The following is a 69,080-nucleotide window of genomic DNA, read 5'->3' as shown; positions in this document are numbered from 1 at the left end:
CTGGAAATTGAGTCATCAGTGTTCCAATATGTAGTGAGCCAGGGTCCTTACCAGTCCCAAACTTGTGTACATAATATACTGATTCACCACCTAGGGAGCTTGGGAGCTGATGGAGGAGCACCTTAGCAATTTATTCCAAGGTCACCGCACTCCAAAAAAAAAAACAAGTAGCAAGCAAACCAAAAGTATCCCTTTCACTTGGTAAATAGTAGTGAAAATGCCCTAAAACTTCCAGTAACACTGCTGTAACTGGCCCACTTGTACCACTGCAGCGAAAGCTACCATGTCAGTGTCACTGCTGTGCTGAGATCCAGCTGATCCATCACCCAAATTATATCTGGTCAGAAGTGACGCTGTGCTTTTCTTTTTCCATTGGTGGACGTAATGGAGGGTGGCTAACATTGTGTACAGCAACAGATGAGATACAGGGAGTAATTTTATGCCTAAGTGCACCTATATATAGACACATCTAATAAAGAGGACACATATAGAAGATGGTATAGTGACCTGAGGTGGTTTTTTGTAAGTGCTGCTCAAGTAAAGACGGGTCGAGCAGAAACTCGAACCAGGCAGTCTGTGGTGGCGTAGTGGGCCGACTGCCAGTCACGGCCTCCCTGTCCGCCGCCTCGGCGCTCATCTTCACCTGAAAACACACACACGTTTGTAAGAACCTTTGGCATAATTATTAATGCAATGTTTATACTTAAAACTAATCCTGATTTTAATCCAAGAACCTAAAAGGAAAACAACATCAAAATCCTTGTGGGGACATTTGGTCCCACCAAAGATATGAAAACATGCCCATGTCCCAACTATCCACCCACACACCCACTCACTCACTCACTCACTCACTCCAACAAGTAGCTTCTTTATTTCCAAACAAAACCCTTACTTTAGGTTTACCCATTATGTAATGTCCAACGGAGAACCACTGCAGCAGTGCACCTGAGAGTAGTGAGCTTTACAATAAAGTGAAAGGAGGCTGCAACCCAAACCAACACTCCCACCTTCTTTATACACTACAACACCAGCTAAACAACAGGGAGCTACAACACTCAACATTACCAACTCACCGGATCTCCGCACTATAGAGGAAGAATTTTCTGCTTAACACAGATTTTATTTAAAATAAATACATAAAATAATATATAAGAAACGTCAAATGAAATATTGTTGCTAAAAGAATCACTTGTTCACAGCATCTTCCTCGTTTCCCCTAATGCAACAATGCTAGTTTGAAACAAGCGTAACCCTTCATAGCGCCACCTTGTGCATCGGAGGATTCCCACGCTTTCTTACATTAAAGAGAGCATAGATAGGTAGGTAGATAGATAGATAGATAGATAGATTTAAAACAAGCATAGCATAACCCTGCATAGCGCCACCTCCTTCAGGATATTGAATGGTACCGGGATTTTCCCTCCCTTATATTTATGAGGGAAACTGTAATTTAAGAAACAAATTGGTTTGCACGAATGCAGAACAGAAACACAGATTTTTTTTGGTTCTGAATATATTAAATTGTTGTTTTTTTTAATACCATGTGGTTTACTGTGTAGTTAGTGGCGTTCATAAAGGAAATTTACATGTATATCATAACGGCTGAAAAAAAACCAATAGAACCCATCATAGAAATGTTGATGGTTGCCACTACAAATATCATTACAGACCATCAGCTAACCAGTAAAATCATTAATATTACCGGTCCTTAAGGTTATCCACTAGATATAACATGCCACCAACAGAAGGTAAATACATAGGCAAATGGAAGGCAGAAACACACAGAGACCATTAGAGTTTCCATTAAAACCAGTACAATTCTGATTATAAACATTAAAACCATTACAAATTCTGTGAGGGTTTCTATTGTTTTTTGTCAGCAGAAATCTCTCTCTCTCTCTCTCTCTTTCAGAAACATACACACATTCTGAAACTTCAAATGTTTAAGGACGTCCAAACATTTGCACAAGCAAAAATTACTTTTTTTTCTATTTTTTTGTTAATCAAATATTGAATAACTGTAACTGTGCATTAAAATTTACAGAAAACTGAATTTTTAAAGTACTTTGCTATTGATGTTGGGTTCACTTATTTCTACTACACAAATCAACGAAATGTGCGATGTGTTTTTTGATCTAAGAGACATTTCAATTAAGGAAAGGCTCGTTAGTTATCTGATTAACTGGATTAAGTGAGCAGAACCAACATTGGGAACCTGTGAATCAGTTGAGAAGATGCTTAAGCTTCAGCCTCGTCAGTTAGTGACAACTAATTTGTGACAGGTGTACCACATCACCTGACTCACCTGAGTCACCTGACTTCTTAAATACGCGGGTGGCAGGCACTAGTTTCTGTATGGTGTATGGAGTAGTTGGAACATGGCGGTGAAAGTAGTCTTAATTTTGCTGGTGTGCTGTGTTGAGTTGTTTATGTTGCAATCTTTTCAGGTGGATAGTTTCATGACTGAGTCTTTTGATTATGCTTCCCAAAATAATCAAGACTTTAGAGAAGGTCATGTGGTTGTGCAGTCTGCAGACCCTGATCAGGAGGGTTGGCTCAGACAGCCCCAGAAATATTCTGTCTTTTGTGGTAAAGATGCTGTTGAAGTAGTTTTGCCTTCTGGTCCTCTTTCTGAGGTGAAGATTTGGGGTATGTATGCTGTCTGGTTACTTCATTCTTTCTTGCTTTTATCTGCTGAGTATATTGCAGGGTCTTTATCCTGTGTCTTTCTGATCTTTTGCCAGGGTCCTCCATTCTGGACCCGGTTCTAGAGGCAACGAAAGAATGTGGCTACTCCCTGACAAAGGAACAGGGGAACAATGTTCTGCATGTCAGCTTCTCTGGCTGTCATGTCATTGTTGAGGTGGGTGTTAATATGCACTTTGTGTTTTGTATTGTAGAATCTACTCTTTGCCATATTTCCTTTGTCTCTGTTTCCAGGAGGGCCGATATACTCTGCAGCTGCTGTACCGTAATAACATGGGACCTGCTGAGGTTGTCACGGTATCCTGTGATGCTAGCTCTGACATGGTATCACAAAAACTCCGTCTCCCTCGCTCAGCTGGCCAAGAAGACTGTCCACCTGCTCCAATGCCACCCATGTCACCATATAGAAAGCTGCCTCAGAACTACACACGAGGAGGTGAGCAAATAATGCCTGCCTTGCTGTTGCTGGACACCTGTAGTAACATAACTAGTGTCAACACTTGCTGTAGCTTGTCTTTATTTGACTATCCTTAAGGGGTAAGCACTGTCTGTTCTAGTTACTGGCCATAACACAAATGTAGCCTATATTGTGGCATGTACCCATTAACTGCACAGGATATGTACTTGTCTCCAAATGCCAATATGTAGTGGTGTTCTGTCGATGTTGGTTGCATAACCTGTGCTTTTAGTTGGGTGTATAGTGCCTCTGTTGCTGCATTATGTAGTATCAATATCATGTATGCAAATTGAAGTGACAAATCTGTCTTGACATTATAGGCTGTGACATTCCTACTAGCCAAAGATTGCCCTGTGGTCCTTCTGGAACTACAGCTTCTGAGTGCTTGGCCAAAGGATGCTGTGTGAATGTGACAGATTCCTCCTGTTATTACCCAATGGATCGTAGGTTGCCATGCACTGACACATGACTTGCAGAAGTGGTCTTATCCTGGTCTTACATGTGGGTTGTGTTCTTTCCTTCTTTTCCCTGTACCTGTTAGAATGTACATCTGATGGGCAGTTTGTGTTTACTATTTACTCTAATGTCACAACTATCCCTGTGAGTCCCAAAAGCTTGTATGTGGTATCCACGAACCCCTGTAAACCTGCCCATGCTACTGATGAATTTGCCACCTTCAAGTTCTCAGTGACTGACTGTGGGACAAAGACATATGTGAGTTTGGTTTAATGCCTATATCTGATGTAATTAGGTAAAGGCCAATTTGAGGTTTTTTCTATACCCCATCAGAGCATTGGAGATACCACTATTTATATGGCTGAAGTGCGGCCAGCCATCAGGGCACTTAAAATGAAGTATGGAGTCATCACCAGGGATCACCCTGTCAGGTGGGTATTTTTGTGCTTTTGAAGCTTTTGCACATTGTTTAGCTTGGCTTTAGTTCTAATGTCATAGTTGCTCCATGTCCTTTAGGCTGATGGTTGAGTGTAGGTACTCAAAGCTGAGCCCAACAATGAGGGCAAGTACTGGCTACATGGTGATGAACCCAACTGTGCCAGCTTCTTTGAGGTCTCGTGGACTATATGGTGTTCAGCTCAGGATTGCAGATGGTATGGATTTACTTGTGATGCTTAATCTGGTTTCCCTATATTTGCTCAAACTTCAAGGACATTGCTTGTTCAGTCTTGGCTTGCATAGGTTCCCTCACATCATAAAAGGTGTATCCACTTACTAATTTTTTCCCTCTCTGCCCCAAACCCCCTAGATGACACCTTCTCTTCATTCTCTCCACGTGGTCATCTGCCCTTGAAGGTTCTCCTGGGTAGACCATTGTATCTGGAGGTGCGATTAAATTCTCCCAAACCTGAGGCCACATTACTAGTAAACTACTGTGTGGCCTACACACGCTCTGCTACGAACGCCTTGGTTCTGCTCTATGAAGGGTAAGTGTGTGTGGGGGTGAGTAATGGGTGCATCATGGATGCCTTATATTCAGTCCTATTTGGTATGGTTCAGTAAGGTCATATGTGAAAGTATGACTCAAAGTGACTTGCAAATAAGGAAATCCAAGCAAAAGTTACTTGGTTAGTTTTGACTTGTGCAAGATATTGCCTGCAGTTTGAAGGGGGCTTTTGCTTATATCTGTAATGGGGCAGTAATCTGGATAAATTCTGCCACTACAAATGGCATTCCTGTCTCCCCTCTATGGACTAACTGTCTGAGGACATTTTCTCTGCAGGTGTCCCAACCCTGATCTTTCCTCTGCCCAGTCTTCATTGCTCCGTGTGTTGGATCTGCCGCAGACTCCTTACCAGCGTCGCTTTGTGGTGACTGCCTTCCAGTTCATGAATGTCACCACCCAAAAATACATCAATGAGGAGGTGCAGTATCTCTGGAAGGTTTCTTCAGTCAACTACAACTTTGTTAAATTGTACACTGAAATTTCCCTTCTCTCTAATAGATTTACTTCATGTGCTCCACTGAACTGTGTATGCCTTCTGAGACTCCATGTCGCAAGACATGCTTTGATGGAAAGGTGTGTTGACTTCATTACCCTAAATGTACAAGAAAGTGTACTTAACCAAATTGTTTTGGTAACCATTGATGTAATGAACTAGAGTGGCTAAAATAATGCAATTTTGTTTCTTACTAACCAAACTGGGAGAGGACATACTGTGCCTTTTCCTTATGTGTGAAATTATCTTTAATCCAGCCTTTGACCCAGTTATGATTGCCATGGATGCATGCCCAAGTCTCTAACCTAGCAACTGTTTGCCACTCTAGTTCAGTATCCCAGACTGAAAGCCTAGACTGTATGTACATGGCTGCATTCTGATATGTCACTCATTAGTAACTCTGTGGTGAATGTGTTGCATATGAACCCTAACACTTGCTTTTTTTTCTTTTTTTTTCTTTCTTCTCCTTCCTCTTTCTAGCCGTAACAGCCTCTTCCCAGTCAAATGTGGATACCACAGCTTTCAATATCTTCAGCATTAAAGCTTCATCTTTTAAAAACCTCCCTTGTATGCCTTTTTTATTCATTTAACCTGACCTGGATCATTTTGCCTATTGTGGTAAAGCTTTGACTTGTGCTTCAAGTAGTTCCACTCACTCCTGTTAAAGCCAGTCGGTTTTGTAATTGTGGGCCATTCTATGTGACTTGGGAAATCTGGTTTGGTGGCTTGATGCAACACTAATACAAATTACTCTACTGGACTAAGTTATTCCTCTTAACACTACATTATGCCAAAGGAAAACCTTCTCATTACAGATTCACAATCATGTATTCATGTACTGTCATCCCTAATAAGTGATCACCCAATGCTTGTGAAGATTCATTGCAAATTTTTGGCTCTGGAGATCCAAAATGAATATCCACTTCTGCTGGGTACATGGATGGAGTGGAATCCTGGGGAAATAATCCAGACACTGCTGCAGAAGGTGTGCTATCAGGATTTCAGTGTCCAATACCTCCCACTCACATAAAACCCATAAACTTTTATATTAGCAAATGGAATGGGATCAATGCCTCATGAACAAACTCCAGGAAATCAGCTCTACTCTTGGCAAAAGAAACTTTTCTAATCACTGGGGCCACGTTCTCGACACCCACTGTCAAATATCACTCCAGGATAAGATTTTAATATTAGATTTGCCAACATGTACCTTCTGCTGGAATCCAATTTCCTTGCAACCAGTTTAGATTACACTGGTCTTAACACTGAGAAACCTTTTTTATCGTAAACACTCTGGAAGAAGTTAACGAACTCAAACCTAATGCAGTTTGAGTTATTAAAGGGGTGATTTTTGTGGTGTTCCTTATACATCTCACCATGGAAAAAGTCCTATAAGCTGGCATGGTTTTAACTATCTATTTAACATTTAGTCACTACAGTCCTTTATTTTGAGTCACTTGGGTAAGCCTTTATTGTGATTGGAGAGGAGCTGGCAGGTCTGGTGACCTTGATTTAGAAAAATGGTTTTGACTACAGAATGCTTCTTTCCCCTATTTAAATACAGCGTTTAGAATTTGTTTGCATCTTATTGGTGACTATGCACAATTTTGTATCCTGTTTAAAGGATGCAAATCACTAACTGCCTATTACTATTCTGTGGTTGACCCCTTTGTGCACCAAAGATGGTAATGGTATATTGCATTGTGTATTGCTCACAGCCATGTCTGATATATCTGACCATGCTGTGTTATTTCTGTAGTGGTAGTTGTGGTTCATTCTACAACCCCTGGCAAAAATTATGGAATCTTTACATTTGGATGTTCACCTGCCTTTAAAAAAAAAATTAAAAATCATTACTTCATACCAAATAATCACATTTTTTGGTGGCATGAACCATATCTCAAATAAGTTAAATGAAATTATTTTAATGGCATATCTTTTCCAGATCAAGTAGAGAAAATTATGGAATCCCTCAATGCAAAAAAATGTAATCGCCTTGTAATATCCATTTCTAAAACGAATAGCACCACAAGTCTAAAAATGCAAATTAGTTTGTGGTTAAGACTGCTTACAAACCTTAAACTTGGGCATTTTGATAAGAAACATGGCCCCAGCCAGAATTGTAAGGAAAAGGATTTTAGAACTCCTTCAAGAAGGAAATCCACTAGAGTGTGGCAAAAGATGTTGGTGGTTCCCACTCAGCTGTGTCCAAGATATGGTGCCTGTATAAGTAAAATGGGAAGTTTATACAAATAAAACACGGGTAGACCAATGAAGACAGCAAACGTCTCGATAGAAAATTCAAAGCAATATGCCTTAAATAGAAAATGCACAACAAAACAAATGGGCAGAAACATGAGTAAATGTTTGACAGAACTGTAAAAAATTGGCTGAATGGGATTTACATATAGAAAAGCCAAACATAAACCAGCACTGACACTTAAACAGAAGAAAACAAGGTTACAGTGGGCTAAAGGGAAGCAATCATGGAGTGTTTATGATTGGATGAAAGTGATATTCAGTGATGAATCACAGATCTACATTGGCCAAGGAGAGGATGCCAGAACATTTGTCTGGTGCCATGTTAGTGAAACATATAAAGATGACTACCTAAAGAAAACTTTCAAAATCAAATCAAATTTCCCCACTTATATGGGGTTGCACGTCAGGTAAAGGACCAGGAGAGACTTCAAATGCACAGGTGTACATTGCAATTTTGGACATTTTTTTAATTCCAACAATTGACAATAGGTTTGATGATGAAGTAATTTTTCAGGATGATAATGCATCTCACCACAGAGCAAAAAAAGTTAAAGCTTTTCTTCAGGAAAGGCATATCAACTTAATGAAATCATACAGTCCAGATCTCAATCCATTTTGAAAATTTATGGCGGAAATTTTAACAATTGGTCCATGATAAGGCTTTTTCTGTTAGAGAAAGTTGGAACCAGCTTGATGGAGAATATTGTTTTTTATTAGTGAAGTCCATGCCTTTTTGTTGATGATTCCATGGTGGCTTAGCTGTTAAAGCTCTGGGTTACTGATTGGAAGTTAGGGGGTTCAAGCCCTGGCACTGCCACTCTTGGTCCCTTGAGCAAGGCCCTTAATCCTCTCTGTATCATGTCTGACCCCAACATCCTGGCGTGCTGGGGTATGCGAAGAAAAGAATTTCACTGTGTTGTAATGTATGTGATTAATAATGTATGTTATTATTAATGTGATTATCATTATCAATATTTTCTTCAACATTGAATGATTCCATATTTATTTTACTCTACTTGATCTGAAAAAAAACGCTGTTGCTCTACAACTTGGAATTTGGTTTGTCCGTCTTTTGCACCTTACAAGGATGCCCCCTAGTGGAAGCCAGCTGGAGTTGTATTAGTGGGAAGGCATTTCTATCTTCACTGTTTCCAATGCAATTAGCCCATTGTGTTTGAGCTAATTTGCAAATACCACATTTTATTATGAATCAGACTTGGGGAGTAACAGAATACATGTAACAGCGTTAGGTAATCAGGATACAAATAAAGTGGTAACTGTAATCCGTTACAGCTAAAAAAAAAAAAAAAAAAAATATCAGATTACAGATACATTTTGTAAATAACAATAATAATTAAAAAAAATACATTTTAAAAAGGGAATAAACGTGTTGACGTAATAAACTGAGAAGCTGCACATGAAAGTTTCAGAGGGGCGTTCTTTATCCATAAACAAAAATTCATGGGCTCATTTCTGACTCTCACATTTTTTGATTGAGATAGACTCACTGCTCAGGTCTTTTTGTTTAACTAGCAATAAAAAAAAATGTGATAGATTTCTGAAAATAGGCTATATGGGGAAAAAATGTTGTAATACTTTGACATTTACTGTTTTCATTTGTTTATTTTTTAATTGTCTATCTCTTGGTGCCATTGCTTCCTTATATGAATTGCATGGTACTTACCCTTTACCTTTGTCCTTTATAATTATTATTATTATTATAAAATTTCAATTTTTATTTTTTAATTTACTTTCTTTTATATGTACATGTGCATGTGTGTATGTAGGTAGGTGTGTGTGTGTGTGTGTGTGTGTGTATATATATATATATATATATATATATATATATATATATATATATATATATATATACGTGTGTGTGTGTGTGTGTTTGTGTGTGTATGTATATTTATTTATTTGTTTGTTTATTTATTTGGTTGGGTTTTTAAAAATTATTTATTTAAGTTTCAGTGCAGGGGGAAAAGAGTTCAAATCCATCCAGAACACCAAATTACGCACAGGGAACGCGAGGATCAACTTTCCCCGTCAGAAAGACATGTCAAAACGAAAAATATCAGATTTTTTTCAAACAATCCTCATCTCTGTCTAGCACCAATGCTGATGGCACACCTGCTAATAAAAAAGCTTTTGCTCCAAACTTTTGTTCCAAAGCAAGCAGAGAAATAGAGGGGGGAAACTAGGGATTTCATTACCAGAATTAACCATTTCAGGAAAGAGACTGAGAAAACAGAGAGATAGTCAAAAGCATAAAAAAGCCCGTGACTGTGTAATCGCAGAGTGCTCCTCAAAACATACCATCAGCACAAGCAGTGTCTCGTGCATGTGAACTACAAGATGTTCAGTTCCCACTTTAAGTGAAATGCTGACTCTATAAAAGTGTACACACATGACAGGATGACTGAAGTAAGTAAGTGTTCAAAAATTTTTAAACGTAAGTTCATTCTTACGTAGCACTTAAAAAAAAAAAACTTTGTTCACCTATTTTGTTTTTCTTATAAGAGGCAATGGTTCCTGAAGAGATTTTTAGTCTGGAGCCCTGCTTTTGACACAACACAATATAGACAGCTGCATGGTTATAGTTCTGGTATTCGCTTGCCAGCTGTGACTCACATGAGTAACAAATGTATTTATTTTATTCAAACAAATCCAAACATTGGACATTGTTTTTAAGCTCTAAAATAAGCTCTAAATAAAAGTATTTTAGATCATATTGCTTTTCTCTTGAGTTTATTTACGGGTGACCTTGAAGTAATCCAAAACTAGTCAGATTACATTACTTTCATCATTTTTAACACACTTGTGTGTCTAGTTAAGGACGACACATTTTGTCAATGTGTTAGTAGGCCTACATTTAACACATGCTGTGTGTTAGTACATTTCCACACAAAGATGTGTTAAAAAAATAACACAGAGGTGTGTTTATACTTTTTCCCACTTTTTTTTTGGATGGGTAAAGTCTACTAAAATGCTCACAAAATAAACAAACAATTGTATGAAATTTATTTTTAAAAATCATCCAAACATTTGACAGATGTAAAAATTGGAGTTGATGCATCTTCTTACAAATCTCCCTGCCATCTGGGAAGATAAGAGTCCCACTCGCTTCCATTTGAAAAGCAAAAAGAGTGTTGGTTAGTTGTTAGCTACAAAATATGGAGAAATGCCTTTGAGCTACAACTGAGAAACAGAATCCCAAATTGTGTAATTTTGGAAATGTGGCCTCCACTCTCCTGATGAACAAAATGGCTCTGTAGACTCACCAGGGAAATCTAACTAACTTGCGAATATTTATTTTCCCACCTTTTGCACCTCACCACCAATTTTTTTGCACAACCTAATTAAGTCAACCAACATTACAGAGATAGTGGAAAGAATAACAACCTAAACTCCATCCTCTCTTTCTGTCACGTTAACCTTGTGAAGAACTTTTGGACTCGACATTACTGAGGTAGCTAAGTTCCATTAGCCACTGACTGTCTGTACCTGTTAACCAACATTAACATTCACCGAATACATGAAGAAACATGGCTCTAACCCATCCTCCTAATGCTAATTACTACAGCTTGCCTCGTCCAAAACACTTACTAAATGTTGTTAACATTAACCCACTCTCTGTATTACATCATGGTCAACAGCTGTAATGCTACACTATCGTTAACTTTCAAAAAGGGAACAGGAATGTCTAACATTACGGCGAGCTGTATGCTAAAGTAACGTTATCAACTCAGGTGAGCGCCCAGTTTAGCATCACTCATTCCTACTGTGATTGGTGACAGCATCCAGCTAGCAATTGGACAATAATTTAACATATCTTGTGTTGGTCACTCATGTGAATTTTTTTTTCTTTTTTTTAAACACATTTATTGGATAATTTAACCCAACATGTGCTGAAATAATAATAACACAAAAAGTGTGTAGGATATTAAAACATTTTTTCTGAGAGTATGTTTGAGTATTTTAGAATCTGCTGATCTTCTGGGATTTTCACACACAAAAGTCTCTAGAGTTTACAGAGAATGGTACAGGAAAAAAAAACACAGAGTAAGCAGCAGTTCTGCTGGCAGAAAGGCCTTGTTGAGATTGGTCAGAGGAGAATGGCCAGGCTGGTTTGCGCCTCCATGAAGGCTTCAATAATTCAGCTACTCTTTAAAACCATACACAATGCACAAACACATTGAACTTTGAGCAACAGCAGAAGACAAAGGTTCGACTCTTGAATCTGTGGCTACACTGGGCAGAGACTTGCTGAAAATAGATAGCTGATGATTGGGAAATAATATTCAACTGATAACCTAACCTAAAGAAGTGGAAGGCAGGTGTACATCATACAGCTGTTTGGGCTATACAAATGCATTTATCTGCACTGTGACACTTAGCCTCACACCTCCAGGGTCGGGGGTTTGATTCCCACCGTGGTCCTGTGTGTGCGGAGTTTGCATGTTCTCCCTGTGCTGCGGGGGTTTCCTCCGGGTACTCTGGTTTCCACCAGTCCAAGCATGGTAGGCTGATTGGCATGTCCAAAGTGTCTGTGGTGTATGAATGGGTGTGTGAATGTGTATGTGAGTGTGCCCTGCGATGGATTGGCACCCTGTCCAGGTGTTTTAAATGTTAATAGCTTCAGATGACAAATGTTGGTGTTATCTGGTAGATCCCCCAGTATGGGCTGTGCAGTACCTTACAAAGTATATACAGCCAACATCAGTGTAAACAGAACATATTCCACATTGTGAAATTGTTGTAAAATATGTCATGAAAGTGTAGTGAATAGCTTGAGTATTCATTTTGCTTGTTTAGTTTGTTTATTAGTGGAGCTTTAATACAAATTATGATTCCAAAAATACCAGACAAAATTGACAATTGCACCAGTAGAACTTGCTTAGAACATAGGGTTGGTTCTTAAATCTGGCCTCAACATGTCAGCAATGCATCAACTGGCACATTTGGCCCATTAATTTGGAGGATTCTGGGCAATCCCTTACTTTATCTGTGCCATATTTAGCTGCCAGATCTGGCACCCGACTGATTAATCAGAACAGGGCAGAACAGGTTGTGTTTACTTGGATAGTATGTATACTACACCATGATGTTCACTTCATTGCTCTGTAGGTAAATAATAGCAAACTTCCTGCCTTACTTTAAATCAGTGCCAGGTCTGTCACTTTGCTGTATTTCAAGTAGCAAACTATGGTTTAATGGTAAAATGTAAATATACGCTAAGGCTATTTGGACTATTTCTGGTAGATGTAAGCAGGGTGAGTGTTGCGTAAAGCTCATAAACGATGGTTGTTAAAATGTTTTTATGGCTTGAAATATCCTGTGACTTCTTTTCAGAGTTATAGGAATGCTGTGTTAATCTGCAAAAAGCCAGTGCTGGCTATAACATCCAGTAGCAACAACAATCATGGTCTAATTGCTAAGGCTTAGGGTAAGGAAGACATTCAAGAAAAGCATTTTTTTCTTCTTCTTTTTGACTGGCCACAAAGATATTTCACAAAAAATGACATGGATACATTTTTGTACTTTGTAATCTTGCCTTGGCTGACTGCCTGCAAAGGTTATATAAAAAATAAATAAATAAAAAAAATCATACTCCTAAATACCTTTAGTGTGATTCATTAAGTGTGATTTACTCACACAGTACATGTCAAGATTTGATCAAGTTTTTGAACAACTACTTGCTGTAGTGGAACAGACTAATAATAGTCTAATAAATCCAGCTGATCAGATACTAGATGTCAAAATGTTCATGATGCACCGGTGCTGTTAAATCATAAAAGCAGAGGAAAACATGTACACACTACTTATTGCTTATAATAATAATAATAATAATAATAATAATAATAATAATAATAACAGTAGCAGTAGTACTAAAAATAATGAAGCAGGATGAGGAGGAGGAGAAGAAGAAAATGAAGAAATCCCATACAAAACAAGAAGTGCTTGGAACCCTACTAATAACTTGGATGGACAAGGCTATAAACTTGTCAGCATATATTGCGTCACCAGAGCAACGGTCAGTCATACGCAGCGACTTCACCTTCGGTCTTCTTCAAACATGTACTGCGTATACGATTGACTGATGAAAACATGATTGACAGCGGCTTCGCCCAGTCACATTCCTTTTCTACGACAGAACGGTCGGCTATTGGTTCTTATTGTTACACCACGCCCATACACTCTTCAACTACCTCACTGATCTCCTTTCTGAGGCAACCATTTCTTTGGCTAGTAGACGCGAGCTAAACGTTTGTGTGTGTTTCAAACTGTCCATTCGCGGGTATATGGCAAAAACGGCCGCTTTTCTTTCTTACCCAGGTGTCCCCACTACTCTTTAAAAATTCCGCCGAAAAAGAGGAGACGATCTTCCAAAACCTTCAAGCCGTTATCTCACGTAAGTATGCTTTACACGCGACTCCATCCTACAGTCGTTGGCCGCTTTGAAGCGGGAGACCAGCTACAACATGGCGGCTGCTGTTGTGCTCGGGGTTGGAAGCTGTGCTATGTACCGATTAGCCTGATCATACGTTTTAGTTGTATGTAAAATGTCTTCAGCTCGTTTTGTCACTGTGTTTTGTAAACATAAAGTGATTATGGACTCAGAATAAACGGGTATACAGAATAAACCTGATACACAGCGGAATGTTGAAAGGCGTTTTGAAGTTGATTCATTTGACTAAATCCGGGTGATTGTACCATGTGTTAGTTAGTTGAGTGGTTTTAGTGGACGATCGAGCAAAATTGAGTAAATTGAGCTGATTTAAAAATAATAATAATAATAATAATAATAATAATAAAGAAAACGGCTTTCTTTGTTTAGTTGGGAATAATTAGTGAACTAAAAAAGTAATAATAATAATTCACGGACCATGTAATGATTAACTGTTCAAAGAACAGTCTTATTATTATTGTAATTATTATTTTAATTATTATTATTATTATAAACATGTTTTTTTTTAAGGTATAGACCTTTTAGACAATAAAACTTCCAATCGGAAACTCTGACTGGTAACCTATTTAATAACTATTTCCATAGTGACTTGCAGTACTTCCTGTCGTCATTTCATTGCTTTATATAACAATAATAAGAATAATAAATACTACAAATCATAATTACCAATAATAATAATGTGTTACAGGCCCATATTGGTCCCCATTTGAGAACCATGGCTTTATAGTGATCCAAAATGTTTTTGTTATAGTTATTGTTTTTCCCCCATCAGGAGCTCATGCGTCATTCATTGCACAAAGTGTACTAGTGTGTACTTGTGCGTTTCGCAGTGTTTAATGTTTATTAATGTTTATTACTGTGTGTTTTATGTTCCGTTATCTCTCTTCATTTCCTGTTTTCATAACGTGATGAGGAAAAAATGAAAAAGATGACTCTGTGTAATACTTGGGTATACTGCCGTTATGCTTTTTAACTAGGGAAACTTTAAGAGCTGCTGTTCTTGAGACTCAGATTTCAGTTTGAAAGGACTTGGTTCATTTCTCCTGAAACCTTTTCTGATTTCCTTCAGGAAACTTTGCATGTGATCATGGGCCTGCTTTAATCTTCACTTGGATCTGCTGACAGTCTGATACTGCTATCTTATCACGGTTTCTGTATTAACTTATTTTAATGGCTAATCTATGGCCTTGTTCGGACCAGTGTACAATTACAATGGGGGCATCCGTTATTTGTAAATATTCCTTATCGTGTTTGTGATCGGCCCTGTCCACGATTTCTTGTGTTTTTCGGCAAGTCAGCAGTCATCTGGTAATAGTAATCCAGCACCTGTTATTTAGTATCGGTTGTCTGTGGTTTCTTGATTTATCTGATAGCAGGTAACAAAAATGTCACAACGCACTTGGGCAGTAGATCAGACACGCATTGTTGCTTGGACATAAGAAAACTCATAGGAGGTAGGTTTTGTGTTGTTTAAACTTGAGGGTTATTCTTAGCCACCACAACAGTTAGCATGTGGTGTGTTTATCAGTGACACATACTGGCTTATAGGCTTTGTGATGGCCAACAAATGTGTTTGTTTTAAAACAAAACCCAAGCCCTGATCTAAAAACCCTATGTGTTCCCTATCATTGATATCTGTTGTGATCAGAGTTTTTGAAAATGTTTTCGTTGCTCTGTTTTGGGTATCTGCATGAGATATTGTTTTAATACTATAATCAGAACACTATATGTGAAGTAATTTTTTAATCATTTTTCCATTTATTTTTCCTTACAGGGCTCCCCTCTTTCTCTACAGGTGTATAAGCGCTACCCAGAAGGCCTAGGGAAGGCACTCTACCGCGAGCAATTCGACTTCAACGCGGAGCCGCCCTGGGATCCTAGCTGATAGCGGGAGAAACCCATCTCCCAGCTTGGCCATGTGAGCGTCAAACAATTCTGAATTAGTCACTTGTGCATATAATGAGTTATAGTAAGTAAATAATCCTGCTAAAGAAGTCTCCGATATATAACCCATATGTGTGTTTTTTATTATTTTTTTGTAGCCCTTTTTGATTTTTATTTAAAAAGGAGCCATACTTTATATGCTTGGCTTATTTTCTTCATCTAACATGAAAACGCATTTACTAACCCCAACACCTCATTTTATGTTTGGGTCATTTTGATCTGAGAATAAAACAGTACAAAAACAAATTATGAAATCACTGCTTTTTACAAAAATCACACACACAGGTGAATTCAATCCAACCCGATTACAGACATTTGCTGGTATTAACATTTCCAGGCATGAGAATCGGTTTTGTGTGTCTTTACTTTGCCCCAAAACAAACAGATGCATTCAAGGTTGGTCATTTTAAATATTATTACCTGTCTCAGCTGGCCAAAGTCAACATGACCTGTGAATAGTACATCCGTTCCTAACTAGTGAATAGAGCACAAGGATAAAACTAATCAACACTATATTGTTTATGTAAAAATGCTTTTAGTGATGAAATCTGTTGTATTTCCTTTGCAGTTTGTTGCATATTCACAGGACCCAAAGGCTCAGTACACTCTCTATGATTGTCGGATCTGCGGACTACGGTTGAGATGAAAGGATTTACTGATGAACTGAACTACGTTGTTGAACTGCTTGAGGGAGGAACAACCCTCGACGATGTCGTTGACAACCACATTTATGAACAAGCTTTGGTGAGTGGATCTATCCGCTATGCTGTTTAGTAAAACCTGCAAAGAAACGTCACCATCGACATCGTTACTGAATAACCTACTCGGTATTAACAATCCAGGGGCTTCTTGGGGCACTGTTGGATTTCCTCGGTTTAATTAGTGGCCATGAAATGCGCACACGTGTGTTTATGCACTTAGTCTAATAGGTTCGTTCTTTCAGGCGTAATCTAACTAGTAGATGTTAACTGAATTGCGTTCGCTAGCTGCAGTAGTTAAATTTGATCGAGTAGGGTTGCAATGGAAAAGAGTGGGTTTTAAAAATCAGAAAAGCGTTTCTCTGTGTCTGTCTGTTTCATCTTGTCCGATTTCCTCGTCTCCGATTTCTTCGTCGTTAAGGATCTGTAATGGCTGATCGTCAAGAAAAGCATGCTGTATGAGAGTTGTTATTTTCACTCAACCAGGCTTTTCCTCACCTAGCCCTTGTTGGAGCATCGGTTGATGCCATGTGCTGCTAGCAATGAACACCTCGTGCTGAGTTTAATGCTTAGGAGGTTATGGTGTTTGCATCAGTTGACTCATGAGCAATGTGGAGATCCTGGACTCGTGTGTGTGTGTGTGTCAGTGCTCGCAGAACTGAAGTGCCTCTTACACCATGACAGTTTCTCTGCACTCTCGCTTCACTGCTTCATGATTGGGAATATTTTTTTTTGTGCGCACAATTCACGGCTAATTGCACTCATGAGGTTAATGAGGTTAGCCGCCTTTGCCCCCTGTTTAAACTGCTTAAACATCATCAAGATTACTTGTTTTTACAAGTAATACAAGATTACAAGGTTACTTGTATCGTGTTGTAGTTTTTTCTCTTGGTATTTTTACAGAGCACCGTTTTCCAGTCTGATTTGCTTTGATTGTCATCATTACTCATGAAATACGTCTAGTTCACTGTCATTTCTTGTCGTCTGTTTATTAGTGTGACATTGGCTGCGTCTGAAATCGCATACTGTGACAGTACCATACTGTGACAGTACCTTGCATTCGATTCAGTACCTACCGCTCGGCTGTTGATACAGTACATACTGATCAGTATAAATGGTAAGCATGAATACAACGTGATACGGACGTATTACGCGGCGCGGATTCTGACAGTTATTACAAAGTTCTACTTTGTTTAATAAATGGAACATGGTATGATGTCGTTGACATTAGCATTTAGTCATTTGGCAGACATATTTTTATACAAAGCAATAATTGAGATGGGATACAATCCAGGCATACAGTTGAGAAGGTCAGGCTGAACGATTTGTGCTCACAAGCTTCCAAATACTAGCCCAAATCATTAACCGCTGAGCTAGCACTGTCTTATTTACTCATGTTACTGGTATCTCACTCTGGTTTTTAGTATGTTTGTTTGTTGTTTGCTGTTTTTTCTCCAGGCTGAAAAAAATGCATTTGTTGTGGCTGACCTCGGTGCATTGCTGCAGCAACATGTTCTCTGGCAGAGCACCCTACCCCTAGTTCGACCGTTCTACCCTGTCAAATGTAACAGCAGCCCTGCAGTCATCGAGATTCTGGCTGCTCTAGGAGTCGGTTTCATGTGTGCAAATAAGGTGAGGTTTTCTTGCTTTACTATTCCACACTGGTTTATTTGTATGATCAGGAATGGGCGCTGTTTTAAGTTTTTGTCTAATTCCATTACCACCACCCCTGCAAAATCTTTCAGGCTGAAGTCTCAATGGTACTCAACCATGATGTCTCTCCTGAGAACATCATCCTTTCTGGTGTTTGCAAACAGCAGTCACACATCAAACATGCTGCCAAGAACGGTGTGAACTACCTGGTGTGCGATAACGAGGCCGAGCTCGGGAAAATCGCCCGTGCTCACCCGAATGCTAAGTCAGTTTCCACTTACTAACATATTTGGGATTTTCATCCTTAATGCCATGTTCTTCGATCGACGTTCAGTATTCTGTATAACACGTCATCTCTCTTCACAGGCTTCTCCTGCAGTTATGCACCGAGGCACAAACAGAGGAGGCCAGCATGCTGTTTGGCTGCTCGCTGAAAAGTTGCAGGCACCTTTTAGAAGCTGCCAAAGGGATGGGTGTGGATGTGATTGGAGTAGTGTAAGTCTTTTATTTTGGGCAAGCATAACATCTATAATAAGCCCAGAGTTTCACTTGAATCACCTGGTCGTTATAATTCTACAGGTTCCAGGTACCAGCGTCATGTAAGGACCCTCAAGTGTATGCCCATGCCCTGTCTGATGCCCGCTGTGTATTTGATATGGGGGTGGGTGGACAAATGAATTCATATACCTAAATATAATACGCATGGAAATTAGAACAACTTTAATACAGTACTACAGTTCTTTTTTCTTTTTTTCCCCCTTTCTTTATTATTATTTAAATAAATAAATATTGATACCACTGATGTCTAATTTGTTCTTCTCCAGGAGGAGCTTGGGTTTAATATGGAGGTTTTGGATATTGGGAGTGGATTCAGTGGCTCTGAGTATCAGTTGAAACAGGTGACTTGTATCACATATTTCTTTATATAACTTTGTTTTTTTCATGGTTTAACAGTTAAATTTTTTTGGGAAGTGACAATGTGCTAAAAGTTGTGGGGATTTTTTTCTTATGTTTTTGTTGTTGTTGTTTTTTCTTTTAGATCCATGCTGCTATTAGACCTTTGCTTGAGGCCTATTTTCCTGTTAAGTCTGGTGTACGAGTGATTGCTGAGCCAGGAACCTTTTACGTGTCTTCCTCTTTCACCCTGGTTGTAAATGTCATTGGCAAGAAACTAGTAGCCAGAGATCTTCATGGTGAGTCTAAAGGTGGGTTCTTTAATGCCAGTACTGACATTATATAACATGGCATCTTTGATGGTGGTGAGAATAGATATGTTTTTATTTTCACGACCATTGGGCAAGATTACAGATCTGCACTTGTATATACTGTCTGGATTTTCCTAGGATTTGTTACAGTTTAGCCAGACAAAGTCATAAAGCATATCAATTACATAAGGAAACTTAAATCTTTGGGGAACTTATTAACTGGTCCATCTGAGATCGACCAGTGAAAATGCTGGTGCGCTGTCAGGGTAAACCCATTAAGATTTACTATTCTACACTGGTTTATTTGTATGATCAGGAATGAGCTAAACCCATTAAGCCTGTAGATAAGACTTGTATACATTGCTAGTATTAACTGTTAGACAGAAATATGCAGTGCCTAATTAAAGTGATTATAGAGATAGGCCTTTTTTTAGATTAGATTGCAGTGATGGCAATGCTGCTCCTTTTACAATAGGAAAATACGAAGATTCAGTGTGCAGTTTGGGATCAAGGTACACTATATGTGGGTGCAATGTAGAAAAGGGTCTGACATGATTTATCTTGGTTTCATTTGTTTAATCATAAAAACCTGCCATTTTACCAGGGGTGTGTAGACTTTTTATTTATTTTTATATCCACTGTATGGGCCTTCCCCAAAACTGTTGCCACAAATTTGGAAGTACACAATTGTATACAATGTCTTTGTAAGCTGGAATTAAGAGGCCCAAACATGTTCCAGCATGACAGTGCCCCTGTGCACAAAGCCAGCTCCATGAAGACATGGTTTACCAAGGGTAGAGTGGAAGAACTCAAGTGGCCTGCACAGAGCCCTGACCTCAACCCCACTTAACACCAATGCAAAGGAGGGACTAAATCTAGAACAGCATGTTCAACTAGCTCATGTGTGTGTGATTGGTTAGGTGTCCACATACTTCGGACATATAGTGTATGATGTATATATTAAATAGGAAGAAAAGAATACTATAGATATTAAACAGAAAATTAAGAAGGAGAGAAATGCAATAAAGTGAATGAACATGTACATTTTTTACACAATGAGAGATGTCTGTTTAAACATGTATATTGCAATATGCAAGGTTAAAATGATTGCCTTCAATGCTCAAATGCTACAATTAACAGTAAATAAGGTAAAAAAAAAAAAAAATAGTGCTTTTATAATGCAAAGCCTTGCCTTGAGCTGATTTGGCATCTTAATAACAAACCTGTGGTCACTCCTGCTGGTAAACAGTGTTTTCTGTTACTTTTGACTGATTTCAGTGGTAAGGGGATTAGAGAGTAACCCTATGGTAGAGTGGATTGCATGCATGTTACAAAAGGCAGATTATAAAATTGAAAGCTGCTCCTTGAACTCAAACCCAAAATAAAATATTGAAGGGTCAGATGTTAGATCAGGAATGTAGCCTTGGAGCCTGCAAAGCTGCTTATCTGTGTTATCTAGACATAAACTTGTGGATCCTTTTTTGTCTTGCTTTAATTTTGAGTTTTGTTACTCTCATCAGAGCTGACTCTAAGCGATGACCCTGAATTTTTGTACTATTTGAGTGATGGTGTATTTGGATCTTTCGTTGGCAAGCTGTTGGGAAACATCATTCCATCCCCCTCAGTGCACAAGGTAAAGAACCCTGACACAAATGCACGTACATATAAGAGAATTCAAAACGAGCCAACATGAACTGGCTTTTTCGTGTCTGCTGGTCTTTTGAGCTCTGGATTTTTCTTGTGTTTGCAGATGTCACTCTCCGCAGACAAGCCGGTGTTCTCCAGTAGTCTGTGGGGTCCCTCCTTTGACGTTTTGGACCAGGTGGTGGAGCATTGCCTTCTACCTGAGCTCTCTGTGGGAGACTGGCTCATCTTTAAAAACATCGGGGCCTGTGGTAATGAGGAGACAGCGGTCATCAGCGACTCAGAAAAACCATCCATGTATTACACCATTTCTGAAAGCTCCTGGTAATTAACAACATATAGAATTTTCCTTTTTTTTCCATGTAGTTTTTTTAGTATTAAGATTTTTTTTGTATGTAGTCTTCTTACATTGCGTCTTGTATCCCTCAGGTTCGAGATGCAGGAGGCTGGAATCTCACTTGACAACACCATGAAGAACTTTTCATTAGTTCCATATGGCTTGTAGTTGAAAACTCTGGCTCTGACTCCTAACCTGGGCATTTGAATGGCTTCTACAGCGAATAAACCAACAGCCATAAACAGAACAGTTAATGCTTAGCTACTAAGAAAACATGATGACCAGTGGCATTTGGGATCACAGAATAATTGTCCTTGTCTTAGGTTTTCACAATTTATTGGTCGAAATGCGTTTTTTTTCTTCTTGTCAGCCAAACGGAAGAGTCAAAAAGCCTCATATTTAGTAATAACATATGCAACAAAATGGATGGCTGTGGAGATGGGATCCTGTCTTTGGGTTTCTTTATCAAAAATCGTTTACATAAGTGTTTAATTAATTTAATTATTTACTGATTACCTGCTGATGGTCTTGTAAATGAGTTGTCTGTTGCACCATTATGCACTTGTGTATATTAAAATCAAATGTGATTTTAACAAGTTATTTTAGAAGATAGAATCAAGTGTGTTACAGCCCTGTGTGTAAATCAGCACAGTGAAATTTCGATATTAATTTGTCGTATTTGTGCTTACCCCTCACTGTTGTATATGGGTTTGACAAACTGTGGAGTGCAACTAAACTCATTTGATTAAATTTCCACTACAGTGCTTGTGGCACTATTTCCCAGTATTGCTATGTATTTCAAACTGTTCCTTGATTGTGTGCCATGATCAAGTTTGTCACCTCAAAAGACTCTTAGTAAGAACGTTGTTGGTAGGCACCTGCCCTTTTTCGTTGTGTAAATACCACATATGTATGTTTGACATTAAAGTAACTTCTGGGGCTGGGACTTGCTTGGTGATTCCAAGCAAGATTACTCGAACCTATGCTCAAAATACCAGTAACAATTTCTATACATTCAGCAAGAGTCATGCATTTTATTATCAATACTATTTAAGATTTGGTAATGTCCTTTGGTTGCGTTTGTTACCAAAATCAATCATTTATTATTCTATTAAAAAAAAAAAAAAAAACACCTTCATAGTGCTTTTGAAGCAATCTCTTCCAAGAGATGTTTTGTGGCTTGGGGGGGTGTGGGTTTTTTTTTTTAATTATTAAATTTTTTTTATAGATGCTATAAAATTATACCTTTTTAGTTTTAGTATTTGTTTTTAAAGCTTAATCAGCTTCATATTAAAATGTATCACAGTACACCCAGATCATATCTTAAAATGCTATTTTCGTTCCCGAAAATGCCCATATCCCCACAGTGGGAAATGAAATCACCCTGTTAGAAATGTAAAATATTTTTATCTAAGGAAATAATCATGGACCATGGCCTGTTTTTGACTGTAACATTGTGTTCAAATTTCTGAAAATACTAACCTTAAAATAATACATTTCCTTGTCTGATATGTTTCTCTTTAAAAAAAAAAAAAAAAAATCAGCACTGAACATACTTTAAATGTGATTAAATGTTCACAAATCCAAGAAAAATACAAAGATTACAGTATGCTTTAAGCACTCAAAGTTTAAAATCTAGGTCTTGCATCGAACTTTAGAGATGTTTTGGTAAGTTTTAGATGCAACTGTTGCTAGTGGCTTGTACTGGGCAGTTTCTGCTTTCAGTCCCTGCTTCATCTATTCATGTTTCATTTTTCAACTGCTCATATATAGATTATTCATGAACTTTTAGAGAGCCTTTATAATTGTTTCTTGGTGTTTTCCTGAGGCAAGCTGTTTTCTTTCGTGGGATTCCAAGATCAGCAGTATTACCCCACATGAATATTAATTATGTGCGCTTTTTACGTTTGCTGAATTTCAATGATGGTTTCTAGATTTTAGTATAAACTACAGCTGTAACCAGACTAACCTGACTAAAGCCAAGATATAATCATTTGAAAGATTATTCATCTATTACTATCTACTAATCTTGTAAATAAGTACAGTATATGGTCTACTATTTAAGAGCTTCTCATATACATTAAGCTACTAGCTCCTACCACTTCATATTGCTACTTGATATCCCTTTAGATCTTACTGAAACATAGAATGTGATTTGCATCATGATGACCAAATCCCTACCAGTAATCAGAAAGGTTTTATCACAAAGGAATCATGTCTCGGGCTTCTTCCTGTAAATAGCTGCCTAATATTTGGTAGAAGTTGGTTCCATAGTCAGCATAAAAACATGTTCAAGTAAATAATAAAACATGATGGGGCATGCTGCTATAAGAAAATAATATGATATAATATGATAATCATTTACGATTGATTTATTGAGAATTTTTGTCTACTGTTTACTTGATATGGAATATATATATATATATATATATATATATATATATATATATATATATATATATATATATATAATTATTATTATTGTATTCTCTGAAGTGAATCTTTTTGTTTATATAATTACAACATACACTCATGTGCTTGTTGAACATCCCATTCCAGATTGAGTACCCCTTTGCTACACTCTTCTGGGAAGGCTTTCTTCTATATTCTGGAGCTGTGGGGATTTGTGCTCATTCAGCCACAACAGCATTAGAGAAGTTGGGCACTGATGGTGTGTGAGGAGGTCTGGGATGCAGTCGGGGTTCTGATTTATCTCAAAGGTGTTCAGTGGGGTTGAGGTCAGGGCTCTGTACAGGCCATTGAGTTCTTCCACTCTATCCTTGGCAAACCATGCCTTCATGGAGCTCGCTTTGTGCACAGAGATACTGTGATGCTAGAACAGGTTCGGGCCTCTTAGTTCCAGTAAAGGGAAATTGTAATGCTACAGCATACAAAGACATTGCATACGATTGTGTGCTTTCAACTTTGTGGCATCATTTTGAAAAAAAGATTTTGATTTTGCCATATCAAAACTACCAATCAAAGCTACATGAAGAAATGCTTTTAGTCCTGATATACAAGCATAATTTTAGTTGGAATAAACAGGATATGTAGTCAATATGAAAAATAAATCTAGGTTCCAAAAAACAACAACAACAACAACAACAACAAAAAAAACAGCTTATTATCAATAAAGAGAATTTGCTGTGGTAACTGAATCTATTCCCGTGCTACAGCTTGAGCAGAGTCGTAAAGCATAAAAATCGGCGCATGCGCCTGCGCATGCGTAGTAAAAGCCTGAAGGGAGGCATGGAGGAGACGATTAGTCGGTGTTAAAGACAGGATATCACGACAGAACCGGCTAACATACGCAGCTTTTGCGTCGAAAGCAATGTTTTCGTAATGGATACAAATTTGATGACCATGCGAACCGACTCCAAAGAATATCAGGTATATAAAATGTGCTGGTTGTGTGAAGGGAGTTTAAATAACTCTCAGAGCAGGTTCAGTGTTTTGTAACCTTTCATAACAAAGAAAGAAACGTCTAGAGCTCAGAGTTGTGTAACTGGATTTATAACCAATTTGTGTATCAATAGATTTGTATCTGGATTTAACATCTGACCATTGTATGCAGATACAGCAGTGTTGGATACATCAGTGTTGGACATAGCAGTGTTGGACATAGCAGGGTTTACCATTAAATACATTCATGTTGCTGCAACATCAAACATGTGATCAAACATGCAATGATGCTATAGGATTTTAAAAAATAATAATAATAATTTAAGTCAAAATTATTATCAGTCAACAGATATTCATTAAGTTAGAGACTACCTATGTAGATGTTTCCTGGCTTGCATACTTGTTAGACATCCATGTATCCACATCACCCACCATTCACTTCTGGTTCACGGTGTGGCATCAAAAGTTTTCTCTGTCTCCATATAAAACATCTAATGGATAACTCAGTAACCTCAGCGTCCAGTTTTTTCCAGTTGCCTAGTAAAATTGTTCTTTATTCTGAACCAATTGAATAGTAAGTGCATTTTGTCTTCACCTAACCATGTCAAATTCACAAATAGAGTTTCAGACATTGTTTCATTATATTAATATATATTATATTCATTATATATCATAGGTTGCTGCTGTGGCAGCAGTGAAGCGGTGAAACTAATCTACCACCATGGAGGTTTAGAACCTCCTGAGACGGTGTTATGATTTAAACAATGGACTATTTAGACTCATCTGGCTTCACCTCCTGCAATTGCATTAGCCAGTTCTAAACTTTGCACTGTGCTGAAAGCGGTGATTTTGTCTTTTTGCAGAATGGGCACAAGGACATGGATCCAAAGAGCAGTGACGACGAGCCTCTTCTCAGACAGAACAAAAAGCGATTTGTCATCTTTCCGATTCAGTATCCAGACATGTGGAAAATGTACAAACAAGCCCAGGCATCGTTCTGGACAGTCGAAGAGGTGAAGATTTAATTTATCACTGTTCTATAACACAGTAGTAGCAAGTTTGACTGTGATGCAAGGCAACAGAGCATTGTGTAAGGCATAATACATTTGGGGATGTGCTGTCATTGGAAAATAATCAACGACAAGGTGGTGTGATGCAATATGTGTGTACTCACTTAACACCACATGTTGTTCAATAGTGTGTTGTTTTTGTGTGTTTATGCAACAGTGTACTTAGTACTGAATTGATTTGTCCTAAATACAATGGAATGTATGTTATTGACCTAATTAGAAATATTCATAATTTCTGAATGTTTTTGTAGGTGGATTTATCAAAGGATCTGGCCCACTGGGAAAGACTGAAGCCTGAGGAGAAACACTTTATATCTCACATCTTGGCTTTCTTTGCAGCAAGTGATGGCATTGTCAATGAGAACTTGGTAAACTTCTCTGCTGCGTTTACATTTCTTCATTGACATTTAGCCATGTGGCAGTCCCTTTTATCTTGAGCAATGTATTGATTACCTTGCATTCTCACCAGACTTTAGGCCTAAACTTCCGTCACACTGACTGCCTATTAATTTTTGCATTCACTACAAAGCTGTGCTCATGATGTTTAAATCTCAGAGTGGTCAAAAGTCTGGAGCATCTCACTGATCTGAAGCAGTGTAGTCCATCCTGAGCACTTGGCTCAGCTGAAGCAGGCCTACCGTTAGTCCTGAGAATCAGTTGCAGCTCAGATGATAGAAGTTGTTGAACATAATATCTCTGTAGTTGTGTTCCAGGGAACATAAGGAATACCAGCTCAATTGTTGTTTTTAAATCCAGGTTAGTTAAACATAGTTGATTTAACTTGACCTATTCTTAGTTCTCTGGACTTTTATCTTGTAAAATATACTTCCATGATTGGAAATCTATAATTTTAATAGATGTATAGTCATTTCATGAGTGATTGGTTCTTTATTGCACCTCTCAGATCTACCAATCTTTTATATGTCAAGCACTTTGAGATTTTGATTTCAGAAAGAAAAGTGATGATGATGATGACTATTATTGTTGGTTCATACAAAACCAATCAGCATCAAGCTTTTATCAACATCTGTGTCATAAGATGTTATATAAGCGAAAGTCAGATTTTATGTTAGTTATAAAGTAATAGTTTTCTCTATATGATATGATATGCTGTGATGGATTTAGTTTAACAGAATTCAAGCCATCACTCAAGTGTATCGCTAGTGTATCAACACTAATGCACAGTTCTTTGCTTGTCATTGTGACATTGTCCTGAACTCGGTCTGTTCATGTGTCTCATTGTGCAGGTGCAGAGGTTCAGTCAGGAGGTGCAGGTTCCTGAGGCTCGCTCTTTTTATGGCTTCCAGATCCTGATTGAGAATGTGCACTCAGAGATGTACAGCCTGCTGATTAACACATACATCAGGGATCTAAAGGAGAGGTGAGGGGCCACCACTGGGGCCAGGCGTTATTATTCACAACTAGTGCTCTACAAGAAATCTTTAAATGGAGGTTGCAGGTGCAGTTCATTTCAGTTCAGTGCTCATTGAGGTTAACTGTCTTTCCTACCAGTTAACTGTTTTACATAATGTGGTTTACAAAGAAACATGATAGTGACTGCAAATATGTAAAAAGTCCTACTGTAATCGGCCTTGTATGTTAGCTTTTATCAGGATTTCTCTATTCACTATTTAATTGTAGTTATCTTCTGTACATTCTTGTTATCTTGGAAAAAATTTAATATGGTACTGAGACAGTAAAAGCAGATTTAAAAAAAAAATGTACATGGTAACATTTGACATTTTGGCCAATTAGAGGTTTACATGATAAATTTGATATTTTTGTTGCAGTAGCTTACTGTAGTTTGTGTTATTAATGTTACCTGCTGCAAAGATGAAATATAAGTCTGCCTCTAACTGTGTTTTTATATAAAGTATAGAACAATGTACTCTTGGGAATATTTCACTCTAGCGGTCGACCGATAGTGGATTTACAGATACCGATAAGTAAGTTGGGAAGTATCCGCCGATAACTGGTTAATCATGTTAATCATCGGACTTCATGTGAAAACTGTAATGAATTTCCTCGTTAGACAGTTTCACTTTTTGACCATGTGATACACAGTTCATAGAAGGGATTTATTTATAATCGCACTATCCGGTGTCACCCAGATGAGGATGTGTTCCCTTTTGAGTCTGGTTACTCTCAAAGTTTGTTCCTCATATCGTCTCAGGGAGTTTTTTCCTTGACACCATCGCCTCTGACTTGCTCATCAGGGATAAATTCATAAATTTAAAATGTATATCCTCAATTTATATATTTCTTTAAAGCAGCTTTGGGACAATGTCCATTGTTAAAAGCGCTACATAAATAAAACTGAATTGTGAATTGAGTTTTTAAACACACAATGTAAAATACTGAACGTCTACAAAAATAAACAGTACTGAATGTACCATGAAAACATACTGTATATTTTTAAATTATATATATATATATATATATATATATATATATATATATATATATATATATATAACTATTAATAAATATTAAAGTAAATAAAATATGTACATCCAAACGGAACCAAAAAGTAACATGGCAAATAAATATAGAGACGTCCAAAATGAATTTAAAAAAACACTTAAAATATCACAACAAAATTTGTCACTGATAGTTTTTATTTCGCCTGTAGAGACCCCTCATACTGTATAATGACAGCGGACCCTTCTCAGCTGGTCCCGCAACAAACGCAACCAGGAAAAACTATCAGTTATCGATGCTGATTAATCGATCAAAACCGATCAATGGGTCGACCTCTATTTCACACTGTTACAATGATAACTGATTGTTAGTATTAATGTTATAATGTCCTGTCCATCTTTTCCAGAGACTATTTATTTAACGCCATTGAAACCTTGCCTTATGTGAAAAGAAAAGCTGATTGGGCTCTGCAGTGGATCTCTGACACAAACTCTACCTTTGGCAAGTTGCAGATTTTTTTCAACTTCTTGAGGAGTTACTCTTTTGTATGGATTAATTACTTAAAAATATTAATAAAATGCTAATTGTGTTAAATTCACTGCATCCATTTTGCATGGTTTACCTACTGTTTATGCATCATATCCACTGTTTCCTGACTAGCCTTAATTTATGATTGGATCATTTTGTGAGGTATAACTTATAGACATTTATTATTCACAGCGGAGCGATTAGTAGCGTTTGCGGCAGTCGAAGGGATCTTTTTCTCAGGATCATTTGCTGCCATCTTCTGGCTGAAGAAAAGAGGTTTGATGCCTGGACTCACCTACTCCAATGAGCTCATCAGTAGAGATGAGGTAAATTTGACCAACCAAAATATATTCCTAGGGACCAAAAAAAGTTTACTTCTAGGAAGTTCTAAAAATATGTTCTTGCATTCACAGGGTTTGCACTGTAATTTTGCATGCCTTGTATACAGCCACTTGCAGAAAAAGCCGTCAGCTGACAGAGTGAAGGATATCATCACTAAAGCGGTTCTCATCGAACAGGTTAGTGCGATCTGAAAAGCCAAATTATTGTAATAGTGCAATTTATTTGTTGTATAACAAGGACAAAAATTTGAACAAAATTGCTTGTTTTTTTTTCTCAGGAGTTTTTGACTGAGGCTTTACCAGTTGACCTCATTGGGATTAACAGCTATTTGATGAAGCAATACATCGAGTTTGTGGCTGACCGGTTGTTAACAGACTTAGGAATACCTGAAGTTAGTCATTTTGTATTTATTTTTCTACCAATGTAGTCCAACTCGTGTTTCAATGTAGCTAGTTCATTTTGTGTTACCACTTAGTGCCTGGGAGACCTGGCTTTATTTTACTGATGAAATGAATTTCAAAATACAAAATGAGTTTTAAATTCTGCTTTATTTCTCAAAAGGTATACGAAGCCAAAAACCCATTCGATTTCATGGAGTTCATCTCATTGGAAGGAAAAACTAACTTCTTTGAGAAGCGTGTGGCTGAGTACCAACGGTTTGGAGTGATGTCAAATACAACGGACTCTGAATTCACTCTCGATGCAGATTTTTAAAGCTTTATACCGTTAGAAAGAGTAAATTTCTTTCTACTAGAAAGAATCTACCTAAGGGAAAATAAAAGTATTTTACAGATTAGGTTACACTTTTACAAGAAAACTTAATACTTGGCTGTGGCTGCATTCTTTTATTTACTTTCTGGACTTTAAACTGTTTTTATTAAAAATTAAATTCTAAAAGCTTCAGTTTTCATATTTACTAGTCTGATTGTCTAGTGAAACAGTAATTATATTTGTTTTTGGTTATTTTATATTTAAGAATACTGACAATAATATATTTTTCTACACATTGTTTTGTTTTAATCAGCTCAGTGTGTTCTTTAAAACATCTATTCTGGATGATGATTATCTGTATTACATGAAAATAATGTAATGTAATGTACTGACATTAGGAACACCTGTTAATGGTTCTTCAGTTTGTTGTTTTACATGACAACCATTGCTTATTTTGCGAAGTGTATTTTATGTATGGTATTGTTCAAGTGTATTCAACAAAATGTTAAAAAAAACATTAAATAGAAATTTGTAGAAAATCTTTGATCATAAATGTGCCTTTTTTTTTTTAACCTGCTTGGTTTTATTGCACTGACTCTGAGTCCATACATCCATCTATTTTCTGTACTGCTTATACTACACAGGGTCATACTCGCACACTAAGCACAATAGAGAGATGCCAATCAGCCTACCATGCATGTCTTTAAACTGGAGGAGGAAACCCCTGAATCACAAAGGGCGGAAGTGGGATTCGAATCCCCAACCCTGGAGGTAACGTACGCCCCAGTAACGTATGTCAAAAACCTACATTAGGTCAAACTATGTGACTCCATCCTTTGCACATGACTCATTAATAAATATTAGTAATAGAAATGAAAAAAAATGTACTCAGTTGCAGACGCTACACTGCTGATGAAAACAAAAAGGGGGGAAAAGTATCAAATAAGCAGCATGTTATATATTTTTATATCATATCAATCCCTTTATATTACATAATATCCTTTTTTTTAATTATATGTCTGAAAATTACTGGTGCTTATTAAGAATTTTTAATCTCAAGCACTCACAATAAATCTGTGGTAAAACATGCATCAGTTGTCACTCTTAGGACAATAATCAAAAGTAATAAAGGTTAATACTTGTGCTTTGTTCCTTTAAACACAAAGGTAAAGACTGAGATGATAAAACTGGGTTTACTGAATCATAAGTAAACAAGTCGCCTTTAGAGACCAATGTGTGATGTTTGTATGAGTGGATCAGGTGCAGCAGCTTTGCTAGGTTTTCTATACACTCACTGACTACTTCTACATTGTTGGTCCACCTCTCAAGTGTGTTAGTTATAGGCTCCTATTTGTCCACTGCTGTGTTGATAATGATTCACCATCCATATATGTGTTTAGTGGTGGTCCCTTTCCATTAATGGACAGAGCATAGAGGGACTTACAAACTGTGCCTTTCTGCACAATGTTTTGTGACTTTATTACCCTGTTATGGAGTTCCATCAATTTAAGTGTTAGAAGTGAAAACCTTGACCATACCTGTACGTATTCAAGTGAATTACCAAACATTAGATGTATATGTGTCTGAATTCCCATGGCTTATTTAGTATGTGGGAAATATCATATGAAGGAAGAATTATGTAAGGAATGATGCACAATGGGGCGTGCTGTTATAAGACAATAATCCAGGCCAGGGTGATGAGATATGGTCCGCTGTGAAGTGGAGTTACTAGTGAGTTATTATATTGAAGGACTGTTTAAAATTGGTACAACACCAGGCATGGCACGAATGAACTTGTTTCACAGGTTTCAAATAGCAATAAATAATTAGAAATGGTTAAAAAGTGTGATGTGTCATAGATAATCACTAGCAAATCACTGTGGTGCAGGGTGGCTTAGTGGTTAGCACATTTACCTCGCACCTCCAGGCTTGTGGATTCGATTCCTACCTCCACCCTGCCCTGTGTACATGGAGTTTGCATGTTCTCCCCGTGTTTCGGGGGTTTCCTCCGGGTACTCCACCTTCCTCTGCCAGTAGACTGATTGGCGCCTCTAAATTGTCCATAGTGTGCCCTGCGATGGGTTGGCACCCTGTCCAAGGTGTCTCCCACCTTGTGCCCTGAGTACCCTGGGATAATTGTGTAGGATGTGTAGTATAATTGGTACAGAAAATGGATGGATAGCAAATCACTGAGGTATAAGAGGAATAACCCACTTTGTCCTGTGCTGTTACTTATTGTAAAAGTATCTCTGCTTTGTGTCAGACTATATCACACCACACTGGCATGGATGAGTTTCCTATAGTAGCATGTCCTTTTGTATGTTATTCCTTACTTGATCAGCACCTACTGATATTAGAATTCAGCAGTTTATAATATTCCATTCAATAAACTAGTTCTTTTGATCGTGTTAAATATTAAGCTAAAATAATAAGATAGTATCTTGAAATAAGTCGAAAGTAATGAGATTATTACTAATTAGAAGCTTGTTACAGAGGAATTCCCCAGAGAGAGAGAGAGAGAGAGAGAGAGAGAGAGAGAGAGAGAGAGAGAGAGAGATTGATTGATTGATTTCTGGTTTATTGAGTATGTGAATGCTGAAACCTTTGTATAAATATATGTTTTAAAAAAATAGAAGAAAAAATCTTTAGTACAAAATAATAGTTGTAAGAAAGAATATTAGCAATCAACTAGCAAAGACTGATTGTGGTATGTATGTATTTTTTTTTATCACTTTATTACAGTGGCTTGTTTTAATTTGAAATAACTTTCATTTTGTTCCTCAGCTGGTGATTCAGGATTTCCGTCCTCTGTGCTGCTGTTTGTGTGAGAATCTGAAACAGCAATCTCAGAGCACAGTCTGAGCATGTGAGTGTGTGATTGAGAGAGAAAGAGAGAGAGAGAGAGAGTGTGTGTGTGTGTGTGTGAGAGAGAAAGAAAGTAAGTGTGTATACGTGGTAAGATGGCATCGAGCTGGGGAGGCGTAGTGTCGGAACAGGCCGACTTGATATCGACTCGTCTCCGTCAGCTCATGTCTTCTGGACTGCACTTTCTCCATGATGAGTTGGGGATAGATTTGGGTTTGAAGCCCGACCTTTACCCGACTTGGGTGATTCTCTCTACGGCTCTGATCGGCCCGGTTCTCCTGCTGGTGTTGGTCGCGGCCTGTGGCGGAGCTCGGCGCAGAAAGCAGGGAGCTGCTAGGAGTGAAAGCACCGCCACCGAGAGCGCAAAGGCCGCGCCGGTAAAAGCGCCCAAACCCGACGAGCCGAAGAAGAAAAACAAGAAGAAAGCTGCGGAAAAAGTGCGTACCGCTTACTTAAATATTTTCGTATAGTGTTTGAGCGGTGTTGGCCGACCAATCCTCTTGTTCCGAGCTAGGCTAGTCTGCTAACATGAAGCGTATTCGAAAGTACCGCTGTTTTGACAGATAATGCTAGCTAAGCTAGCAGAGCTAGAGTGGCTAATTTGCATAGACACTTTGCTAGAATAACAGGTTTCCTCTGTCTTTGTGTTTAAAGTGTAATTTTGGGGCTAATGAAAAGCAAGTTAAGGGTATTTCTAAACATGGGGCAGTAGTTATCTAAAATGCTTCACTGGCTAATTTGCTAAACGTGGATTAGCATAGCTGGCTACCTGAAGTTAGCCACAGAGCTAATCTCTTTCAATGCAGTCGGACGTGATTTGGCAAAAATATTATATCGCGATATGCTGATTTACAAACAAGGTGGCAGAAAAGAGTTCTGCAATCGTTTTATTCAATATACACAGTAATTTGTTTCACACGAAAAGGATGGGGAAGCAAAAATATATTTGTACATCTAGTCATGTCCTTGTTACTCTGAGCTGGCTAGTATCAAAAGAGCATTACCAGTGATCACAAAATCATATTTAATTGAATTTATCATTATATCTATATATCATATCACTCATCCCTAAATGCAGCTCAGCCCTGCTGAGAAAAACAATATAAATCATAATGTGTAGAAATTTTAATGGTTACCACTACAAATACCATTACAAACAATCAGTTAACCATTTAAACCATTACCATTATTAGTCCACAATGGTATACAATAGACATAACCTGCCACCAATAGACAGCAACAAATTACCAGTAGAGACCCACAGGGACCATTACACTTTCCATTACAACAAATACAATTCCCATTAAAACCATTACAAATTCTATGAGGGTTTCCTAATCGGCTTTTTTTAAGCAGGGAAGTGTTTACTGGTGTGAAGTAACATAAACTAGCAAAGTTTAATATTTTGTATTTAAAATTTAATATGACGTTTCTTTTCAGCAGAAGAACCAATCAAATGGCAGGACGGTCCCTGAGCCTCAAGAACAAGTTAAAGTCGTTAAGGAGTTCCCTAAACAAGCAGCACCACCAGCACCTCCACCATCACCAGCACCTCCACCATCACCAGCACCTCCACCACAAGCACCCGTCGACACTAAAGCCGAGAAAGTAAAAGCAAAAGTTATTTCTCTTTCAATATTCAGTGATAAAATCAGCAAAAACACCTCCTTTGGTATTTTGAATATCAGGGAACTGCACGCATTTGAAAATATATGGCTTGGCTTGCAGGTCCTTTATCAAAAAGCATGTAACTGCTGCTATAAACAACAATGTTTATAAGCGATTAAATCTGTTTAGGTTTTAAGTTTTCTATTTATTTAATTTGTTGTGAATTCTCAAATCTGAAGGTGTTGATCGATTTTCTATAGCAGCAGCTCTGACACTAGTGCAGGCTGTAATTCAAATCACCGGTTTATATTAATGCACTCTTTTCTAATACGGTATTGCTTCTATAGTAACAACTAATTCACAGGGACTCTCATCATACCTACTCAAACAATAATAATAAACAGATTAAAGGCATGTTATTTAACAATTTGTATCAGTCAGTGTTTTTTCCTCCATGGTAGACGCTTTCAGGTTTCTCTGTAAACTGATAATCCCCCCCCCCCTTCGAGAAAGGAAACAGACGGTGGTGAGGGATGGACTTTTATAGCTGTTTATATAGTTTATAGGTACTATAATGTAAGTGATAAAAGGAATCACTGTCTCAGTCTTTTCACAGCGTTAGATGTAAACATAAATGGATAAAAAAGAATGACGTTATTTATTAATCAACTGAAATGAATAAGAGGAATAAAAACCCCTCAGGACGTGCTTTTATGGGAAAATAATCTACACCATCCCATTATTGATTATTTTCCTATTACAGCATGGCAAATCATGTATTCCTTTCACATAAGATGATGATGATAATTGAATACATGAATTAATAACTTAAGTAATGTTATACTAATTGTAGAAACAAGTCAGTAAAACTGGTGCAAAGCACTATGGGAAAATGTAACATTTCTTGGAGGTAATGATACCATTTTGTTAACCACATTTGTTTTACATAGGCCAAGAAAAGTAAGAAGAAACCAAAACCAGATTTGAAACCAACCCAAGCTGTTTCCTCTACAGACGGAAAGGAGCCTGATGAAGGTACGAGACTGAGTACTGATATGAACCACACTGTGACAGTTGCACAAGCGCAGTGAGAAGTTTAGAAATAAGGCCATTGTTCTATCTGAAGCAGAACATCTGTAAAGATTGTTTCATGGCATTTTTCTAGGTAATTGTTTGCTGATTTATGGGCATGGAGATAAAATAACATATCAAAGATTAAATAAGAGCTTGTGAAATTTAAACATTTGTGCAAAGGTTTCATTTCAGTCAACATGTCAGACATTGCTAATAGTAGTGTTTGGTAGTAGGAGTTTTACTGAACAGTAAATAAGAAAATCTATACAGAACTATGATAGCAAAACAAACTAATAGTAAGAAACAGCGTCAAGTAGTTAGGAAAGTAAGTTTGTTTGTTTATTTATGGGCAGGGGGGGGTGTATTAAGATTAAAAACCTCAGAAAAATACCAATTTGAAAATCCCCAGTCTTGTCTCCAATTTCTCATTTGTAAACTATTTTTGTTTTACGTCAGAAAATGACCAATTTGAAATCCTCACTCTTGTCTCCAATTTCTCATTTGTAAACTATTTGTGTGTTTACGACACATGATTTTCAGTGTTGTCTAACTGCTGTGGGGAAAAATTGGAATATCACATAAAACATTTGCAAATAAAGCTCTGTTTCCATCCCATGTGTTCAAAAGAACAAAATCATCTCTTCCAGGGAAACTAATCTATTCAAACATACCCCTCGCTCTCCATCATTTTGACTTTTATGAGTCTATTATCCAATCACTTGATTTGTTTTGGCAAAATCACGTGACTCAATTATCTTCCTCAATTGAGGGCATATGTTTAAAAAAAACAAGAACATTTTTATGCACTATTTGTAGATTTTATTCGCATCTGGTGCATTTTATTTATTTTATGCGATATGCCAAGATTCACATAAAAATACCTGGATGGAAACATAGCTACTGATGAACGTGTTTGTGTTGAATAGACACAAAAAGGTGTGTTTTGACAATGTGAGTATGAGACAAAGGTCCATCCCCAGTATGGGTGGATTTCCTTTGCCTCACATCTGGGCAGACTTTTTAAAACATACTCTAGGTTGCTTAACATTTGGTAACATTACTGTTGAAAATGGAAACGGGATCACGGGTGGAAGATTAATTGTTACACAAATTTTTAAAAGGCGCTTGGGAGACTAAGATCAGTAACCGAGAGAAGCGACAGCAACGCAAGAAGGAGAAGGGCTCTAATGATGAGTCGGGAAGCCCTGGTGGTGGTCAGCGTGTTGTTCAGCAAACAGAGCAGCCTGTAGTTCCAGCTCCAGTGCACAGCAAGAAGAATAAAGGTAAGCTGTGTGATGATTCAGCTTTAATTACTGTGACCTGGTTACAGAAGGGGATTACCTTCTATCCAAACAAGTACATTTGTGCTTAAACAGGTAATGTATAGTGTAATGTATTTTCTGTAGAAAGCCCATTTTAAGCATATTTCATATCTGTCTCTTGGTAGAATCTCTGAAAGTAAAGGCTGCGAAAGGTGATGCCAATGTGACACCAGGTAAATAATGATTTATTTATTTATTTATTTTTAAAATTCAAAGCTTGTTGCTAATATCTCCCTATAAGCATGTCTAATGAATTATCCCATATGTAGTGCTGTCCACCTGGAATAATGTGAGCTCTGTGAACACTGGAGGATGGACTGATGTGTCCGTTAAGCTCCAGCCCCAGGTGAGCGCTTCAGACCGTGAGAAGTCATCTGTTGGCATTAAAACATCTGGACACAGGACTTCGGAGCCAATGGCCTGGGCTCAAGAATCGGAGGGTAAGGACTAGGATAATATAATATAATTTAATGAAGTCTAATGAAGCAGTATGCCTCGTATTGCAGGTTTAATTTTATTACACAGTCTGTTCGATAACTTGCTAATATGGATAGTTATTTGTGTAAAGATTTAGATTTCATTTTCCCTGAATTTTCTCATCATGTTTTTATGCCTCAGCCACTAGGTGGAAAAGGCATTAGGTTTTCTTTTGTCCATGCATCTGTCAGTCCATTCAGCAGGGTCAAGGTCACAGTGAGGTCAAATGTCTCATAGTCTTCCTTCTTGTTTGCCATAGAGAGATGTTACTTACACATTCTTGATCAGGAGGTCAAGGCCTCTTTCTGGCTGTCTAAGATTTTTCTTTTTTGTCTGTTTGTTTGCCTTTGCCTCAAATACCCTTAAAATATACTTCAAACATGAAGAAAAATTATTTCAGACAGCAAGGTCAAGTGTCTGAAATAACTTTTCTTCATGTTTGAAGTATATTATAAGGGTATTTGAGGCAAACAAATTGGTAACAGGAAGGAATAGATTTGTTGGTGGAGTTCATAAATGTTTTCGTGTTTGTCTGCTAAAAGAGGTTGCTAAAAAATACACTGTAGATGATCGGATCTAATATATATTCCAGAAGTTATCTGTTTCCAATTACTTCTTAATCAATTTACCAGAATATTTACCATTTATATACATTATATTTATATAACATTATATACCATTTACCGTTATTTACCAGAATAAAGAGAACATAAAATCTTTGTGTAACAACTACCCAGATAAACTATAAATATAACAGATTGTTCTGTTTTTAGCAGGGTCATGGCCCAGCATGGATGGACGAATTAAACCTGAAGTGAACCGAATGAACTTCTCCATGCTCGGATTAAACAGACAAGGTATTCGGATAATGTTCACTGTTGCCCTCTGCACATGAACGCTTTTGCATTTTCCCTCAGCTAACTGGGAGATTTTTCAGCCTGGTCTAATATGCAGGATATTGTTTGAATATTTTCGCTGTGATGTTTTTGAATGTAATGCTTTAGCATGATCCTGGGCTTTCCTATTGAAAATATTCTGCAGTAAGCACAGCTGAGAGAGACGACTCTAAACCTCTTAATTGAGGATTTAGCCTCCACAGCAAGGTGCTTTAGTGGTGTGTGTGTGTGTGTGTGTGTGTGTGTGTGTGTGTGGGGAGGTTATGGTCAAATGCAGTATTCAAAGTGAGATTAGATATGTAATATGTACTGCAGCAAATGATCAACTTTAAAGACTGACACCAAAGAACAAACGCAACACGATAAGCTCATGCGGCTGATAAGCTGGCATAAATTCTACAGCCACACTATATGGCCAAAAATTTATGGACATCTGACATCCCTTATGCCCTTTTCTGCCCTTCTCTTTTTGAACATCCCGATTTAGTCCCCCTTTACTGTAAAAATATAACCACTATAATAGACACTGCGATGCAGCTGGCATTCCAGTGATCAAGTGTCCACAAACTTTTGGTTGTACAGTGTATCTTGGTCGAACAAATCCAGGCAGCCAATTAAATAATAACGAGTCTTGCATTTGCCAAAATTGAAAATTGGCAAAATACATAGTGACCACACAAACACTCTAATCTTTATTTATCACCCTTTATTTTCTGTCTTTTGCAACAGCTGGTGTTCCGGTGACTCAACCTGCTGCTGAGCTGGGGAATGGTCTCCCTATTGCTGACGAGTGGTCTGGATTCAGTAAGACAAACAATTGTCTGTGTTTAACGCTTTTGTTGGAAGCTAATCCGAATAACGTGCTTTTATTTTCAATTGTTGTTAGACAGTATATACAATGAACCATTACTATTTCAGATGGTCTTGGAGCAGTAGATACAAGTTCAGACTGGAATGCTCCAACTGAGCTGTGGGGGAACTGTGATGAACCTATGCCAGAAACACTTGCTGCACAAGAGACACCTGTTTCCCAGGTACCCGGGGTCAGTCAAAGAATACTCTCAACAATTGCCATGGGCCAACAGTGCTAATATGTGCTGTTTTAGGGTCATTTTGATTAGAATTGTTGGCTTCAGTTTTATACACTGTCCAACTAGTTATTTTAATTACCTGATATATATATATATATATATATATATATATATATATATATATATATATATATATATAAATATATTATATAATATAACTTCTGACTGACGAGTTCTGACTTTAGACTTTAATGTACATCACTTTTATGCTGTGGCTTTATCTTAAATGGTATGCGTTACATGGAATGCACTATGTAGGGTGTATAGAGTAGGTATGTTAAATTATAGGTAGAGCATGCAAGTGGTTAACAAGAAGTAATTTTGAATTTGGCTCATTTGTTGGTGGGACATATGCCATTTTTTTCATATTGTGCATCCCTAATAAATATGATGTGATTTAATTACCTGTAGAGCTACAGCTATACTGAGTGAAGCAGCGGTTTGTTAGAGTAACTACTTCAATAGATCTGCCAATCCATCCTTAATACTCGAGCTTTGTTGTTTTTCCTGGCATGGAAACTTCTCTCTCAAGACAAAAAAAAGTTCTCTGAGACTTTAATGAGGTCTCCTCCTTTTTTGGCTGAGATATAAAGTGGCCTGTTATGTTAGTCATGCTTGTTGTGTAACTTGATGTACTGTATGTGTGTCAGTTGCAGGAATCTGATGATGACAAGGATAAAGGAGATGCTTCTGGAAGTGGCAAGGCCAAGAGAAAGAAGAAAAAGAAGAAGAAGCCAGAGGATGAAAATGCTGGCTCACAAGTATGAGTACTTAGCTGCTGGAAAGAATTGCTGTAAAAATTATTTTTTTGTTCAGGTGTTTCACGGGTGATCTTGCATTGAAAAGTAAATCGTGAGATTGGTGCAGCACTCATGTTAGCTTAAGTAAAAAGAAGGGGGAAAAAAAGGATTAGCTTAGGCTCTAAATTTTAAATATATTATTACTCGTTGCGTATATGTATAAAAATAATAATCAAACACCAATAAATGGGCATAGAGTGCGAGCAAAATTAATCTGAAGTCTTTATTTTTCTGTTTAAATTTGGCATGGGTGTTAAGATTGTGTTTATGTGCAGGTGACACCTCAGAGTTCAACTGCATCTGCAGAAAGTGGACACGTCAAGCCCCGTCCTCATTTGCCAGTGGAGGAGCCGACCAAACAGATCATCACTCCACAGTCAGGACAGAGTGAGTAAACTCTATATGAGACCGTGCAGTTTGTATCTACAATCTCGTGTGGTTTGTATACAATAATGTTTTCTAATCAAGACCTGCAAACCTTCGAGCGTTTTACACAAGAGCTCAACATGTTAATGGTAAAGTGCACTAAAAGTGCAATTTCTACCCCTAGTAATTAAAATGTCAGATCAGCCAATCATCATACGAATTAGAAATGAGTGACAGTTGCACAGGTGTCTGATATTAACTGACTCACCTGGAAGCACCGCCCACTTCCCTCCAGCTCACATGAGTAATCTTTTGGCTGGTGCCCCTGCTTGAAAAGTGCACCGAAGCTGTTCACTTGCTTTCAGTCAAGGAGAATGGAGAAGGTTTTTGAGTTCAGAAATGTGTAATAAAATCCATCCATTAGACACATTTGTATCCATCCATCCATCCATCCATCCATCCATCTAAGGGTCACTGGGAGCCTGGAGTCTATCCCAGGGGACTGGCCACAAGGCAGGGGACACCCTTGACAGGGTGCCAGCCCATCGCAGGGAACAATCGCACACACACTCTCACTCACACACGATGGACAATTTAGACACACGCTACATGTTTATATATTTTTAGTTAACATCATTTAGGATGCCTTAAGTCTTTGGCTGAAAAATGGATAAAAACAGCACTTTTTGACCATCTTTTCATGTGACCTTGCATTATTCCTTTTTAGGGTTGGTAGTTTTGAAAATAGCATGTTATTTGCTGTAAAAACAAGTTAACTATAATGTATATTGCTTTCACAGAGAAATCTGATCAGAATTTGGAACCGATGAAGCAAGTTCAGAAGAAAAAGGCCAGGAGAGAAACATGAACACCCTCCATCTCTCTCTTATGCAAAGGATTGTCAAAAAAAAAAATGTTTATGCAATAATTTCAGAGTACGGAATTTTATACTGATTTAAATCTTCTGTGCTATTTACAGAACATCTTAAGTGAATTGGGCCAAGTTGGCCAAAAAAAAAAAAAAATTAAGAATTACATCAAACGGAGAACAATTTATGCACTATGCTAGACTGATGTCTTGTAAAGGATTATTGTACTTGATATCATGCACGCTTTTAGTGCAGTGAAAGATTATATATGGTTTCCAACTCTTCTACTTTTGCGATATTAATAGAATTTGAACCATTTGTTAATATCATGGGGGAAATTTTAGAATTTTGAGGATTTCTCCCCCCCCCCCCCCCCCTTTCCATTTTGAATTTATATCTCCTCTGGAACTTTTCTATTGCTGAATTGCATTCAGGAGTAATTGCAGTGTAGCAGTTAGTGTTAGACACCACTGAGAGACACTGTGCCACCAGAGCCATCATGAAGTACATCAAAAGTTATCATCAGCAGCAGGAAGAGACTGGTATATTACTGTATTTTGTCATCTGGATCTGAAACAAAAGGAGAGTACAGGTTACTACAGAGATGTTTCTAACACTAAGAATATTCTCAGTGCTTTTTTTCCTGTATTAAGTATATATTTTCACATAGAGAGGAACTGTACAGACCTTTTGAGATACTTGCTTTATCTTTTCTTGTTAACTGTTGAACCAATTTAATGCTCTTTGTTTCTCTTGCAACCTCTTCAGTAGAAAAAGCCAGGCCATATGTACAGAATTAATAAGGGCTTTTTTCTATAATTCTTTTTAATTGCACTGTGCTAAAGGTTGTAATAGTTTCTATTTTCGTTATTTTTCTGATCTTCTTGAAATGTGAATGTTTAATTCCTGTTTAATTTTGTTTTGATATATTGTGGTGGATAGAGGGGGAAGTGATTTTATTTTAATGGAGAGAGAGAGAGAGGGGAGAGAGAGAGAGAGAGAGAACCGGTAACAGCAGCTTTACCTCCATTTCACTATAAATAGTATCAGTATCTGGAATCTGTTGCCTTAATCTTTGTTTTGTTGTTTTGTTTTTGTTTTTTTTTAATGTATGCATCTAACCGTCTTTCAAATTGAAGTCATTTTGGAAAGAATTGTAGAAGTATTATTTCCAGTTCAATTGATGTCAGAGCTGCACTTACTGTTGCACGAATCCTGTTTTAAATCTTTATAATATTAATCAAGTCAATGTCCACATTCTTTTTCCACTCATACAAGTACTACTCTCAACATAAAGGCTTTAATGGATGAGAAATGTATATTGCTTTCGGTAGATCTGAAATAGTGAATTTCAATCTTCCTTTCTTTTCTTTTTTTCAGGCTTCATGCCTTGAGAATTTAATTTAAATGTGTCTATATGTGGATTAACTGGGCGTTTGTCCAATGTTCATTTTTGTAAATTGTGGTAGATTTTGCTTACCTGAGGTACTCTGGTTTAGAATCAGACTCCTGCCTTAGTTTTCCATTAGAAAGGTGATCAAACCAGTGTATTTATACCCGTCTTCAGATTTTTGGATCCGAGAATGATCATGTTTACTGAAGTCGATGCAATATTTCTATGTTGATTTGTTAAAGAAATAAAACATTTGATCATTGTTATTCTGCGCACTGTCATGCTTGAGCAGGTCTGGGCCTCTTCGTTCCACTGAAGGGAAACTGTAATGCTACAGTATACAAACATTGCATACACGTATATGCTTCCAACTTTGGCAACAGTTTGGAAGAAGAACCGTATGGGTGTAATGGTCATGTGTCCACAAACATTTGGCCATATAGTGTAAATAAATACACACAGTATGGGCCAAAGACTTGTATCCATCCATCCATTTTCCATACTGCTTATTCTTACACAGGGTTGTCGGGGAGCATGGAGCCTAGCACAGAGCTCGGGGCACAAGACGGGGGACACCTTGGATGGAGTACCAACCCACCACAGGGCACAATCAAACACATTCACATACCCATTCACACACTATGCACAACTTGGAAATGCCAGTCAGCCTACAACACATGGGAGAAGAAACAAGTACACACATAAAACCTCCAAAGCACAAGGTGAACATGCAAACTCCACACACAGGGGTGTATCAGATGGGATTCCAACCCCACAACCCTATAGTGTAATTAAATAGTGCTCACACAGTGATATATTTTGTGTATGGCCCTATTCAGTAATGAAATACATGTCAATAATGACTGTACATCATTCCATTCAAATGCTATTGAGCTTTAAATTATAGTATATTTTGTGTAAGACCCCATGCAGTAGTGAAATACATGGCAATAGTTACATATGATTTAATAGCTTATTTTAATAAATATCAAAAATCTAAAAGGTGTTTCTCATACCTGACACCTAGATGAACACTTTACAGTTGGTGTGTACAGTTTACACATTACATGACTGTAAGTCATTCCCTTCAAATGCTACTGAAGTTAGAATCGTGTTTAACAATGTCGTATGTCACTTTAGAGACGGTCCCTTAATTTCCGCATATCTGGGAATATCGAACGTCCAACATCAAACCAACTTTATTCCAGTGTTTGTGTTTTGTATTTCTATGGTGGATTATAAAATCTTATCATACAACACACGCACACACACGAGCAGCCATCACGTCCTGATCCTAGCTCAAATCCCCACTGTCCGGTCACGTGACCAGGGGATGATCTGAATTACTGCTGAGGCACGGAGGAGCACAGCACACTGACTCAACCCTCAGATCTCAACACACGACGCACTGGATGCTTTCACTCTGAATACCGCACTGCAAACCAGCGCCATTACATCTCTGACAGGCCTGTATGAAATAGCTGCGCCTTGTTTTGAAGCAGAAAGATGATTTCGCCGTGGGACAGATGGTACACGACGAGCTGCTGCCTGTGTTGTCATGTACGGACGGGCACCATTATCCTCGGCGTCTGGTACATGGTGAGTAAGCGGGTCTGTCCTCTCTGTCCGAGCTTTCAGTACAGCACCGAGGAGCAGGGCTCACTGCAGACCCGCTTTACACTCATAGACTCAGGACGGGACATTTTATTCAGTCAAAAGGGGAAAACCAGATCATTCCAGCACTAATGTTGTAGTGTATTCACTGCCCTCCAATGGCGGTTTAGTGTTACACACACACACACACACACACACACACACACACATTATTCAGAGCAGTGACCCAACCCTGTGCTTTAATACCTCTCAACTCTGCATTTTAATATTTTTCCTGCTCTATTTTCCCACATACACACACCGACCCAGAAAGCTGTGTTAGCTTAGCTTGAATACTATTGCTATCGTTACTACTGTTACTGTATCATTGTACTGGTCATATTACACTGAACCTCTCAGCCACGCTGTATATAATACTGAATATGTCTCCCTAAATATTTAAATTCATTTACTATACCATTATACCTCCTCCAATATTATTTACGCTATCCTCTTTTTGGTTAGTTAGTTCCCATATCCATTTTGTAGGTCTTACACCTGCAGATGGTCCACCATTGTATATCACTTAATCTGCACCCACATTGAGCAAGGACTGAACCTCATACATTCCTTATAACACTTACATTTACTGTAATATACCTGAAAAACAACACTGATTTGGAGGGGGAAAGCTGATTCACAACCAAGTTTTTTTTTTTTTTTTAAATTGAATAATCATGAAAATAAAAGAATAGTAATGTTAATTTATTGTAAATGTAGTTCATATGTATTCTATAAATGCAACAGCTCTTAATTGTTTTATTAAATTAATTAATAGATGTATAATGTCTGTGAAATATTACCGAAAGGAGAAATTATTTCAGAAAACGTAGCACCGTTTGTTTTATTGAATCCAATAATTGTTCAAATAAGTAATTTAGGAGGAAGTGAATGAAATACTTTTAAATACAAGTACTTAAGAAATCTTATGTTAATTTAATGAACATTTACTTTCTCCTCAGTGCACTGTTTATATTTTATTAAATTAAATATTTGTGTAATTTTGTAGTTGTTATCTTTTTTATATTTATATATATATATATATATATATATATATATATATATATATATATATATATATATATATATATAAAATAAAGTAAGAATAGGTAAAGTAAATATTTTACAATTTTGATTTAGTTATACCAATATAGTATTGTTTTTTTTAATTTATGGAGTTAAATCAATTTTCATTTTTATATTTAAATAATGTGTATGCAATTTAAATGAAATTGTATAAATGCAGTAGGATTCATTTAATAGAATTAAATTGTTAATTGAAATACATGTTTACATTATAAGATTTATATAACTTATGTATATCTTTATATATTCAGCTGTAAACTGCATAATGTAGATTACTTTCTATTATTTTATAGAATTCGTTTACAAAATGACAGATTCATTATAATATAGAAATATGTGTGTATATATTGTATAGAACATATTTTTACATTGGATTTATTGTTGTACAGTTTTATAATAAGTACAAAGCCTGTTCGAGTGTAAACAGAGACGGAGGCAGTAGCGGGTCTACTCGGGTTTACTCAGTCATGTGGAGCTGTCCCACATTTCAGCTTCTTTTGTGTAGCGGTTACAGAGCGAGCCAGTGTCTTTGTCTCTTCTGTGTAGTTTTTGAGTATGAGTCTGATAAATACATTATATATAATACATTATATGTATATGATTATTTACTTTATTTACATTCTAATCGACGGTCCATTCAAATAGCCTGAAGTCATTTACATTTATTCATATGGCAGATGCTTTTATTAAAATGACTTACAAGTGAGAGGCAGAATGCAAACAGAGGTTACAGCTGAGCAGAAGAGGTGGTAAGGGCTCAGGGGTTTCCTGTAGAGATGCATCTGGAACAGGATGTTTAACAAGCACATATTAATATGATGGTCAGTTGTCCACAAACCTTTGTCCATATAGTAGTGTATGAGAGGTTTTTCCTCTTTTATGCAGCATCTCAGTTTATTTTATAATCATCACTGTGCACCAGATTAACCATGCTTACCCACCTGCCTCTCTCCTACGCAGCTCATCAACGCTGTGGTCCTGCTAATCCTACTGTCTGCTCTAAACGACCCAGTGCAGTATCACTACCACCTCACCAGTGCCGAACTTGGCACAGACTTGGATGTCATGGATGATGCGAGTAAGTTAAAAATGTTATGAAGCAGAGTTTTTTTTTTTACCCTGCGTTCTCAAAGTAATAATGTGCTGCACAACTTTGCCTGGATGAAAATTTTATGATAAATGCTCAGCGTTGTTTTTTTTCATGGTCAGCTGCTCACCAGAAGGAATGTACTTTCTCTTTTCTTTTGATTTTAACGGCCAAATCAAATACATTTTCATATAGAACAATAACAGATGTTTTGGTCGTCTAAAAAAAAAAATCAGTGTGCTGTAAAATGATCAAGTTGTGTATGGGAAATGAGAGTTTAGCTGAGTTTCATGTCACAGGTTCAGACACAACATGATTAATCCTGATGAATTAGGGCGGTCAGATTTAAAGTTCAGACTGATCGCCATTGGCTTGGGCCTGCTTACGTCTGGATTCTGTACACTCCTAAAGGTTCTTTTGCTTGTCCATGGCATATTTGATTGTAGTTTATTTGGGTTTGATTATCCAGTTGCAAAGAATAAGAAACATATTGATAATTTTCAAAAATATGACCGAACATGTCTTTCTATTTCTCTCCTGAACTTTTCAGTGTGCAGAGAAAAACAGATGTATTCTGGGATGTAATATGGATGAAATATGTATATAGATCCTTATTATGTTTACAACATCTAAAATAAAATAATCACACATTAACTAATGTGCCTTTAGGTTTATTAGTGATCAACCAGGATAAATCAGAAACATGACACGCATGCATTAATTTAATCTAATGTAAGTCTGTAACTGCTAAAGGAGGATTTGGGATTCATGGATCTGCTGATAGTTCTTCACGAGTTTTGCTGGATTTTTGCTCTCAGCCTCGTTTTCTCTCCACAGACATGTGCATCGCTGCTGCAATTTCCCTACTGATGATTTTGATTTGTGGGATGGCAACCTACGGTGCTTATAAGGTAAAGCTACGTTATTTACGGTGATTTTATCAAATGGAAAAAAGGATTTTATTTTATTGGTATTTCTGCAGTGTTGCATGTGCGTTACATAACTTTCATCATGTAAATTTCCTCATGATGTATTTTTTTAAGGAGTTTTTTAAATTCAGGGTTTCTGGTTAATTGTTTATACATGGACTGCATGCGATAAGTGGATTGTTAAATATCCTTCATTGTGAATTTTTTTTTTAAATCAATGGATCTAATAATAACAATATAGCTAACTATAATCCCTGCTGTTATCTGCTATCAGGTTTTTCTTTCTTTGTGTCAGTGTGTTTGCAGTATTTCAGCTTACTAAGTAGTGAAGACTGAAACATATAAAGTGTGTATATATATTAACCTTGTATATATTCATCCTTCTTCACAGCAACATGCTGCTTGGATTATTCCATTTTTCTGCTACCAAATCTTTGACTTTGCCCTTAATACCCTGGTAGCAATAAGTGTCATGGTTTACCCAAACACCATTCAGGACTACCTTGAGCAGCTGGTATGGGACTTTAACAACCTTTGGCCTTTCAATAATTTATTTCTTCTGTTGACCAGGTGTGGAGTTTCTTGTTCAAATGCTTATGTTTTAACAGCCTGGGACCTTTCCATACAAAGAGGACTTAATGTCCACCAACAACATATGCCTAGTGTTTGCAGTACTTACTTTCATCGGCTGTATTCTGGCTTTTAAGGTAAATGCAGAAGAATCAGTGATCAGTTACACCAGACACAGTGGCACCATTTCCAATACACTCCCATGTCAGCGTGATATTTTACACTATGAGTACACTGAATACCTGACATTTTGCACCCATTAATTTTCAATGGGGTGTCACCAGAAACGTGCAAGGGATTAGAGAGTGGGGAGAACCTGAGTCGCTGTGAAAAAAATTGTACTGGATTAAATTTTATGCAAATTAGAAGCAGCAAATGTGCAGCGCTGACCCATTGTGACTTCAGAGCCAAGTGGCTGTTGTCCAACTGCAAATAATGTCCTGTGTGGACATACGTTCCTCCCAAAAGGATTTTTGAAGTGTGCACCCATAAACGTCATGGGTGCAGTTTCTAGCTAGAAACAATAAAGAATACAGTATTATATACTATTATATACTGCCCATAATGTAAACAGCACATGAGCTATATTTCAACCCATAGGCCTACACTAGCAGCACACAATCTGCCATTGGTTAAAGTCAACTGACTAATTTAACTAACTTTCATCATGTACAGTGGTCATGCATATTTCTAATCATTTGGCAGTGACAACAGACAGTGGCTCTTATATTTACTAATATATTAGTATTGCAAGAAATCACAGAAATGAATGCTCAGCTCACATACCTGACACAAACATGTCATGTCACAGAGTGGGTACGCATGCTGCACCCCACTTCAATTCTTTCAATAGCTGTAGCAAAATCGCTATATGTTACTACAGGATATAGGACTGGATTGTCTCATGGGGTGGTGTCTGAACATGTTTAACACACATCTCCATACAGACTGAGATTGAGTGGTTTTTGAATGCTGGGAGAAATGAAGAGTTATTACTTATTACTGGTACTGGCAATATGTTTTTGTGTCATTCACTGCTCGTGAAGAGACATGCACTCTACATGTTATTCTAATAAGCATTTAGTACTAGTTCTGTGTAGTTATAGGTTTTCCGTGAGTTATATGTTTGCTGTGCCCTTGTATGTTATCATATGGAAAATTGATACCATGTTGTTATTTATTTGCCAGGCTTACCTGATTGCCTGTGTGTGGAACTGCTACAGATATGTTAGTGGAAGAGGCACCACAGAGGTCTTGGTTTATGTCACCACTAATGATACAACAGTAAGTCAAGGACAATGTACTGTCATACTCCCTTTTACTGTGTCCTGTTATTCTTACTTGCAGAACATTCTGTCCCATGCTGACATTAAGGGCATTTAGGGGAGACCAAACAAGAACAAGCCCGAGGTCATGTTTTTTTTAATTTTATTAAACAACAGTGAAATGTCAACATATTTGAACGTCTTTGAGGTTTTGTGTAAACCACTGATCAAAATTTCTTGAATTTTAACGAGCAATTTATCTGTTTTACGTTCGGGGAAAAGAATGAACATGAACTTTGGAACTGCAGGAAAGCTTGAACGTGACACTTTCCCATAGTCATAATCTAGAAATGTCTAAAGTTGTCACGCTTGTGATTTGAAAAAAAAAATATCTAAATTGTAACCAAAAATAATAGATTTCCCTCAAAATAGATCTTATTATGCTTCTGTGTGTGTGTGTGCGCAAATCATAACATACACAAGGACTACTAAATAACCTCAAATTGATTAAATAGATATGAATTTAGTAATAATAAATAGGTTGATAAATAAAAATAAATACGGTGCTAAAATAACTGTTAACAAATAACAGTATGATTAAATACTGAAGTTATAATAATGGGTTTGGGCTGTTGCTACGTAACATTATTGTTATGTTAATGTTTAAAGCCTAGTGACTGCCTGACTGTAATTTATAGTTTCTGCCTGTCTTGTTGAATACGTATTATATTTAAAGTTTAATACAGTTTTATATTTAAAGCTAAATACAGAGTCACCCAGCTTCTAGTTTTAATGGATTTTCTGATTTATAATGTTGAGTGTCCTGTATGGTGTGTTGGTTATGTTTTTCTTTAATATTATCTCTGTAAAGTAACTGGATTGTTTGTGTTTGTTAGATAAGTTGAAGTGCTGCTTTGGAGTGTGCTGTTGAATTCCAGTGAAAAGCATGGATTTTCTCGCTCTTCAGCTCAAACCCATTACATAACCAGCCATTTTTGTCCAGTTCCTTTGAAATCCTTTCATTGATGTAGTCAGACTCTGAAGATTAAGTTAGGATCCGCTCAGAATACAATTCAAATTAGCCCTTCTTTTATAACAGCATTATATTGGCTTGCATAAGTGTTCCCTGCTCGCCTTGAATTTTTCCACATTTAGTACTTTCACAACCTGGAGAACAAATGGATTGAATTGCATTAATATGTCATGAAGCTACACAAATAATATTGAAGTGTGTGTGATTATAATCCCTGTTGCTGCAAAAGCACTAAATGCTACCAGTTGACAACAGAAGCCGTTTAATTAGTTGAATGGCGTCCACTTATGTGCAGATAAAGTGTCACATGATCTCCATGTAAATTGGAGGCCTTCTGAATCATGTCTCTGCTTAGAGGAAGACTTCTGTCAAAATCAGTCACAATCAGGTAAAGACAACACTAGTCAGATAAGCAACCAAGAGGCCAAGGGTAACGCTTAATGTGATGCTACCACCATCATGCTTCACCGTGTGGATAGTTTTCACAGGGTGACGACGGGTTTCACAGGTGTAAATACTTACGCAATTGCAACTTTTACTTTTTTTTATTGGAAAATGTATTTTATGTACTATATTGATGTGAATACATATGCAAGGCACTATAAGGTTTATCTGCCTGTTTATGCCTGTGTATATTGAAGGGCATTGAGCAGCGGCATGTTGCCCATTCAGTCACCTAAAACATTTAACTTTATGTTCAAAAGTACAGGAACATCCTGCTTACACGGTCTTCTGCTTTCTAGGTGCTACTCCCATCCTATGAAGAGGTTGTCGCAATTCCGCCGAAGGAGCCGCCCCCTGAGTAAATCTCAGCATGACACAGATGTCTTCTCCCTGAATATCCTCCAAAGAAAAGATTTTTCTGTCAGTGTTTCATATTTCCCCACTCGAGCCTTCCACTTTTTACTCTGTGACGTCTCTGTCCTTTGCTCTCTGAAGGCAGAAGTGTGGCTTGCTCTTCCCTCTGCAAGTCTTCACAGCCTTCCTGGCAGACCAGTGCTGTGTGTCAACTCCAATTTGGACTTGCACGTTCAGCATTCAGTGATTATGCACGGCACTGACCTCCCCTTTTTTTAAATACTGTGAACGTCTCAGCACTGCTGTCGGCTACTGAAAATACCTGACATTTAAATGTGGCAGGTGATAATAAACACGTGAGTTACTTAAGAGCACTTTCTGACTGATAGTTTTCCCAGGAACCTGATGAATGTGGCAGCCAGGGTAATATAGATTATATTATATTATATATCCATCATTATATTAACACTGAATTGGGAGAAATCTTTCAAAAGATCCCGAAAGACCAGTCTACAACATCTTAAACAGGTTTATACCAACACTAGACAATATTTAATGCAATTTCAAAGTTACTAATAAAAATACATTTCAGATAGTTTTGCAAGTATTCTAAATTGAAGATTAGAAAAACATATACATATATACATTATGTATGTGTTTATCTATCTATCTATCTATCTATCTATATATATAATATAATATATATACTATATATATATATATATATATATATATATATATATATATATATATATATATATATATATACGCACAATATAATATACATGTACTATACTGTATATAGTTGCAGTTTAATGAAAAACATGGATACAAGTTTAAATGTGAAAGTAAGCTAGTCATTTTCACATTATCTTTCATTTAAAATATCTGAATGTGGCTATTTCCCACACTGCCCTGTATTGCTGTTTTTTTTTTTTAAACCATAGATCCAGTGGCTACCAGTCATATGCAGAGTCGCCACAATGTTTTTGCACATAAGTCTTAATAATTCATGTTGTAAGTTCTCTGATAGTTAATGAAGGAAAGTTAGACTGTATGTAGCACAGTAATGTAGTGTTGTTATTACACAGCCCTGTAATGGGTCTGAATATGAGTGACATGAAAAAATCTCCTGAAGTCTTCCCTAGCTTAATTTCTGCTTAAGAGCTATGCAACAACTATGCAGAATTCTATTCAACTGTCCTACATTTCAACACAGAGCACTTTAGTATCGATGCCTTAAGTGAAGCCTGCAGACGTTCACTGCTCTGTGCTCTGGTTATATTATTTCCCCAGAATTGGCATTTTCCACTTGCCAATTATTTACATTTACATTTATTCACTTAGCAGATGCTTTTATCCAAAGCGACTTACAAATGAGAAAGATACAAGCAAAGCGATATATCAAGCAGAGAACAATACAAGAAGTGCTACCATACAAGATCTATTCATTGAATTCCAGAAGAAGTTTATTTAGGATATGTTCACTTTTCTAGATGATTTCTGTCATTATTCATAGAAGGAAACTTGCTGATTAGTAAATGACAATGAAAACGGGACAAAAATCTTACAAAACTACCAACAAACTGTAGATAAACCAAAGTTTTGACATCGTTGCTACATTTTTATACATTAAATACATTGATCACGCAATCTCTCAGAGCTCTTAATCTATATAAAGCAGTGTCAGGATGTCTGTCTGCTCCAGTTAAAGTATTCCATACAAAAGAGCTTTGGGTTGAAATATAGTCAAATATCGCTATGAACAACCTGCAGTAACCATATTTGCTGTTTTTCTTATCATGAATGAAATCGTTATTCAGATTCAATCATTTTGTCATGTGAAGTGTTTAGGTTCCTAAAATCTAACATTATAACCTGATCCAATCAATCACCTTAATTTTCTGTGTAATATGTTTGCTTAGAGGGAAAAAAAGTCAGTTCTGAAATTTCTTACAGGTTTTTACTGTTGGTCATATGTTTTGTCTGTGATTGAGGTGATTCGAACTTGATGTTCTATCAGCTGCAATATTTGTACTGAACAGTTCTTAAAATTAAAAGAATCTCATGTTGAGCCATTGTAGCTGTTTACTGAACCCTACAGCAATAAACACATTGTGGTGGTGTAGAGAGTAATGTTAACGTCCCCAGTTTGATCCTGAGCTCGGGTTACGCACCCAGTGTTCCCGGGATAGATCCCGGATCCAGCATGACCTTGACCAGGACAGAGCAATTACTGAAGATTAAAGAATGAATACAGAAGAGAGTCAGAAGTAAGAACATACTTTTGTTCCAGTATGTTCAGTTTCCTTTTTTAACTTTATATTGTATGGTGCTTGTGGATTCTCGTCATGGTTCTGGCTATCATCTTATTACTCTCTAGCTGTTCTAATGGTGAAAGGTAGTGACCCACATCTCAAAGATTACCCACAATCATTTTCAGATATCTGAATATCTTTCATCTATACAATATGGAGTTAAAGAAGATTTGGGTCCCAGAGCAATATTCTTTCGGGGGGGGGGGGCAGAATTCCCAGCTACACTGCTGTCTACACATACTTTCCTATCTTTTATCTTGCATCCAGGAAGGTGAGCAGATTTATGGGACATTATCTCCAAACATGATACGGCATTAGAGATGTTCTAACTTATTTTCTATCCTACGTGTACGTGCACAACTAGGTCAGCTTTAATCAGGCACGAGTTGGAGAAAGGCTTGCTCTAGAACTTTATCTAATAGATGAGGAAAACGAACAAAACATTGTTTACTTCATAAATAGGTTTCTTTTGATGGCTGATGACATCCTGTTTGATCATTGTAAAATTACTGATTTGTCCTCATTTGAATGCTTTTTTTCTAACATATATATAATCAAAGCAATAGGGATTAAATTACATCATGCTACATCATCTCTATATGCTTTGTGATTTGCCCTTGCTGTGAGCTTTTTAAAAGACATTGAAGAGTATGCTTGCTAAGGGCAGCGGCTGCCGTCTGCACTCAGGCTGTTTTTATTTCACACCAGTCAGCAGACCGTCTGAACCAGCCACGCTTACACTCACACTTGCAAGGACACTCGTCTTTGAAGCATCAGCATCCAGTCAATTATGCAACAAAAAAACTGCATCTATGCTGCTTTTAATTTTTTTAACCGCCAACTGTAGGGATGAAGACGTCATTAAACAGCAGTGAAAGACATCAGTGTGTGTGGCATGTAGTACAGTTTCAGTGTACTGTTTCTCGGCAATCTGTGATACAGGACTGAACTTAAAACCTGCAAATCCTTTAATACTCCTGGTGTAGAGTTTACAGGGTACAGTACTTGCCCTGTCAGACACAACCCAATGGAATGATCAGGGTAACCATGCTGTTACATGGCTGTAATGACTACCATACATCAGGGAGCCTTTGGTTTACAAGTTTAGGGGACATTTTCTTTGTTTCACCCCACCAATACATTTTTGTAATACACAATGTAGTACAAAGAGCGAGAAGTAATGGGATTTTTTTTTTTTGGCTATACATGCATTATGGATAAATGTGATTAAGGTTTTATGTTTATAAATGTATTATTCCTGGCTAAAAACCTCAATGTCACTGAACCGTGGATGCCAGCAGACCATTCAAACAGTAAACATGACTCTCGCAACTTATGTAAAAAATGTTCCAGGAACAAGATGATGTAGAAATCCAGGCAAAAGTCATACATGGGGTGTAATCCTTGTTTCCTTAATCCTACCACACTCAATCTGTGAACCAGAAATCTTCAAGGGTGCATCTGCTCTTAAAATACAACCCCAGAAAGCCATATGAGAGGTCAGGTAATGTTACAGGCACGGTATTATTTTACATAAGGTTAATCCAGTGTGTAGTCACTGTTATATGTAGATCTGTTAACCCCAATGTCCTCAATAAGGGAATTCATTTTTGAGTGACGCATCAGTCTTATTTGGAAAATACATCTTTTCCTTGAAGGAAAGCAAGGAAATTAGATGCAATTAAATAAATTTAATTAAAGCACCATGGAAGAATAATTAACTATGTGTATAACGAGTGGAAATGAACACCAAAACATTATGAACATTTTAACCATATTTTATTTATAACAACTTTCAAGAAACATGGCTCTACTTCTCGCCCTGCTGTTGGTCTGGCATGCTTCTGATGATGTCTGAATCACCTGTAAGACGCAGAGAAGATGTGGATCAAAACTTAGTTAAATCTTTGGAGTGAACATTACTCAACAAGCAACTAGTAAAATCGAATAGCACTTAGTTGCGACTGGTCATTGGGAAAAACTATGTATAGGGAGTGGTTTAGGCATAGACACCCGACAAGATGACCGTGCCAAACTGCTGCTGTTGCTGAAAACGAAGTGTTTCGGATTACTGTGCATGAAGTGACATTTACGTACCAGGGTCAATGATGGCCAGTGTGCACACCCTGTAGTATTTACCACAGGCTGTGCCAAGCTCAATGTTGTTTCCACTGTAGTGGTGGACACCAGTCTTGGCCAACATGGCGTAGTACTCGATTTCTGATTTCCTGTAAGGAGGAGAGAAAAAATAAAGGTTAATTTCATCTCCAGACTCATACTGTGACTTTAAACTTGTACTGAACTCAAGTCATACTGTCTATGGCTACTTATTCCACACACAACAAAAAACCAAAACCATATGCAACATACAGATCCTGCCAAATTTCTCAACCAACTGATAGCTTGGCAAGCGAGACCCATAAACAACAACAAAAAAAAAAATTCAATGCACTTATTCGTTTCCCAAAACGTATCCAGTGTCTCACTGCAAAACTCATTTTATAGCATGACTTCTTTATTCCAATGTCAAGTCACAAATTCTGGATTACAAGTCTAGCCTGATTTTTGTAAAATAAATAGGCTGGCCAGCCCCCCCATTCATTTTTACACTCAGTTTATATAAAACTATTTAGCTGCATGAATACAATTACAAAAATAGTTAGATGTGAAAATCCACTGGTGACATTGTAACACCTGGTCTTTAGCCCTAGTCCTCATTTATTAAACCCAATCATAAACTGAATCATGCAAGACAGGGTAAGACTCAAACAAAGTAATACTAAAAAGTTACATATAAAAGTAATGAACCTTCTTGGACACAGAAATGTGACTGTGCATGTGAGAGAAACAGACCATCAGACAGGGAAGACGTCTGATCAGAAGTTCCTATCCTGCACATCATTACTACTTCATAAAATATTTTCATTTAATTTTGAAAAGGAGACGCCAGGAATTAAAGTATTGATACTTCCATTTTTTTTTTAATTGGGAGGATGTTCGTTTGCTATTTTAATTGGTTGAAATTAGGCCACGTGTAACCCGTGGTCACAACACATCAGTGTTTCAGTCCCAGAGAACAGATTTAACTTCTTTAAGCCATAAAGACAAATCCAGTGACAGAAAAGGTTCTGATGTGTGCATTCATGATTGTAGGCCAACTTCATGAACCCTGGGTAATTTCACCATGTCTCATCGGGTGCATTGCAAAAAAAAAAAAAGAAAAAGAAAAAGAAGAGCTACAGTGATGACACTGGTCGTTTGTATACACTTTAGAGTACATCAACATTCAGACCATGTTTTCACATCGGGTCAATTTCCAGGTTAGATTCCCCACATGATGATTTAAAACCGTGTTCTGCTTGGAATTTGCTGTCAGTACATCACTGGTGCTTTAACTGTGGAGTGCTGTCATTGCTAGAACAGTGTAGGAACCTTTCACACGAACGGTTCCTACACTGTTTTATATGACTATCACATTGTGCTGATTTGAAGTGCACACAGTGTGCATGTGTGAGAAAGAAGAGAAACTATTTTTCTCCAAGTAGTTCTATTTTGCATCCTCTTTACAGCAGGGGCTCTCAAATTAAACCTCCAAAGTGTAGATCCATATTACATATTTAAAACAACAACCACCCTTTATGTCTCTGATGAACAGCGTGTAGATACCTCAGAGCAGGGCAGTTGTTGGCCAGGATGACCAGCTTGGCTTTGCCCTGGCGAATCATCTTCTGTGACTGTTTGTATCCCAGGACATATTTACCACTCTTCATCACCAGCTGCAGTCTGGAGTTGATGGACTCCAAGGACTTTTTCTGTGGTGGAATTAACAGGGTGCATTATAATGACAGAAAACAAACAAACACACACCATCCATATCCTGTGTACACACAGGATTCCCAAACCCTGGTTCACCAGGTCCTGCACATTTCCTTGTCCAAACTCACCCAATTCGACTCAGAAAGGGTTACGGATTAATTTGGATTAGTTGGTAGAGCAGGTAAAACACTAAACCATGTAGGACCAGGGTTGTAAACCTGTGCTGTGGAGTATCTATTCATATCAACAACAATAAGGTTTATTCAAAATGACTATCCATGTAATTAAGGTTAATCTGATTAAAGACCATGGCACGTCATTCTGTACCACACAAAACTGGCTCACTAATTAGAACTATGATTAAAATATTTATAAAAAGTTATCCATTTTTGACACTTCTTGGAATAGAATTCAGGGCTGTTTAACGACTAAACCCTGACCATCAATCTCATACGCAAACCTCGCCCATAAGCTATTGCTGTATCTACACTGCTAACTAATGTTTATCAAGTTTCAATTAAACCAAGTTTACATTTCACTGCAAAACAAAAGTATTTACGTGTCTCATGCATCCCCATAAATGATATAATAATGCTAATGTATATTTAAAGGCTGTAAATAAAGCTCGAGGCCTCCGTGTGTTACTTCCACGTGAAACCACACGCCATGCAGTAGCGGCGGCGGCTCTCAGACTCACCGTTTTCTTTGCGGCCACCATTTTAACTCCAGTCCGTTCCGGTCGACCTACACACAAATAAACACATATAAACTCTTTCCTTTTCGAAATATAACAAACGCGAGTTACAACGCGCGCCACAAAACGGATTATTTTCTCAATTTGAAGTAGAGCCGCACTTACTGCCTGGTTAACTCCAAGATGGCCTCGTAGAGAAAGGACTACCCAGAGTGCACCGCGCTCGTAAACCATACGCCCTCCGAAACCGCATACTTACCTACTAGACAGTAGGCGAAAAGGAGTACGCTAGAACGGTAGTATGTCTGAATTCTGAGTAGGCGAGAAATACCCGGATGATGTACAGTTTCCAGAGAGATTAGCAGTATGCATCCGATGCACATTATGCGAGTCAAACAATCCCATGATGCAACGGGACTGGTGCGGAAGAGCTCAGAAAAAAACAGCGTCGGCGTAAAAAATAAATAAATAAATAAAGTATTAAAGTACTTTTAAGTATTAAACCTTGGTTAAACAGGACTTGTTTAATAATACCCGAATAAACTGTTAACTTGTCTAAGATTTTTGTGTTTACCATGACGTCGAATATCACATGACATTGTTAATATGGTAGATGTAGAATGCCCGGGATTGTAGTCATAACATACACATACTGATTAGTACGTACTGGCATAGTATGCAATTTCGGACGCAGCCAGAGTGGCGCAGGGATGACGTAATTTTGTACCGGAACCCGGAAGTTAGCATCACACTGGTTCCCTCGACAAAAAGCCTACAGGATTTTCACATAGGCTTTTGGATTATCGCAAAAAAAGCTATGTGATTAACAAAAGTTTACAATACTACCACGTTTCGTCCAGAAAGATAATTTTCATAAATTAACACAACTTTTTTTTTTTTTTTTTTTTTTTTAAAGTTTGAAGCCTAAATACAATCGCCACAAACTACACCACGGTCGCTTGACTTCAGCGTCGCCATCATCAAGCTTCCGACAACTTTCCCAAACTTGATTTAAATACATTTTTTAACATTTTTTTTCCAACAGGGTAGTCAAACAGGTTAATAACTGTAAGAGCTCACTGAGTAGAATAACTTTGGTGTCTTGTGATTCCCACCACTATAGCAACATTTTAAATCAAAATGGAGGACTTTCTGGAAATGTTTCAGGGTCTGTGTGCGAAATGGTACCCTACTCCAAATTCCCTACTCCCTAATACATAATCCCTACTCCATACTCCCTAAACCATAATCCCTACTCAGCACGTTCGCCTCACACCTCCAGGATCTGGGGTTAAAGTCCCGCTGGGACCATGTGTGTGCGGAGTTTGCATGTTCTCCCCGTGCTGCGGGTGTTTCCTCCGGGTACTCCGGTTTCCTCCCCCAGGCCAAAGACATGCATGGTAGGCTGATTGGTGTGTCTAAAATGTCCGTAGAGTATGAATGGGTGTGTGAGTGTGTATGTGATTGTGCCCTGTGATGGACTGTCACCCTGTCCAGGGTGTACCCTGCCTTGTGCCGATGCTCCCTGGGATAGGCTCCAGGTTCCCTGTGACCCTGAAAAGGAGTAAGTGGTAGAAGATGGATAGATGGATGGATAATCCCTACTCCCAGTACCCTATTCCCTACTCCCTATTCCCTAATCCATAATCCCTACTCCCCATACCCTATTCCCATTTCTCTACTCCCTATTATCTAATCCATAATCCCTATTCCCTACACACAGTAACAACAAACCGATTGTGCACTATATATATTAAATAGGATACAGTTTCTGAAATACCTCCTGAATTAAACAGAACATGCATTAGAAAAGGTACCTACAAAAATAACTGAAATTAAGAGTACCGGTGATACCGGTGTGTCATCAGAACCATCTCCCTGAAATACTCGGTATTTTCTAGAAATCGCCTCCAGGTGTCGCTGGTTTAAAGGTAGTTTGCGCCACCTGCCACCAGTTTTGATGAACCAAACCTCAAAACTTCCATTTGGGAAGTACATATCTTTAAACAGCTATTTAAAATAATTTTTCACAGTTCGTATCCTATATTAGTGAACCCTATTCACATGTCTGTGTGTTTCGACCTCGAAAAAAGAGTAAATGCTCGACAGGAGGCTGCTGATGGCGGCGAACACATAATAAGGCTGCTGTGGCGGCTCTGTTTAGTGAGTCAGATTATTTGGCTCAGCTCAACGATAAAAGTCGACTCTTTCGGCTCATAACCGGCTCACAACCGTTTTTCTTCTGAACCGGAAATAATTTGTGATATTTTGACCAGTTATTGTTTATCTTTGTTTAACTAAAGCTGGAATTGTTTCCTAAAATCTCATGCTACCTTCTAATGAACAAAATAACATGTACTGAATTTTATAACATCTATTTTAAATCAGTGTAAAAAAAAATCAACAAGACACTGCATATGCAAACATCCCTGCATTGTTGCTGTGTCTACTGTTTCTGTACTCGATTGAGAAGATTAATTGACATTTATTTTGATAACTGATCCCCTCCCCCTAGCACACAGACGGTAAGGAAAATCTGTTTCATTTGGGAGAACTTTGATTAAATGACACTGAAAGAGTTAAAGAAAAGAAAACAACAAACGGTTCATATATGTGACTCGGCTCTTAAAATTCACTTAAAAGAACCGATTCAAAGACACATCATTCCTATTTAATACACACCTACAGTCTTCTTGTGTGTTTCTGAGTTAGGAAGGCAGGATGGGATGCAACTCTAGCACACATACCACTGCACAGGACAGGACACATGGAAACTCAGACTGTAGTGGAGCCAGTACAAATGGTGAGTGTTTTATTTTAAGTTCTGAATGCACACTAATTTATTGTATTATTTTTGTGTGTAATTTTTTGTGGTTACTTCTATGTATACATTGCACAGTAGACTCTGTACAGGTCTGCATTACTTCTTTTGGATCACACACACACAACACAACACAACTCAACACAACTCAACACAATAGTGTTACTCTTCATTATAAGCCATTTAATTGCTTTCTCATTTTTAGATTCCTAAAGTGTGTCTACTTGGAACCTTTTCTGAAAGAGCAAACACTTTGTAGTAGAGTTTTACACAGGTTTCCCCCAAGAGACACAACCAAAAACCCTTTTAATGGTTCTAGATTATCACTTTTCTTAAAAAATAAATAAATAAATAAATAAAAGTAGGTGTTTTAAAATTCTCTATTGACCAGAACTGTCAGAGATCCACCACTGAACCCCTGAGAAAAACCCATAAGCCATCAAAAAACCCTCAATAACCCTTAAATATGTATATTTAAATTGAATTGCACCTGACTTGCACATCATATCACTTCATTTTGGATTAAAATTCTCTTCCAGCTGAATAGTAGGAATCTCTTCTCAGGACCTCCATATTTGCATATTTTCAAAGGCTCTTTGCTTGTTATCTGGCTATAAGAGTCAAAATTTCTACATCCATTGAAGTAAAACATGGCTTCAGGATGGTATTTCTATTGTACAATATCAACTATTGTAGCTATAAGAGGAAAGTAGGTGAGGTGCCATGTTACTGCATCATCAGGTTTTCATCTGTACTGCCTAAATGTGCCTAAAAATCTGTAAAGATCTAGAAAGTTTTTTCTGACCCGGTTGATGGGGGATTTATTAAAAATAAATTTTAATTTATTAAAATTTTTAATTTTAATAAATTAAAAATACTTTTTTTTAGACCGCACCATACTGAGATCTTTCTTGACAGTTCTTCACACCTGACCTAAGACATGTTCTTCGTTCAGGTGCATCAGATACCTTTTTTGGACTGAAATGACAGTCAATCAGCACTGTGTCTATTATTTAGCTAGAAGTTAATGTATCAGCAGGAACCTGCAATGTCCTCTAATCATTAACAAAAAGACCTCCAACACAGTATGCTATAGTAACCATCAACACATTGTTATATGTGTTATGAATGAGGAAACTATTAGTGCTATTAAAAGACCTCTTGCTACACTGTATATATGTGTGTAAAATTTTTCATTTCCTTATATTGTGCAAAGGATATGCCAAATTGTGAAGGTGGAGGGGGTTACAATTTTTTACAATTTCACTGGAAAGAGAGTAGAGTCACAGTTCATAATTTCACCTCCTGTTGCTGAAGTTTCCTGATTCATGCTTTACCAATTCTCTGACTTCCTGTTTTTGTATAACTTTAGCCACCTCTCTGTGTTTCTAAGTGTAAAGCATTCACACTTTGTTTCTAAATTTAAGTCTGATTTGAGAGTGTTTATACTTTTTCCAGAGTATACTGTATATGAAAATTAAGTCTAGTACTCTTGCTCTTAACTTAGACCTTCAGCATACTTCACTTTTTTCCCCCCAAAAAGATTATGCCCCGATACCAATCCAGTCAATTACACTTCTGTGCTTTTTCATTTTATTTATTGAGTACATTTAAAAGACCCCCCCCCCCCCCCCAAATAACAACAACAAAAACAAAACAAAAAACCCCAGAACAATTTGTTTGGATACCACAATCATCTTTTTTTGCACCAACTGCAGTGGAAGTCTGTTTTTGACAGACAAAAACACTTACATTTAACACCTGTAAAGATGGACACTTTTAAATGTTCACTCAACTATCATTTTGACTAGCTACTTAAGTAACAATGGATTTATTTCTCCACCATTGCCTCAGTAAATGTCATAAACCTTGAAAAAAAACTCCTATATAAATAACCTGAACTCGTGGGGGCACAGTGGCTTAGTGGTTAGCACGTTTGCCTCGCATCTTCATGGTTGGGGGTTTTAATTCCGCCTCTGCCATGTGTGCACTGAGCTTACGTTTTCTTCCCTTGCTTCTAGGGTTTCCTCCGGGTACTCCGGGTTTCCTCTCCAATCCAAATTGTCCCCTCCAATCCAAATTGCCAACCCATCACAACCCTGTGATGGGTTGGCACCCTGTCCAGGGTGTCCCCTGCCTTATGCACCCTGTCCAGGGTGTCCCCTGCCTTATGCACCCTGTCCAGGGTGTCCCCTGCCTTATGCACCCTGTCCAGGGTGTCCCCTGCCCGAGTTCCTTGATATAGTCTCCAGGCTCCTCCATGACCCTGTGTAGGATAAGCGGTATGGAAAATGAATGGATGTAGATGTTGATATAATGTTTTCTAATCTCAATATTTAAAGGAACAGCTGAAGAAAAGGCAGAGAATGATCTGGATATTGAGTGTGGTGCAGAAGCAGCTGCTGAGAGCTCTGAGGCTCTAGCCACTGAGTCCGAGACCAATACACTGCACACTGCTGCAGAACCAACTCCAGCTGAAGACCAAGGTGCATAACACAGTCAGTCCACTGCTCATGCAAATACATCTGCCAGTTAAACATCTCCACATGTAAAACTGTCACACTTATCATTTAGTGGCCTTGCAAGAGAAACATCTACTTATTTAAAAAAATAAATAAATTAATTAATTAAACGTGTAAATTGGATGCTTGAATACATAAATGCCAAATAAGTTATTTTAATATAGTATTTTCAGTATAACTTGTATAGATGACAAAATGCATGTCTACATGAATGATCTACTGGTTTACATACGCCTGTGTACACAACCATGGCACTCTGAGATTACAAATGCAAATGTGCGCTTTGGACATGTGAACAAACCAGAACGCATGACAAGATGTGATAAAAAAAAGATCAACTTTAATAGCTAGTAAACCCTGAATAACTTTACTGTATCATGCATCCAAGTGCCAAAGTTGGCATCTCCCTTCTACTTTATAATTTATGTACAGAACATATTATCATAAGAAGCAAAAGCCATCAAAAACACTAGGCAACAAAGATGTTTTGTCAGTTAGTGTATGACATTTGGCAAAGTTTTAACAGATATAATGGGAGGAAAGGATGAATATTATAATCTGAAGGAATCTAAAAGAACATCCAGAGATTACAGAAGAGGTTGGAGGCATGTAAGTTATTAGATAATATTTAGATAAGTCTCAGGAAAGGAGATTTCAGTACAAATGAAAACAAATTGAATACATTTTAAATGTATACTAATCTATTTTTTTTTTTTAATTATGAATAGCTTATCTTTTGCCAAATTTTTTAATTAAATTTCTTTATTTTTCATTTTATCCTAAGGGTATGCAAAATTTTGCATGCAGTTGTATATATGACTTAAGTAGTCAAATAAACTGAAATGTCTTGTTTTAAGATTGTCTTATATTATCTTTTGACCTGTTCGAGCAAAACATTTTGTTCTCTAACTGCAGTGTTTTAGGTTTCACATCACTGAAATTAGTAAAGCTGTGATGTGGGTCTAAAAGCTGTGCTGGCATGGTTTTGACTCTTGATCCAATTTCCCAAAATATAGCTAATAATCATTCTAACATGCTGTAGGCAGTGAACTGTGCATCCAATTTATCTTTAGGATATAATGCTTTTAGGTGTAATACACCATTATTATATTATAGAAGGATTCTTGTCACATTTCTTCAATTCAGTTACAGTGGGTTAGTGGTATTTTATTGAAGAGCATAAACCAGTAAAAACATGTCATTTTAAAAAGATCATCCTTCAGAAGCTGGAGCTTTAGCAGCAGACCAGTCTGAGCAAACTGGACCAGATGAAGCACCGGGTCAGTGAGATTTCTGAAGGCAAATCAAATGCATTATTTCTGATCTTGTTTCCATTGCTAACTATTGCTGTCTTTCTCATTCAGGCCCTAGCGAGGAACTCGGAGGCTCACAGACAGCATAGCTTTATTATGGGAGAACCTGTAAAATGTCACATTTACTACAAACAGGCAAACTAACTTATTTTCAAATGTAATCTAGTTGTAGCTGTATGTATTGAACTTGTACTTCCAGCAAAAATGTCAAGAGAATAGAGATTTGTTTGTAAATCTACCTACACCTTTATATGTAAGGAATAAAATACTTCAAGTTTGTTATCACCTGTTATAGCTGCTGTAAACGGTTGTTCCCTCACCAGATTTTTTTTTTTTTACCCCCTCCTCAGTCTTGAAGTTAATAAGACAAAAAAAAAAACACAGCTTGTCATGCCTAGAAACCTCTGTCCTAAAGACTTTCCCTGTTGCGGAAAACCTGTTACAAAGTGCTGCGACTGCTTGCCGAGACTGGAGACTCCTTACATAAATGTTTAATAAACTTCCCCTTACAAAAAGCTTTGTAAACGATGTAGCTTGTATATGTTTGTGTATGTTAAACATGTTTTTGGTTCATTTTTTTATTATAAGCATTTGCCACATAAGTCTCTGTTAATGAGATGTAACAATATACAATATTTTCAATATAATCAATATAAACCTTTTCCAGTGGACTACAAACCATCTCATACTACGTTCAATATATTTCTAAATTATATCCATCAGCTTAAGGCTATGTAATTTATTTCCTGAATAATAGGGTTGAGAATAGCCCAATTTTGGTTACACAATCTGGCAACCCTGGTGGCCATGTAAATCCCACGAAACTGAACATGTTCTGTGTGCATTCACTTACTGTGCAATTATCTGTTTCATAATAGGGTTTTACAATTTATTCAAGTGTACTATTAGTACTGTAGTGTGAGAAGCAATGAGAAATACAGATCACTGTTGACTTACAAGAAATGATCATTTAGCAAGACAGTAATACTGTATTGTAAAGCAAATTTAGTTAGAACTATAAACCAGCATTATGGAATAGATTCAGTTAATGGTGTGATGAAAAGCCAAATCATGGTAAGTACAAATAGGAAAAACAAAATCCTACAATTTTACAAGTGCACAATGAAAAATAAAGTCAATGGAATATTGCAAAATCACTGTGTATAAACTAGAAAGGCATGTTAGGATGATGGCTGGTGGTGATCTGGCTCCAGTCATATTCTAGTGTTACAATTTGTGTGTTTTTGCGGCAGTTAGTCAGGATGCGTCTGTTATGGGTCCCAACACAGCGACTGCCTCGATCTCAACAAGGCCACCCTTTAGAGAGAACAATATATATAAAATTAAAATAAGAATAATTGAGGCTGTGCAAAACATTTCAAACAGCTTGACTAACAAACTGTTACAAACTGTGCTTGACTAACTAAACTGTTAGAAATTAAGGTACTCTACAGGAACATTTCTGTATTCAGTTAGAAGCAATGCAAAATTTACCATTAGAAATTACAGTAGTGTTCTTTAAGGTCCTGTTATGTGCCTTATGATGTTATTTCTCTATGTTAGTGTTCCTCAAACTCAAGATGCAAAAAACATCTTTTTGGCTGCAATCCTAGTGCCATGTTGGTCTGGTAAATCCCTGTTTCAGTAAAAATGATAAATGTGAAGACTATAAAATGAACTGAACAGTCACATTTCATTACAATGCAAACGATCTTGTCTTGAGACAGGATACATGGCTGACAGTTCCTTTGGTCTAAAACTCGACCTTGTTTCATGTTAATGAAAACAGGGACTTGTGTATTAAACAAGCATTCAGGTATGTATGGCCAAGGATTTAAAGAAAAACAGCACTGTAAATTATAGATCAACTATCGTCATAGACCAGTGTACTTACTCGGGGCAGGGCAGCAACTTGATAAGCAGCTCTAGCTGGGAAGTTGCTGCTGAAGACTATTGAAGGAAAACGAGATGAATATGTGTATATAATTAATAATTTAATAACTAAATCTACGGCTGTAGGTAAAGTGATGGTACAAGCTCACAGTGGTAAAACAGCGCCACACAGCGTTTGTGTGCCTGAGAGAAAGCCACACAAACTTTCTGTAGCTTCCAGTCGTGTACTTACATTGCTTATAAACATCATTGACGTTGTTGAAGTCGTTTATGTCTGCCAAGAGCACAGTTGTCTTAACAACTGCCAAAAAAGAAAGCAACATTATGCATGCTTTATGAATAATAGTAAATAAAACACAAGACAACTCTATTTGTTTCCATAGGGTGGTCTTTTTTTTTTTTAGATAAAATGATTAATATGATAAAGTGCAAAATGAAAAAGTCCACATTACAATTCTAACATCACATGCTTAACAAAAATATTTTATATATTTATAATTTAATATACATTATACTGAAATATACACACACACACACAGACACACACACATATATGAACATTTTCATTCATATTTATCTTTACAATACAGTTAATAACAACTTTATTATAAAAAAAGTTTAGAAAATATTAATAAAAACATCTCTCTGGCATATTTGCTAGAGTATGCATTTCTATTTTATGTCGTTGACCCATAACAGTGACCTACCATTTTCATATCCGCATCCAGCTGCTTTCAGAATCTCCCCCATGTTAATAAGGGCCTTTGAATTAAGAACAAAGCATGTAAATATACAACAAAAAATGACATATAAATGAATGTGTGTATACACATACATATATATATATATATATATATACACACACAAACACAATAAATTGTTTCAGAAACTAAAACAAAATCGAAGATAAAACAAAGGCAACCTGAGTAAACACACAATACACTTTTTAAATGATGTTATTTATTGAAGCAAAAAAGTTATCCAATACCAACTGGGCATGTGTGAAAATATATTTTACAGTAGTGAACCTTCCCAGAAGTGGCCGACCTTCCAAAATTCCTCCAAGAGCACAGCAACTACTCATCCAGGAAGTCACTAAAAGAGCCAACGACAACATCAAAGTACCTACAGGCCTCCCTTGCATCAAAAAAGGTCACTGTTCATGACTCCACGGTCAGAAAGACACTGGGCAAAAATGCCATTGATGGAAGAGATCCAAAGCATAGGATTAAGTTCTAGTCCTAGAAATAAGTGAAAGACTGATCTCCAGTTATTGGAAGCATTTGGTTGCAGTTATTGCTGCTAAGGGTTGCACAACCAGATTTTAAGTTTAAGCTGGCAATTAGATTTTCACATGGGTGATGGATGTTGGATAACTTTTTTTGCTTCAATAAAAAAAAAAATCAATAAAAACTGTATTGTGTGTTTACTCAGGTTGCCTTTGTTTTATGTTGTATTTCGTTGAAGATCTAAAACTATTTAGTATGAGAGATAGACAAAAACAGAAGAAATGAGCATGGGGTGAATAATTTTTCACAGCATTGTACACGTGTGTACCAAACACACACATAAACGTGTGTGTATGCAAATATATATAAATATAAATATATTAATCTTGTTTAATATTTAACAGTGTCTTTGAAATATTAAATATCCGTTGCTTTTCTCTCCGTCTCACCTGTTTGGCCTGGGCCTGCACACCTCCTGCAACTAACTGACCTGTTGCTGTGTCCATTCCCAGCTGCCCAGAGATGTACATAGTGCGATCCACCACCACGGCCTGGCTGAATTAATAAGCATGATTCGTTTACTTATTAATCAAAGATATGCCGAGGGTTTTACACATGAAACAATGTGACAGTAGCAACTTCCAAGATTAGCCTTTGTCATTTCTCACCTCCTGCGGTAGTCAGGCTGAATGTACTGCTTGTCCCTATACTGCATTTATTTCTGCTACTGCACATCATCTTAAATATTCAGATTCAGTTCATCATAATCCAATTGAAAAATGTAAAACTATAGCAAGGTGGTAAGTAGAAAAAAAAAATAGAACAAATCCCATTAAGTCACAAGTCACATTAAACCTGATGACCACCCTTACTGTCTATTGGCTGAGACGGTTCCTCCCCCAAATGACAAAGTCCCATGACAGTGTCCAGAATAAAACCTAATTACACATTTCATCATTTAAAAACCTTAATTGATCTCAGACAGCTTTCAGGGAGGAAGTTAATATGTGTTGCAAGAAATAGGACTAATGGTGGTGTTATGAATCCTGTTGTGAAATTTTAACACAAGAATAAGAAGTTTCCTTGCATTTTTAGAGACATGTGCATCTAAAAAAAAAAAAAAAATCATCTCACCAATATGCCATGAATGTTCCACCTACCTGTATATGCCCTGCCTAATTGGGGCTTTAGGTGTATATGGTATATGTCTTCTAACTGAATCCATCTTTTCAGGAAAGAAAAGGAAATCTGCAGTGCTGTATATCTATATTCTCTAAAGACCCGCCCCTGAACAAACACCTTACTGATCATTAACTAGTACTGATCATGTCGGACAGGTATACATGCACTGTAACACGAGGGAGATCTGATTAAGTGCTCTAATCAATAGACCTGATCTTTAATAATGCAACCAGTACCAATACTGTACTGTTTCTGACCTGTAAGGTCCGATCGCAGCCGGAGCAGCAGCAGTGTTGATAATCCTCC

At 37.3% G+C, this 69,080-nt stretch overlaps 9 protein-coding genes across 23 annotated transcripts in view; 6 read left to right on the top strand and 3 right to left on the bottom strand.

The window, feature by feature from the left end:
* ints8 (integrator complex subunit 8) overlaps positions 1–1,244 on the bottom strand; it is a 16,696-nt gene extending 15,452 nt beyond the window's left edge. Inside the window, exons 1-2 of one of the 2 annotated variants that reach the window (XM_017454248.3) lie at positions 1,074–1,244; positions 508–643 (exon numbers count right to left, since the gene is read on the bottom strand). In XM_017454248.3, the coding sequence (XP_017309737.1) occupies positions 508–637 (130 nt within the window). In that variant the 5' untranslated portion in view covers positions 638–643; positions 1,074–1,244. Of the gene's footprint in view, positions 1–507; positions 644–892; positions 985–1,073 lie in introns of those variants that run through there. The other variant, XM_017454247.3, reaches the window with a different exon arrangement.
* Positions 1,245–2,347: 1,103 nt separating this feature from the next.
* On the top strand, positions 2,348–5,677 carry LOC108256939 (zona pellucida sperm-binding protein 4). The gene is made up of 11 exons (XM_017454246.3): positions 2,348–2,649; positions 2,745–2,863; positions 2,941–3,142; positions 3,484–3,606; positions 3,705–3,877; positions 3,953–4,050; positions 4,136–4,272; positions 4,428–4,605; positions 4,902–5,043; positions 5,124–5,198; positions 5,599–5,677. The coding sequence occupies exons 1-11, from the start codon at positions 2,379–2,381 to the stop codon at positions 5,602–5,604; spliced, it is 1,524 nt and encodes a 507-aa protein (XP_017309735.1). The 5' UTR covers positions 2,348–2,378; the 3' UTR covers positions 5,605–5,677.
* A 7,934-nt stretch (positions 5,678–13,611) lies between these two features.
* On the top strand, positions 13,612–22,116 carry azin1b (antizyme inhibitor 1b). Of its 3 annotated transcripts, none has more exons than XM_017454244.3 (12): positions 13,612–13,792; positions 15,624–15,767; positions 16,362–16,537; positions 17,950–18,123; positions 18,237–18,409; positions 18,511–18,639; positions 18,724–18,805; positions 18,969–19,043; positions 19,184–19,337; positions 20,870–20,982; positions 21,100–21,317; positions 21,423–22,116. In XM_017454244.3, exons 3-12 carry the CDS (start codon positions 16,436–16,438, stop codon positions 21,496–21,498), a joined length of 1,296 nt encoding a protein of 431 aa, XP_017309733.1. In that variant the 5' UTR covers positions 13,612–13,792; positions 15,624–15,767; positions 16,362–16,435; the 3' UTR covers positions 21,499–22,116. The 3 variants fall into 3 exon arrangements, with proteins under 3 accessions (XP_017309733.1, XP_017309731.1, XP_017309732.1); XM_017454242.3 differs by having other exon boundaries at positions 19,184–19,349; XM_017454243.3 differs by having other exon boundaries at positions 13,632–13,792; positions 15,624–15,818; positions 19,184–19,349.
* A 2,442-nt stretch (positions 22,117–24,558) lies between these two features.
* On the top strand, positions 24,559–30,348 carry rrm2b (ribonucleotide reductase M2 b). Its single transcript, XM_017454241.3, has 9 exons — positions 24,559–24,720; positions 25,596–25,745; positions 26,054–26,170; positions 27,050–27,183; positions 28,630–28,724; positions 28,944–29,077; positions 29,165–29,269; positions 29,371–29,484; positions 29,655–30,348. The coding sequence occupies exons 1-9, from the start codon at positions 24,673–24,675 to the stop codon at positions 29,805–29,807; spliced, it is 1,050 nt and encodes a 349-aa protein (XP_017309730.1). The 5' UTR covers positions 24,559–24,672; the 3' UTR covers positions 29,808–30,348.
* A 2,294-nt stretch (positions 30,349–32,642) lies between these two features.
* Positions 32,643–42,831, top strand: mtdha (metadherin a). 7 transcript variants are annotated; one of them, XM_017454234.3, is made up of 12 exons: positions 32,643–33,106; positions 34,113–34,277; positions 35,228–35,312; positions 36,473–36,634; positions 36,799–36,846; positions 36,943–37,113; positions 37,924–38,007; positions 38,776–38,865; positions 38,965–39,089; positions 39,788–39,898; positions 40,213–40,324; positions 41,104–42,831. In XM_017454234.3, exons 1-12 carry the CDS (start codon positions 32,765–32,767, stop codon positions 41,169–41,171), a joined length of 1,563 nt encoding a protein of 520 aa, XP_017309723.1. In that variant the 5' UTR covers positions 32,643–32,764; the 3' UTR covers positions 41,172–42,831. The 7 variants fall into 7 exon arrangements, with proteins under 7 accessions (XP_017309723.1, XP_017309724.1, XP_017309722.1 ...); XM_017454235.3 differs by having other exon boundaries at positions 32,667–33,106; positions 34,110–34,277; positions 37,927–38,007; XM_017454233.3 differs by having other exon boundaries at positions 32,669–33,106; positions 34,110–34,277.
* Positions 42,832–43,878: 1,047 nt separating this feature from the next.
* Positions 43,879–53,060, top strand: laptm4b (lysosomal protein transmembrane 4 beta). The gene is made up of 7 exons (XM_017454232.3): positions 43,879–44,164; positions 46,265–46,382; positions 47,229–47,302; positions 47,712–47,834; positions 47,929–48,027; positions 49,079–49,174; positions 50,932–53,060. The coding sequence occupies exons 1-7, from the start codon at positions 44,072–44,074 to the stop codon at positions 50,992–50,994; spliced, it is 666 nt and encodes a 221-aa protein (XP_017309721.1). The 5' UTR covers positions 43,879–44,071; the 3' UTR covers positions 50,995–53,060.
* Positions 53,061–55,061: 2,001 nt separating this feature from the next.
* rpl30 (ribosomal protein L30) lies at positions 55,062–58,003 on the bottom strand. 2 transcript variants are annotated; one of them, XM_017453924.3, is made up of 5 exons: positions 57,980–58,003; positions 57,818–57,864; positions 56,971–57,116; positions 55,402–55,532; positions 55,062–55,167 (listed from the first exon to the last, which is right to left on the bottom strand). In XM_017453924.3, exons 2-5 carry the CDS (start codon positions 57,836–57,838, stop codon positions 55,115–55,117), a joined length of 351 nt encoding a protein of 116 aa, XP_017309413.1. In that variant the 5' UTR covers positions 57,839–57,864; positions 57,980–58,003; the 3' UTR covers positions 55,062–55,114.
* Positions 58,004–59,779: 1,776 nt separating this feature from the next.
* On the top strand, positions 59,780–64,998 carry si:dkey-284p5.3 (uncharacterized protein LOC557830 homolog). Of its 3 annotated transcripts, none has more exons than XM_017454229.3 (5): positions 59,780–59,977; positions 60,527–60,617; positions 62,978–63,121; positions 64,369–64,437; positions 64,522–64,998. In XM_017454229.3, the coding sequence occupies exons 1-5, from the start codon at positions 59,879–59,881 to the stop codon at positions 64,557–64,559; spliced, it is 441 nt and encodes a 146-aa protein (XP_017309718.1). In that variant the 5' UTR covers positions 59,780–59,878; the 3' UTR covers positions 64,560–64,998. The 3 variants fall into 3 exon arrangements, with proteins under 3 accessions (XP_017309718.1, XP_047006352.1, XP_017309720.1); XM_047150396.2 differs by having other exon boundaries at positions 59,789–60,339; XM_017454231.3 differs by lacking the exon at positions 59,780–59,977 and adding an exon at positions 60,029–60,339 and having other exon boundaries at positions 60,503–60,617.
* A 342-nt stretch (positions 64,999–65,340) lies between these two features.
* Positions 65,341–69,080, bottom strand: part of rida (reactive intermediate imine deaminase A homolog) — a 3,800-nt gene continuing 60 nt past the window's right edge. The window contains 6 exon segments of one of the 3 annotated variants that reach the window (NM_001200642.1): positions 65,341–65,787; positions 66,365–66,420; positions 66,596–66,664; positions 67,071–67,125; positions 68,042–68,147; positions 69,032–69,080. The exon segment at positions 69,032–69,080 is cut by the window's right edge and continues 60 nt beyond it. In NM_001200642.1, the coding sequence (NP_001187571.1) occupies positions 65,728–65,787; positions 66,365–66,420; positions 66,596–66,664; positions 67,071–67,125; positions 68,042–68,147; positions 69,032–69,080 (395 nt within the window). In that variant the 3' untranslated portion in view covers positions 65,341–65,727. 3 annotated transcript variants of the gene reach the window in all.

The sequence above is a fragment of the Ictalurus punctatus genome, chromosome 24, assembly GCF_001660625.3.
Source record: "Ictalurus punctatus breed USDA103 chromosome 24, Coco_2.0, whole genome shotgun sequence".
Lineage (NCBI taxonomy): Eukaryota > Metazoa > Chordata > Actinopteri > Siluriformes > Ictaluridae > Ictalurus > Ictalurus punctatus.
Note: the sequence above shows the minus strand (reverse complement) of the source record. Positions and strands in the feature narration are given on the sequence as shown.

Coding starts and splice junctions, on each gene's coding strand:
- LOC108256939 (XM_017454246.3), top strand. CDS start 2,379: ATGGCGGTGAAAGTAGTCTTAATTTTGCTGGTGTGCTGTGTTGAGTTG. Junction 2,864..2,940: donor GCTGTCATGTCATTGTTGAG/GTGGGTGTTAAT, acceptor CTCTGTTTCCAG/GAGGGCCGATATACTCTGCA. Junction 4,606..4,901: donor TTGGTTCTGCTCTATGAAGG/GTAAGTGTGTGT, acceptor TTTTCTCTGCAG/GTGTCCCAACCCTGATCTTT.
- azin1b (XM_017454242.3), top strand. CDS start 16,436: ATGAAAGGATTTACTGATGAACTGAACTACGTTGTTGAACTGCTTGAG. Junction 19,350..20,869: donor TCTTCATGGTGAGTCTAAAG/GTGGGTTCTTTA, acceptor TACTCTCATCAG/AGCTGACTCTAAGCGATGAC. Junction 21,318..21,422: donor ACCATTTCTGAAAGCTCCTG/GTAATTAACAAC, acceptor TGTATCCCTCAG/GTTCGAGATGCAGGAGGCTG.
- rrm2b (XM_017454241.3), top strand. CDS start 24,673: ATGGATACAAATTTGATGACCATGCGAACCGACTCCAAAGAATATCAG. Junction 27,184..28,629: donor ATCAGGGATCTAAAGGAGAG/GTGAGGGGCCAC, acceptor CATCTTTTCCAG/AGACTATTTATTTAACGCCA. Junction 29,485..29,654: donor CAGACTTAGGAATACCTGAA/GTTAGTCATTTT, acceptor ATTTCTCAAAAG/GTATACGAAGCCAAAAACCC.
- mtdha (XM_017454233.3), top strand. CDS start 32,765: ATGGCATCGAGCTGGGGAGGCGTAGTGTCGGAACAGGCCGACTTGATA. Junction 35,313..36,472: donor CGGAAAGGAGCCTGATGAAG/GTACGAGACTGA, acceptor AATTTTTAAAAG/GCGCTTGGGAGACTAAGATC. Junction 36,847..36,942: donor TGATGCCAATGTGACACCAG/GTAAATAATGAT, acceptor TCCCATATGTAG/TGCTGTCCACCTGGAATAAT.
- laptm4b (XM_017454232.3), top strand. CDS start 44,072: ATGATTTCGCCGTGGGACAGATGGTACACGACGAGCTGCTGCCTGTGT. Junction 47,303..47,711: donor CAACCTACGGTGCTTATAAG/GTAAAGCTACGT, acceptor CCTTCTTCACAG/CAACATGCTGCTTGGATTAT. Junction 49,175..50,931: donor TCACCACTAATGATACAACA/GTAAGTCAAGGA, acceptor TCTGCTTTCTAG/GTGCTACTCCCATCCTATGA.
- rpl30 (XM_017453924.3), bottom strand. CDS start 57,838: ATGGTGGCCGCAAAGAAAACG. Junction 57,117..57,817: donor TGGTGGCCGCAAAGAAAACG/GTGAGTCTGAGA, acceptor ATTCCACCACAG/AAAAAGTCCTTGGAGTCCAT. Junction 55,168..55,401: donor ACTGGCCATCATTGACCCTG/GTACGTAAATGT, acceptor TGCGTCTTACAG/GTGATTCAGACATCATCAGA.
- si:dkey-284p5.3 (XM_017454229.3), top strand. CDS start 59,879: ATGTCTGTGTGTTTCGACCTCGAAAAAAGAGTAAATGCTCGACAGGAG. Junction 60,618..62,977: donor TAGTGGAGCCAGTACAAATG/GTGAGTGTTTTA, acceptor CAATATTTAAAG/GAACAGCTGAAGAAAAGGCA. Junction 63,122..64,368: donor AACTCCAGCTGAAGACCAAG/GTGCATAACACA, acceptor CATTTTAAAAAG/ATCATCCTTCAGAAGCTGGA.